The 60,948-nt window shown below is 40.8% G+C and overlaps 2 protein-coding genes across 4 annotated transcripts; both read left to right on the top strand.

The window, feature by feature from the left end:
* Positions 1-17,786: 17,786 nt before the first annotated feature.
* Positions 17,787-47,186, top strand: top2a (DNA topoisomerase II alpha). Of its 3 annotated transcripts, none has more exons than XM_061909165.1 (35): positions 17,787-17,952; positions 18,452-18,598; positions 18,681-18,771; positions 18,840-18,903; positions 18,995-19,140; positions 24,800-24,897; positions 34,692-34,904; positions 35,025-35,198; positions 35,316-35,417; positions 35,505-35,642; positions 35,722-35,860; positions 35,930-36,087; positions 36,195-36,320; positions 36,397-36,507; positions 36,677-36,782; positions 36,911-37,020; positions 37,145-37,237; positions 37,313-37,427; positions 37,514-37,635; positions 41,656-41,804; positions 42,884-43,115; positions 43,193-43,327; positions 43,549-43,749; positions 43,821-44,016; positions 44,093-44,184; positions 44,305-44,445; positions 44,517-44,600; positions 44,686-44,892; positions 44,986-45,100; positions 45,679-45,831; positions 45,900-46,083; positions 46,159-46,217; positions 46,301-46,417; positions 46,498-46,718; positions 46,838-47,186. In XM_061909165.1, the coding sequence occupies exons 1-35, from the start codon at positions 17,935-17,937 to the stop codon at positions 46,976-46,978; spliced, it is 4,698 nt and encodes a 1,565-aa protein (XP_061765149.1). In that variant the 5' UTR covers positions 17,787-17,934; the 3' UTR covers positions 46,979-47,186. The 3 variants fall into 3 exon arrangements, with proteins under 3 accessions (XP_061765149.1, XP_061765150.1, XP_061765148.1); XM_061909166.1 differs by having other exon boundaries at positions 18,449-18,598; positions 46,162-46,217; XM_061909164.1 differs by having other exon boundaries at positions 18,449-18,598.
* A 1,347-nt stretch (positions 47,187-48,533) lies between these two features.
* LOC133557101 (gap junction delta-3 protein-like) lies at positions 48,534-49,755 on the top strand. The gene has a single exon (XM_061907353.1). The coding sequence runs from the start codon at positions 48,534-48,536 to the stop codon at positions 49,347-49,349; it is 816 nt and encodes a 271-aa protein (XP_061763337.1). The 3' UTR covers positions 49,350-49,755.
* Positions 49,756-60,948: the final 11,193 nt, after the last annotated feature.

Here is a 60,948-nt window from a genome sequence, read left to right as displayed (position 1 = left end):
GGCTCAGTGCCGCAGCACAACCCGAGAAGTCATTATTAATATCTGGAGTTCATTGTCATTTTTCATTTTCCCACCAGCATGCATACATTTGAAAGGCGAACACACACACACACACACACACACACACACACACACACACACACGCACAAGCACACGCACACACAAACACGCACGCACGCACACACACACACACACACACACACACACACACGCACACTTTTGAAAAATGCCTACCTCTTTAGGACCACATCTTCTAGATATATGAAGATGTGTATTTACAACATTAATAATATACATACTATGCAAATATAAAAAAGCTTGTTGTGAAAAATGAGTTGGAATTTCACAAGAAAAAGGTCACAATTTCATAATTAAAACCTAGAATTTTGGCAGTGTTATAATAAAAGTTGTAATTTTACCCAAAGCAAGTCCAAATTTTACATGAAAAACTAAACATTTGTGCAATATTATGACAAAGGTTGGACTTTTACTCGATAATAGTTGCAATTGTACAAGAAAAGCTTAAAACGTTGTCAATTTTATGAAAAGAGTCGTAATTCTACTTGACAAAAGTCACAATTTTACAAGAAATCTTTACAATTTTGGCAATATCATAGTAATAATCGGAATGTCACTGTTTTACAAGAACAACAAAAACATTGGCAATATTGTGATAAAAGTCAGATTTTTATATGACTAATGTCACCGTTTTGCATTAAAAAGGTAATCATTTTACATTAAAAAGTAATAATTTTACATAAAACAAGTAATAATTTTACTAGAAAATATTGCGATATTACAGACAACAGAAATAATATGGTGAATTGTTCCAAATTTTATAAGAAAAAAGTCAACACATTGTGAGAAAAATATTTTTTTTATTAAAAAAAAAGGTTTGTTGAATTTTTTGTTGGTAATTGGTTTTTAATCTTCATTATTTACTTCAAGTTATTACAGTATGTCTCTACATACATTTTTATTTATTTATTTTAATAAATTTTGGTCAAAGAGGCACATTTTTCTTACACACACTTGTTTTGTCATATGTTAAAACCGACACAGCCAATTTGAAAAATGCCACCTGTTTGGGACCACCCTCATTTTAATAGATTTCACCACCAGGGGTGCAAATGAGATTTCTATTTTTTGTTTATTTGTAATGTGCTTAAGGCCGATGACAAAGGAGTCACAAACCACAGATGACCCCTGTGCCGCACTTTGGGCAACACAGCTGTAGAAGCCAACTGTTAATGGCCACTATAATCTTAGTACCGTAGTGTTGTTTTACGTCAGCACCGGAAACCGTAAAACCAGCTGTTTACATGGCGGGTTTTTCGGGGATGAATAGGGAAGTCCTTCTATAGCTGTCGTCTTTTTTTATCATACATTCCTGCCTTTGCACCTGTCAATCTTTACTTTTGTATGCACTTTAAATCAACGAAAAAAATCTTGACTTTGGAGCAATGTTCACAGACTCTAGTATTTGGCTCTCCATTATATGCAATGGTTTTCCGTATTGGGACCGTGATTTATGTCCTAACTTATTAAACACTCTCTCTTAACACAAACTAAGACAGTTTATGTCCATAAATCACATTATAATGCTGTTAGAGGAGGGGTTTTGCAAAGTATGGCCTGTGGACTATATACGTATATTTACATACTGTACATATACGTTCATATATTTACATACATATTATATTTTGTTTCCTTTTAAACCCCCATTATTTACTTTTTACTTTTTTTTAATTGATCTCAACTCTGTACAATGCTGCTGGAATTTTAATTTTCCTGAAGGAACTCTCCTGAAGGAATCAATAAAGTACCATCAATCTATCCATCTATTATTCACCGGTCCTCACACAGAAAGTACTTTTCCGTGTTGATGTCTCAAGAAGGGTAGAGATAAAAGAACACACACACACACACACACACGCACACGCACACGCACTCACACACACACACACACACACACACACACACACACCGGCATGCCCCCCTTGTACCCAAGAACGAGATCAAAGTCCCGTTTGCTCTTTTGTTTAAAAAAACTTTATTTCCTTGCATGTCTTCACTCTACACAAAAGGTGTATCCAAAAATATACAGTCAGTAAGAAGGTGTCACCTCACCTCATCTGGGACCACCTGCAAGTCTTTGAAGGGCTTTGAATTCAGTAATGTTTTAAAAGTCTTGGGGGATTTTGGTTAAAAGGCTCTCTAAACACAGACTAAGACAGTTTATGTCCATAAATCACATTATAATGCTGTTAGAGGAGGGGTTTTGCAAAGTATGGCCTGTGGACCATATACGTATATTTACATACTGTACATATACGTTCATATATTTACATACATATACATCCCCTTTAGATATTACTGTTTTCCAGTGAGGTCAATGTCTTCAAATAGTTTTTTTTTTTTTTTAACTTTAAATCTATCCATCCATCCATTTTCTACCGCTTATTCCCTTTCGGGGTCGCGGGGGGCGCTGGCGCCTATCTCAGCTAAATCAGGGGTGTCAAATGTACAGCCTGAAAAGGTTTTATCCGGGCCGCGGGATGAGTTTGATAAGTATAAAAATGAGCCAAAATTTTGGAATGAAAGAAACTGCTGTTCTAAATGTGTCCACTAGATGTCGCAATAGCAATTATTTGTATCTTTGTAGATTATGCTACATACTGTATGTACAAAATATAAACCACATGATGTTAGAGCACCAGTCGATGAAAATGAGCAAACCACATAAATAACATCCTGTAATTTGATTTTGATATTATTTGTTTATCTTGATAGATTGAAAATTAACACTGATGAGTTAACTGATGAACATTATCACATAATTTATTCAGAAAGCATAAACAACAACAAATAGAGATATAATACTATTAACCGCAACACGTACGTGTAAAAAAACAACATTATGATTTGTGCATTTTCAAAATGTGCTTGTTCTATTTTTAAACAAAGAAAATGTAAGCTTTGCATACTCGCGGTCTCACCGATATACACGCTGGAAGCCAGTTGTGCAAGGTTAACAAAGGTTTAATGTTTTCCAGTTCTCCAATCCCTAAATTTTTCCAGATTTTTCAGTCTCACCAATCCTCAATCTCTTCTGCTCCCGGCCGCTCACTGTTAAAGACAACAGATGATTAGATTAACACGTACCACCTCTGAAATCTAATCACTTGCCAGCTGTGTCTCGCCGTCAGCACATGCCTGATGGTGCTCGCCCTCAGTACCATGGACAGCGGTGGTGACTTTTCCTCTTGCAAGCAGCGCTGACTACACCCTCTCCCACAGAAAACAATCTGAAGTTGTCTTTATTTTTAAGTTATTGTGCCGTGATTTTACCAGTCCGGCCCACTTGGGAGTAGATTTTTCTTCATGTGGCCCCCCTATTTAAAATGAGTTTGACACCCCTGCTTTAAATGATTGTGCTCTAATCACTGTTAATACATGTTGCTAATAAAGACAATAACACATCTAATTAACCTCTTAATTTGATCACAAATGTTATTTTGTACATTGAAACTGGAAATATTTAAACAGGCACTTGTGCTCATTCACAAAAAAAAAAAAAAAAGTGTTCCATTTTGTAAAAAAAAGGCTGTAACATAACAACATGTGGAAGAAGTGAACCGCTGTGAATACTTTCCGATTACACTTTACATTGCCAGGGACTGGCAACCGTAAATTTGACTTGTAACGTCTTGAACGTTACCGGCACAGGACAGACGATGTCCCCACCCCCCACTGCCCTTTAAAGCCATACATAAGGATTCTTATCACTTTATTGTGTCTGCCAGGCGCAGTCACAATAATAGCCAGGGGGAGGAGAGTTCATCTTAAAGGTCATGCTTTGTCCCTCGGAGGAAGTAAAAATAGTCTATAAAACTCTTCAATGCACAGTGCATGTACTGCAGCATTAAAGTGAATGCATCATATTTAGTGTGCAGCATTTTTTTGGCTTGGGCTGGGGCGTCCAAAATGCAGCCCGGGAGCTATTTGTGGCCAGCAGCTTGTTTTTTTATTGGGCCAAGACAAAATAAAACAATTACACAAAAAAAAACTACAAAATGTAATTTTGGGAGAAATTACCTGCCAATGCTGAAATGTATAAGCTGCTTAAATGTGTGAGCCAAACTTATATGGTAACGTTTGCATGCTAACAATTAGAATTTGTCAAGTGCAAGTCATATGACAATGAAGCGTACGTATGTAAAATTAGCTAAAAATGTTCGCATGCTAGAAGGATCAGCATGCTAATTGTTAGCATGTGCCGAGTACCATGTTCTATGACTGAGGTGTTCAGCTACAAAAATTGGCTAAAAAAAGTTTGCATGCTAGAATTCTAATGTTAACGTGTCAAGTACCAAGTTATATAGTGGTTTGTGTTGTGGTTTGTGCAGCCCTTTGAGACACTAGTGATTTAGGGCTATATAATTAAACATTGATTGATTGATTGATATGACTCTGTGGTGTTCAGCTGCAAAATTGTATAAAGAAAATTAGCATGCTGGAATGCTAACGTAAACGTGTGTCAAGTACCAAGTCATTTGACTCTGTGGTGTTCTGTGAAAAAATTGGCCAAAAAAAAAAAAAAGTTAGCATGTTAGAATGCTAATGTAAACATGTGTCAAGTACCAAGTCATATGACTCTGTGGTGTTCAGCTGTAAAATTAGCTAAACAAAAGTTAAAATGCTATAAAGCTAACGTTAACATGTGTCAAGTACCAAGTTATATGACTCTGGTGTTCAGCTGCAAAATTGGCAGAAAAAAGTTAGCATGTTAGAATGCTAACGTAAACATGTGTCAAGTACTAAGTTATATGACTCTGTGGTGTTAAGCTGCAAAATTGGCAAAAAAAAAAGTTAGCATGCTAGAATACTAACGTTAACATTTGTCAAGTACCAAGTTATATGACTCTGTGGTGTTCCGCTGCAAAACTGGCGGAAAAAAAGTTAGCATGTTAGATTGCTACCGTAAACATGTGTCAAGTACCCTGTCATATGACTCTCTGGTGTTTAGCTTTAAAATTAGCTAAACAAAGTTAAAATGCTATAAAGCTAACGTTAACATGTGTCAAGTACCAAGTTATATGACTCTGGTGTTCAGCTGCAAAATTGGCAAAAAAAGTTAGCATGTTAGAATGCTAATGTAAACATGTGTCAAGTACTAAGTTATATGACTCTGTGGTGTTCAGCTACTAAATTGGCTAAAAAGTTAGCATGCTAGAAAGCTAACGTTAACATGTGTCATGTACCAAGTTATATGACTCTGTGGTGTTAAGCTGCAAAACGGTTAAAAAAAAAAGTTAGCATGCTAGAAATCTACCGTTAACATGTGTCAAGTACCAAGTTATATGACTCTGTGGTGTTCCGCTGCAAAATTGGCAAAAAAAAGTTAGCATATTAGAATGCTAACATAAACATGTGTCAAGTACCAGGTTATATGACTCTGGGGTGCTCAGCTGCTAAATTGGCTGAAAAGTTAGTATGCTAGAAAGCTAACGTTAACATGTGTCAAGTACCAAGTTATATGACTCTGTGGTGTCCAGCTGCAAAATTGGCCAAAAAGTTAGCATGCTAGAACGCTAGCGTTAACGTGTCAAGTACCAAGTTATATGACTCTGTGGTGTTAAGCTGCAAAATTAGCAATAAAAAAAAGTTAGCATGCTGGAATGCTAACGTAAACATGTGTCAAGTACCAAGTCATTTGACTCTGTGGTGTTCCGCGAAAAAATTGGCAAAAATAAAAAAAGTTAGCATGTTAGAATGCTAACGTAAACATGTCTCAAGTACCAAGTCATATGACTCTGTGGTGTTCAGCTGTAAAATTAGCTAAACAAAAGTTAAAATGCTATAAAGCTAACGTTAACATGTGTCAAGTACCAAGTTATATGACTCTGGTGTTCAGCTGCAAAATTGGCAAAAAAAAGTTGGCATGTTAAAATGCTAATGTAAACATGTGTCAAGTACTAAGTTATATGACTCTGTCGTGTTCAGCTGTAAAATTAGTCAAATAAAAGTTAAAATGTTATAACGCTTACGTAAACATGTGTCAAGTACCAAGTCATTTGACTCGGTGGTGTTCCGCGAAAAAATTGGCAAAAAAAAAACAAGTTATCCTATTAGAATGCTAACGTAAACATGTGTCAAGTACCAAGTCATATGACTCTGTGGTGTTCAGCTGTAAAATTAGCTAAACAAAAGTTAAAATGCTATAAAGCTAACGTTAACATGTGTCAAGTACCAAGTTATATGTCTCTGGTGTTCAGCTGCAAAATTGGCAAAAAAAAGTTAGCATGTTAGAATGCTAACGTTAACATGTGTCATGTACCAAGTTATATGACTCTGTGGTGTTAAGCTGCAAAATTAGCTATAAAAAAAAAGTTAGCATGCTAGAATGCTAATGTTATCATGTGTCAAGTACCAAGTCATATGACTCTGTGGTGTTCAGCTGCAAAAATTGGCAAAAAAAAAGGTAAGCATGCTAGAATGCTAACTTTAACATGTGTCAATTAGCAAGGCATACGACTCTGTGGTGTTCAGCTGCTAAATTGGCTAAAAAGTTAGCATGCTAGAAAGCTAACGTTAACATGTGTCATGTACCAAGTTATATTACTCTGTGGCGTCAAGCTGCAAAATTGGCAAAAAAAAAAAGTTAGCATAATAGAATGCTAATGTTAACATGTGTCAAGTACCAAGTTACATGACTCTATGGTGTTCAGCTGCAAAATTGGCTAAAAAAAGTTAAAATGCAAGAATGCTAACGTTAACGTGTGAAGTACGGCTGCAAAATTGGCTAAAAAAAAAGAAGTTAACATGCTAGAATGCTAACGTTAACATGTGTCAAGTACCAAGTTATATGACTCTGTGGTGTTAAGCTGCAAAATTGGCTATAAAAAAAGTTAGCATGCTAGAATGCTAACGTTATCATGTGTCAAGTACTAAGTTATATGACTCTGTGGTGTTCAACTGCAAAATTGGCTAAAAAGTTAGCATGCTAGAATGCTAGCGTTAATGTGTCAAGTACCAAGTTATTTGACTCTGTGGTGTTAAGCTGCAAAATTGGCTATAAAAAAGTTAGCATGCTAGAATGCTAATGTTATCATGTGTCAAATACCAAGTCACATGACTCTGTGGTGTTCAGCTGCAAAAATTGGGGAAAAGAAGTTAGCATGCTATAAATGCTAACGTTAACATGTGTCAATTAGCAAGGCATACGACTCTGTGGAGTTCAGCTGCAAAATTGGCTAAAAAAAAGTTAGCATGCTAGAATGCTAATGTTATCATGTGTCAAATACCAAGTCACATGACTCTGTGGTGTTCAGCTGCAAAAATTGGGGAAAAAAAGTTAGCATGCTAGAATGCTAACGTTAACATGTGTCAATTAGCAAGGCATACGACTCTGTGGAGTTCAGCTGCAAAATTGGCTAAAAAAAAGTTAGCATGCTAGAATGCTAACATAAACATGTGTCAAGTACCGAGTTATATGACTGTGGTGTTCAGCTGTAAAATTGGCAAAACAATAGTTAGCATGTGAGAATGCTAATATTAACAAGTGTCAAGTACCAAATTATATGACTCTGTGGTGTTCAGCTGTAAATTTGGCTAAAAAAAAGTTGCATTCTGGAATGCTAATGTTAACATGTGTCAAGTATTAAGTTATATGAATCTGTGGTGTTTAGCTGCAAAATTTGCTAAAAACCAGTTCGCATGCTAAAATTTGGAATGGAAAATGGATGAATGAAAGCCATATCCTTCATATGCTTTTTTATTATCGTCATCACAAATTCTGATTTTTAGCTATCAAGACACAGTTGCACACTGAACACACTGGGATGCACAATTCAAAAAAAGCAAAACAGGGAACTGTTGTTGAATATTTTATGTTCATTTGTCCATTTTTTTTTTTTTTTTAAAGTGTGGAATTTTCTCCTTGTTTGACATCAATGTTTATAAAACGACACATTCTACCCAGCATGGAAGCTCGCTTTCCCCCCCAGAAAACAAAGCATCGTCAATAAATAAACAGCAGAACAGGTGGCACTGAGAGTGCAGCTATCCATCTAACATCTTTACCATGTCACATGGGTGTCTATTTTGGGACGGAAAATACTTTTGTTTTTCTCTCCTCTTTTGAAAATGGCTTCAGTTCTGAAAAAAAATTACATTACTTGGATGTAACAGAATGTTTCACAGTGTTTATTTACTCTTTGTTCATAAACACAATTTTAATGCATGTTTTTTTCATTTAATAACATGGGGGCTGTATTTCTGGACCATGGCCTACAATACCATTAGTCACTTTGCTGCAATAATAGCGACATAGTGTAATGACATACTAGATAAGCAAAATATGTGTTGGTGAACAGAGACTTCCAACACAATTGAAAAAAATCCTGTCTTTTCTCTGCAGCTTATTTAAAATTTTGCACTTCTCTCTTAGCTGTCCTTCGAAGTATGATGATGACGTTTGCTCCAAAGAGGGGAGGGTGGTTTTCAGCGATGTTGCCGCTGATGCCACATGATGTGGCTGTCGAGGCCGATGGGTGAGCTCCATGTTGCGCTTAACCAGTCTTCCTCTCAGGGAAAACACACTGGTTAATTCCAAAGTCTTTCGGATGCCATATATGTTGAGTAAGAAGGACCACCAAGACAGAACAGCAATATTACCAAGTTTTACTCAACCTTTAGGAGACCAAGGGCTGGTACCAAGTCATATATATATATATATACATACAGAACAGCAATATTACCAAGTTTTACTCAACCTTTAGGAGACCAAGGGCTGGTCTCCTGAAGCTTTAGTAAAACGTGGTAATATTGCTGTTCTGTATGTATATATATATATATATATATATATATATATATATATATATATATATCTTGATGCTGTTATTATCGCATTGTAAGGGCTGGTCTCCTGAGGCTTTAATAAAACTTGGTAATATTGCTGTTCTCTCTCTCTCTCTCTCTCTCTCTCTCTCTCTCTCGCTATATATATATATATATATATATATATATGTATATATATATATATATATATATATGTATATATATATATATATATATATATATATATATATATATATATATGTATATATATATATATATATATATATATATATATATATATATATACATACACATCTTGCCTCAAAAGAAAATAATGTTTGCATTGGTGCCCTTCTAACTTGCTTTGGTGCTCTATATATATATATATATATGTATATATATATATATATATATATATATAGCTAAAGTTTAAGTACCAATGATTGTCACACACACACTAGGTGTGGCGAAATTATTCTCTGCATTTGACCCATCACCCTTGATCACCCCTTGGGAGGCAAGGGGAGCAGTGAGCAGCAGCAGATACTGTGTATATATGCAATATTGCAATATATGTGTACAACGCTGAAACGCTTGTTTTCTTTTTGTGTCGTTGAGTTGCTTGAGTGTAGTTCACTTTTATGACACTGGAGGGGGCATTGAACACATCACTATATCAGCAAGCTCTGAAAGTTACGGTGAACTTCGATGTCATTTGTTTAATTGACAGTGTGCGTCAATACAAAGTGAGTTACTTTATATACACTTTAATATAACCTGTTTTGTGCTTAAAACTATATTGCAACTCATTTGGTCAGTTTTATTGTTGTCTAATGGCTGTTTGGCATCAGGTTCACAAGCTAACTGCTAGCTAAATATCATACCCTGATTGGGGCCTGTTTGTAGCATTGGACATGTTGGTTAGCCCCAATTGACAATTTAGAATTATTGTTGTGATGCTATTTACATTCTAGTAATTATTACATTACTTAGGGCTGGGATGTTCAAATTCTGTGGATTTATGTAAACTGTGTATACACAGCTAAGTAATGTATATTTAACAGCCATGTTGCATGCTTGTGCCTATATTCAATTGTATTGTGGTCACTTTAGTTAATTCACAATAATTGTATTTGTTTGTTTAGGAAACCACACACATACACAAATGCAAACGAACAACTCAATATACAATTAAACCTGCAAATCTGGACTTGGACAATCTATTATTTCTCCTGCACTCACCTGAATGAATAATTGCTGTCCTGACCCGACACCCTGAAGTGATTGCTAATCCATATTTAACCAGTCATATTCGTCACTACAATTTTTGGTCCTTCGAGCCGGATACAAGCAATCACTTCAGTCAATATGTTCAGGCCACATGAGAGAAAGCCTAGAGATATGGATCGTCCACAAAGATCAAGACAGCCGCCATCATATCTTCAGGACTACGAGATCAGTTGCCCTATGAGGTATCACGTCCCTGGTGATGAGCTGGCCAGACGAATGTCTTCTCCAGAAATTCACAGATCTTTCCAGAGCATGAGGGAGGAAAATGACCAATTGCGCAAAGATGTCAAACATCTTACAGACATGATCCACAGTCTTCCCACAGCCTCCTCACAGAATCAGTCGCGGTCCAGACGCCAAAGGGAAGAAATATCGACAACACCAGCACATACTTGTAAGGCGACGCCATCTAGTGGTCATCAAGGCCCACGTCAGCCAGTAAGTGCCCCACCGGTGAGCAGGGAAGATTCCCCATCTCCACAAGGCAACCGACCTGACACAGTCGAGGATCTAAGGCAGTGCTTGCAGGAAGCAGGATTAGTCACAGAGCACATTGAGTCACAAGCCACATCTGGCAGTTCAACTCCTTACTCTCAATACAATTTTTGGGGTGACCGACAATGAGTGTCAACCACTGCTTTACTATGACAACAAAGACTGTCCACCACACAGTAAAGCCCACCACCAGTCCAACGATATCCAACAAACACAATATAAATCTGTGCCAAGTCAAATATTGTCTGATGTCAAGTACCACCCGATTTATGAGGAAGACTACGTGCGCTATAATGATCGCTCCTATCAACGTGATGTCCAATACCATCACCCTTATAGCACACATCCACCCCATCTAAGTTATGCATCCAGCAGTAATGAATACAGTCATCCTGCTAAGCCCTATAGACCAGGTAGTCCAAGAGCTCATTACGAAAGCCGCTACTTTGGCCGCGAAAGAGGTTACTCTCCTGATTATAGAGGCCCCTATAATGACAATAACCCCCCTGACCATGTATATGACAGTAAAAAAGGGGAACACAGATACTCACCTGACCTGCTATATCATTTACCAAACCGTCAGACTCCATTAAGCAGAACGCCCGGTCTAGATGCCTACCGGGGACCTAAACCCACAATCCCAGACTTTAGGTCAGAGGACCCTCGTGAGTTTGCAAGACTTAAACTAGCCCTTGACAATTTACTACCATACAATGCCCCAGAGCACTTTAAATTTCAAATTCTCACAGACCATCTCAAATGTGAAGAAGCATTACTTCTTGCTGACTCATACAGTAACAGTCCATTCCCATTTACAGACACTATGAGGGCACTTACAGAGATGTATGGTCAACCACAGCAGTTGGCACTAAAGAAGATTTCTGAACTGATGGACGGGCCCAATATCAGGAATGGTGACATTAAAGCCTTTAAATCATTTGCCCTTCAAGTTCGTGCATTGGTCGGGATGCTACATCAACTAGGAGGCCAAGGTTGGACAGAACTAAGGTGTGGGTCACATGTTTCTCGCCTCTTAGCTAAGTTGCCACAGGACCTAAGAGCTAACTTCCATAGATTTGTGAACCCCATCAATACTCCCATTCCAACACTGCTTGATTTGGCTGACTGGCTCGAATATGAAGTGCGAGTTCAAATTAGTGGCGACCAACACAGTAGCACCTCATCGAGAGAGAGACAAGCTTGCCCAAGAGTCGACGTCCTGACTACAAGTTACAGAGATCCACTACTATCCTTCATGGTAGTGAGTCTAAGGAGTCAAGAGAGACATCAGATACATCTCCAATTAATTCAGTGAGAGAGGTAATTCAAGATAAGCCGAATAAATACTGTCCCTTCTGCAATACTGTACAGCATTATCTGAACCAATGCAACAATTTTAAACTCTTGTCAGTGGAACAGAAAACACAGTGGATCAAAGAAAACCATCGATGCTGGAGATGCGGACGTGAACACCAAGCAGCAAAATGTAACCTCAAAGCCAAGTGCAAGCAGTGCGAAAGGAAGCACCTGGATGTCCTGCACCAGGTCAATACCAGCCAAAATGCCACAGCAACTGGTAAACTCCAAACACCTGAATCAAGCACTTGTTTAGTGAGTTCTGTGTCAGAGATTATGTACATTGATCGGCCAGCCAGTAGCCATCAAGTGTTACTCAAGTTGAGTAGAGTCATCCTCCAGAGCGGCAACAAGGTACTTGAGACCTACGCAATATTGGATGACGGGTCAGAGCGCACAATACTCCTAAATGATGCTGCTGTTTACTTGGGCCTTCATGGGAAGACTGAAGACCTCGCCCTCCGTACAGTCCGGCAAGAAGTCTGCACCATCCACGGAGCAAATGTATCCTTCTCAGTATCTCCTGCATCACAACCAGGCAAGAGTTACAAGATTAATAAAGCTTTTACTGCCAGAGAACTGAATCTAGCCAGCCACACATATCCAGTCAAAGCTTTGCAGGAGAAGTATCGCCACCTGAAAGACATTCCACTACAGACCATCAACGATGCCCAGCCGCTACTGCTGATTGGGTCGGATAATCCCCATCTGGTCACTCCAGTGGAACCAGTACGTCTTGGCCCTCCAGGCGGACCTGCAGCGGTTCACACCAGACTAGGATGGACACTACAAGGCCCTACACGCCTCTTGAACCACCAACTGTCCACACAGCAATGCCTTTTTACCACATGCACTCCTCCAGAATCAGAGTTGCTTAATCATGTGGAGAGGCTGTGGCAGTTAGATATCTTACCATACAGGAGTGAGGGTTTGATCACCAGGTCAAAGCAAGATGACCAGGCAGTCCGAATTCTTGAACAGAAGACCACCAGGATAATGGTTGATGGTGTAAATAAGTATGCTACTCCATTACTATGGAAACAAAATATTCCATTGATTCATTCAACCAAAGAAGCGGTGCTGCCTCAGTTGCGTGCGACAGAGAGACGACTTGTGAAAGACCATGAAAAGGCTGTCATCTACTCTAGAGAAATCCACAAACTCATTGACGCAGGCTACGTCACAGCCATTTCTCCAATCAAGGCAGAAGAGAGCAACTATTCGTGGTTCATCCCCCATCACATGGTGCAGCACAACGGTAAAAACCGAATAGTCTTTAACTGCTCCTTCACATTCAATGGACAGAACCTGAATGACCACCTCCTTCCGGGACCCACGCTTGGAGCTAGCCTATTGGGAGTTCTATTGAGGTTCCGGGAACATCCAGTGGCCATCAGCAGTGATGTGAAAGGAATGTTTCACCAAGTTCGCCTGCTTGAAGAGGACAAACCATTCTTTCGCTTTCTGTGGCGGGATGTTAAAGTCGACCAAGAACCTACAATATATGAGTGGCAAGTACTCCCTTTTGGCACAACATGCAGTCCATGTTGCGCCACCTTTGCACTCCAGACTCATGTCCAAAGACACACAGAACCTGATGAGAATGCTCGCCTGTCAGTAGAGCGCTGTTTCTACGTTTATAATTGTCTACAGAGTCTCCAGTCAGAATATCAGGCGAAGCAGCTTGTAAATCGATTGCACACATTATTGAAGCAAGGTGGATTTGAACTCCGAGAATGGGCCAGCAACGTTCCTGCAGTCATCGAACACCTGCCAAAGGAATCTCGGTCAGAAAACAGTACACTGTGGTTCACACAACAGACAGCTGACCCTCAAGAGCGGACTCTTGGACTCTTGTGGCAGTGCAAAGCAGACACACTCCGCTACAAGCAGCATCAAAGTGAGTGCTCTGAATTGACAATGCGTAACATTTATCGTCTTCTTGCCCAACAGTATGATCCTTTGGGATACATCATTCCATACACCACAAGAGCCAAGATCATCGTGCAACGCCTTTGGGACAAGAAGAGAGGATGGGATGATCCCAATCTCCCTGAAGATTTGCTGCAGGCTTGGAGATCATGGGAAGAAGAGCTTCCTCAGTTGTTAAAGGTAACATTACCCAGGTGCTACACCGACCGCAACATAGACTGTAGTAATAGCAGCCGGACCATCCACGTCTTCTGTGACGCATCGGAACGTGTGTATGGATCTGTGGCGTACCTGTTGACCGACAGTGGTGATGGACAGGTTCAAGTGGCATTTTTAGCAGCCAGATCCAGAGTGGCACCAAAAAAGCAACTTTCCATACCCAGACTCGAACTGTGTGGAGCCTTAACAGGGGCGCAGTTAGGTTCAGTACTAATTAAAGAGCTCACGATCAAGATCCAAGCGGTGGTATACTGGACTGATTCTACCACAGTCCTCAACTGGCTGCAGTCTGACTCCTGCAGATATAAAGTGTTTGTAGGTACAAGAGTTGCAGAGATACAAGAACTCACCGACATTTGAGCCTGGCACTACATTGACTCAGCCTCTAACCCAGCAGATGATATCACAAGGGGGAAAACACTGACTCAGCTCATAGGAGTGAGCCGATGGAGTCATGGACCTTCCTTTCTCCTACAGCCATCTGACAAGTGGCCTAAAGCACCAGCTGGTTCAGGCCCCAAAGAAAATGATGAACTGAGGAGGACTGTGTTTTGTGGTTTTACAGCCAGCTCAACTGATTCAAATATACCTGACATCCTGCAGTTTAAAACATTTCAAGCTCTTTTGGAGGCAACCACACAGAAGTTACACGGGGCGGCCGACAACACACAACTCACCGCTGGTGACTACCATGAAGCATAATTGACCCTCCTGAGGCATGCACAAATGGAGACCTTTCCTGAAGAAGTATCACTGCTCAAATCTGCTAAGCCGCTCTCATCTAACAGTAGATTGCTAACCTTAGTTCCTGAATATGATGAGTCATCAGGCTTGATCCGTGTTGGAGGTAGGCTTAGAAGATGTGACAGCCTCAGCCAGGAAGTGCTGCATCCCATTCTTCTGTCATCCTCGCACCCAGTATCCAAGCTTCTAATTCAGCAATATGACACCGAGCTGCATCATCCTGGAGCAGAGCGTGTTTTTGCAGAGCTGCGCAGAAAATACTGGATACTGAGGGGCAGAGAAGCCGTTAGGAAGTACCAGCACAACTGTGTGGACTGCAAAAGGTGGAGAAGCAGACCACAAGTACCAAGAATGGCTGATATACCACCTTCTAGTTTGAGGCTTTTCCGACCTGCATTCTACTCGACCGGTGTCGACTGTTTCGGACCTATGCATGTTAAAGTAGGACGACATACAGTAACATGCATAGGTCCGAAACAGTCGACACCGGTGGGGCATCCTGTACAAGTGTCTCACTACTCGTGCTATCCACCTCGATCTTCTACCCAACATGGATACCGATTCTTTCTTGATGTCACTCAGACGTTTTATTGCTCGCAGAGGGAAGCCCTATGAACTTCTCTCAGACCAGGGCACCAATTTCAATGGAGGAAGTAAGGAACTGCATGAAACCTTCTGTGCCTTAGAACCTGCAGTTAAAGACCAACTTGCAGCTGAACAGATTTTTTTCCGTTTCAATCCACCTAATGCTCCACACTTTGGTGGTTCTTGGGAACGAGAAGTGAGATCTGTAAAGAACGCCCTCCGTACCACTTTGGGAGCTCAGACTGTGCCAGAGGAAGTGTTAATGACAGTCCTTATTGAAGTAGAGGGAATCCTCAACTCAAAGCCATTAGGTTGTCTCCTCCGACCTCGCTGACCCGGATCCTGTCACGCCCAACTGCTTGTTGATGGGGCGGCCAGACTCTTCACTCCCTCAAGTGGTCTACCCTGAGTCAGAACTGCTGACCAGAAAAAGATCGCGTCATTCGCAAGTTTTAGCTGATCACTTCTGGAAGCATTACATCAAACACTTCCTCCCCACCTTACAAGCCAGACAGAAATGGCTAACTGAAAAGGATGACATTACTGTTGGGACAGTAGTTCTTATCATTGATCAGCAAACGCCGAGAGCTCTTTGGCAAATAGGGACTGTGAAGAATGCTATTCCTGGAGCAGATGGCCGAGTGAGGACAGCTGTGATTCAGGTTAAGGACCGAACCTACACTCGCCCAGTTGTTCGTATCATCAAGCTGCCAGCTTTACCTTAGGACAATATAAGCACCTAGTGGACAAATTGGTACACCAATTTGGGGGCGGCTGTACAAAAGACTGTCTCTGAAACGCTTGTTTTCTTTTTGTGTCGTTGAGTTGCTTGAGTGTAGTTCACTTTTACGACACTGGAGGGGGCATTGAACACATCACTATATCAGCAAGCTCTGAAAGTTACGGTGAACTTCGGTGTCATTTGTTTAATTGACAGTGTGCGTCAATACAAAGTGAGTTACTTTATATACACTTTAATATAACCTGTTTTGTGCTTAAAACTATATTGCAACTCATTTGGTCAGTTTTATTGTTGTCAAATGGCTGTTTGGCATCAGGTTCACAAGCTAACTGCTAGCTAAATATCATACCCTGATTTGGGCCTGTTTGTAGCATTGGACATGTTTGTTAGCCCCAATTGACAATTTAGAATTATTGTTGTGATGCTATTTACATTCTAGTAATTATTACATTACTTAGGGCTGGGATGTTCCAATTCTGTGGATTTATGTAAACTGTGTATACACAGCTAAGTAATGTATATTTAACAGCCATGTTGCATGCTTGTGCCTATATTCAATTGTATTGTGGTCACTTTAGTTAATTTACAATAATTGTATTTGTTTGTTTAGGAAACCACACACATACACAAATGCAAACGAACAACTCAATATACAATTGAACCTGCAAATCTGGACTTGGACAATCTATTATTTCTCCTGCACTCACCTGAATGAATAATTGCTGTCCTGACCTGACACCCCAAAGTGATTGCTAATCCATATTTAACCAGTCATATTCGTCACTACAATATGTATATGTATATGTATATATATATATATATATATATATATATATATATATATATATATATATATATATATATATATATATATATATATATATATATATATATATATATACATATACATATATTGCAATAATTAAAAAAAAAATGTATATATATATACATTTTTTAAAAAATTGTATTTATTTTTTCTCTACCGCTTGTCCTTTATGAGGTCGCGTGGGTGCTGGAGCCTATCCCAGCTGCACATGGGCGGAAAGCGGCATACACCCTGGACAAGTCGCCACCTCATTGCAGGCCCAACACAGTTAGACAGACATTGGGGACCCCCTCAACTGAATGATTGAGATCTTGTCTAAACGACATGTGCAAGTTAGGTGCAAATGGCGCATGCGCAGTGGTACACCGCAGGAGACGACACTGTTCCGCCCACAAAACGGTGAATTCTGATCAGAAAGCGGTTTTGAAGATTGTCTGTAAAACATAATGTATGCAACATTCGGACCAAATAACCACCATTACATGTTATCCAGACCATAATAAATTGTTTTTAATGTAAAAAAAAAAAGTAATATAACCCCTTCATGGGATTTTTTTTCACAGAGACTTGCGTCTACTCTTAGGCAAACCTGATTGGGCAGTTTAGGTAAAAGGGCGGGTTTAAAACATGCAGTCAAGTTGATTGGTGAGTTTTAAAAATAAGGCGGGCTTAAAGTTTACACGATTTGCTGGTTGGTCAGGCCAGAAAAAGCCTGTTCCCAAGCTTCCCATTGATTGGTTGTAAAAACTGGCGCCAGGCAAACGCTACATTTTCAAACGGAGTCACCTTTTCTTGGGGGCAGCGCTCTGTATCATTGTTGTGTGTCACAAAACATACTCGTCTTTTATAAGGAGTTAGTTTGTTAGTTTTAATCATCGTGAACATTGAACGAAAAAATAAAACAATGGCTGAACCGTTGAAGGTAAGTGTCCGTTAGGTATTAAACGACGTCGCTTGTCCGTTACTACATTTTTGTTGTTAGCTAACGTTAGCTAGTTAGCTTTTATTGCATTTCACAAACCTAGCATGCTACAATATTAAATTATTTGTTCAGAGAATGACTGCCAAACACAACCGTTGCCCAATAAGGTTGATTATGTGAGCTATCCGCCTCAGGTTTAATCGAATAACGTTTTGAACCCACCTCGTCCCACATCATGAATTTAGGCACAAAATGGCGTTGCATTGGTTCAGTGTTACTTGAATTAAAATATGATAATCGACCCAAAATCAATCACTTTATATGTAACCTCACGTATGAGGGATATTTTGTTTGAATTACCGGGATAAAATGTATATTTCATATTTCAAGTTGATTACAATTTAGCACAAAATACAACTAAAAAACCTCTGTGACATAACTGATTGTTGTTGTTATCCCAAGCAATGTAAGTAGAGAACACACTTGTCTTCCACAGCAGAATTTCTTTGAGAACAGGCCACTGGAAAAGACCAAGAAGGATCCAAAACGTATGTCGGTGGAAAGGATTTATCAGAAGAAGACTCAGTTGGAGCACATCTTGCTCCGACCTGACTCTTACATTGGCTCTGTTGAACCTGTCACCCAGGTAAAACTGTGCCGGACCAAAATAATGTTTGTGTTGGTCTTAAAGAGTTTTTGTCTTACTTATTGTTTCCCTTTTTCTATAGCAAATGTGGGTGTACGATGAAGATGTTGGATTGAACTGCCGGGATGTGACATTCGTGCCAGGGCTGTACAAGATTTTTGATGAGATTCTTGGTAAGCAGCAGCTGTAGTGCTTTGAATTTCTCTACATGCTCATGCAAGTATTTCACCACTCTTTTCAGTGAATGCTGCTGACAACAAGCAGAGGGATAAAAGAATGTCCTGCATCAAAGTCACCATCGATGTGTGAGTATAATATTTTTACACACCAATATTAGGATCTCCCTCATTTGATTTACAGCAAACTGAACTTGCACATGTTTTTTCTCTTTTTAAGTGAAAACACCACCATTAGTGTATGGAATAATGGCAAGGGAATCCCAGTGGTGCAACACAAAGTGGAGAAAGTGTATGTGCCTGCCCTCATCTTTGGACAGCTCCTCACCTCCAGTAACTATGATGACGATGAGAAAAAAGTCACTGGTAAGATACTTTTTAGAATAGGATACTTAGTATGTTTTGTTGTAATAATGTACTTTTTATTTGTACCTTGGTGTCACACAAATACTGTTCTGACCTTAATATAAGACAATCACTGTCTTCAACATCAGTGAAATAAAAACCAGTAGTTTCGATAAAAAACAAAAACATCATGCTGTTTTGGCTCAACACTTGTTTGATTCTTCATTCTCAAAATGAGACCTCCAAATTCGGGAGATGTGTGGGGGGATGGGGCGGGTGGTGTGTGTGTGTGTGTGTGTATATATATATATATATATATATATATATTTATTAGGGGTGTAACGGTACGTGTATTTGTATTGAACCGTTTCGGTTCGGCATGCCTGGAAGCAGAAGTCTTCACAAGCTGCTCTGCTTTCTGCCTCTGTGGCTCTGTCTCAGCAGCAAGCATTGTCCCGCCCACCCTACCATCTGATTGGTTACATACAAAACCAATCAGCAGTGCGTATTCAGAGCGATGTAACAGCCAATCAGCAGTTCGTATTCAGACTTCAGTGCGATGTAGTCAATGCTTTAGCGTCGAGCAGATATATTCGTTTAGCAGGGGAGCAGCGCACTCTACCCAAATTATACTACACACTTCCCAGTCATAACTATTACCGTATTTTCCGCGCTATAAGCCGCCCCGTGTTATAAGCCGCACCTTTAATGAATGGCATATTTTAAAACTTTGTAAACCTATTAGCCGCACCGGGTCATAAGCCGCGCCTACGCTGCGCTAAATGGAATGTCAAAAAAACAGTCAGATAGGTCAGTCAAACTTTAATAATACAAACCAGTGTGCAAATGTGCAATTACAACAATAGTAACACTTAAAATATAATGTGCAAATGTGCAATCACAATAGTAACGCTCAAAATATAATGTGCAAATGTGCAATCACAATAGTAACACTCAAAATATTGCAGAGCAATAGCAACATCAATAACTCAACGTTGCTCGAACGTTAAGGTCACAGCACACAAAATAAACATTCAAAACTCACTTTCAGAAGTTATTCCTCATCAATAAATCCCTCGAATTCTTCTTCTTCGGTGTCTGAATTAAAAAGTTGGGCGAATACAGCATCCAAAATGGCGGGCTCCGTCTCGTCGAAGTCATCAGAGTCAGTGTCGCTGTTGTTGTCCGGCAGTTCCATGAATCCTGCCTTCCGGAAAGCTCGGACCACAGTTGAGACCGATATATCCGCCCAGGCATTTACAATCCACTGGCAGATGTTGGCGTATGTCGTCCGGCGCTGTCTCCCTGTTTTAGTGAAGGTGTGTTCGCCTTCGGTCATCCATTGTTCCCACGCCGTTCGCAGTCGAGCCTTGAATGCCCTGTTGACACCAATATCCAGTGGTTGGAGTTCTTTGGTTAATCCACCCGGAATGACGGCGAGTGTTGTATTAGTGTGCTTTACTTGTTTCTTGACACCATCTGTGATGTGGGCGCGCATGGAGTCGTAAATCAACAGGGACGGAGCTGCGTGAAAAAAGCCACCCGGTCTCTTCACGTAAACTTCTTTCAACCACTCGCTCATCTTTTCTTCATCCATCCATCCCTTCGAGTTAGCTTTTATGATGACGCCGGCTGGAAAGTTTTCTTTTGGCAAGGTCTTCCTTTTAAATATCACCATGGGTGGAAGTTTCTGCCCATTAGCATGGCAAGCTAGAACCACAGTGAAGGACGACTTCTCATTCCCTGTGGTGCGAATATTTACCGTGCGTGCTCCCATTTTATCCACAGTGCGGTTCACAGGAATATCAAAAGTCAGTGGAACCTCGTCCATGTTGATAATGTGCTCTGGCCGGATCTTTTTTTCAGCTATCTTGCTTTTACAGTATGCGCGGAAAGTAGCCAGCTTTTCTTTAAAGTCTTTTGGCAGTTGCTGTGAAATAGTAGTCCGTGTGCGGATGGAGAGATTGCGTCTTTTCATGAAGCGGAAACACCAAGAAGCACCACCTTTAAAATCATCCAAGTGAAGTTCGCTTGCTAGCGCTGTTGCCTTCATTCGAATAGTGATGGTACTGACGCTTCTGCTTGCTGCTCTCTGCTCAACAACCCACTGTTCGAGTTTGTCCTCCAACTGTTGCCATCTTGCTTTGTTCCCTCGGAAACTCTGTGTTGTCTTCTTTACTTGGCGCAGGTCATCTTGTTGCTTCCTCCACCTACGCACCATTGACTCGTTTATGTCGAATTCTCTCGCTGCTGCTCTATTTCCGTGTTCTTCTGCGTGACTTATTGCCTTGAGTTTGAATTCTGCGTTGTACGCGTGTCTCTTAGTAGGAGCCATTTTGTGGTCGTCTTTACAGAAACACACAAATGAAATTAATCGAATTTGCCGCGCGCTTCTTCTTCTACGGGGGCGGGTGCTTACCTTTGCGGTTGCGTACCGTAAAAGAAGAAGCGCTTCCTCTTTCCAGGTGGGCGGGTGCTTACCTTGGCGGTTGCTTACCGTAGAAGAAGAAGCGCTTCCTCTTCTACGGGGAAAAAAGATGGCGGCTGTTTACCGTAGTCGCGAGACCTAAACTTTATGAAAATAAATATTTATATTAATCCATATATAAGGCGCACCGGGTTATAAGCCGCACTGTCAGCTTTTGAGAAAATTTGTGGTTTTTAGGTGCGGCTTATAGCGCGGAAAATACGGTACTAACATCACTATGAGCCCGTTGACCATCTAGACACTTAAACTGCAGCTCAGCTAGCTCACAGTATTGGCTTGAGGTGAGGTCTAATTAGCTTTTAGCGTAATGTTAGCTCATTTTGCTGTGTGTGTGTGCGCGTGCGTGCGTTCTAGAGGCAGCAAACCCCTGTCTGTTATTTCATTGAACTCCATTGTGTTTAGGGATGAATAGTCTCTCCTATTGCAATTGTACTATTTTGTCAGCTGTAGTTACATGAATCATTAGTAATGTAGCAGCCTTGTTTTGAATAGCAGGGTCCCTGCTATCACATGTTGATAAAAATACAACATTTACATAATAAAAGTCAACTACAGGCTTCCCAAATGCTGTAATAAATTAAGCATGATGAGATGACAAACAGTTTCAATGGAAACTGTTTAATGTTGCACTTTTTATATGTAGAAGAAAGTTTTTTTCATTTTATTTAATCAAAGCAACAACTTGAAGCAGTTTAATGTGGATTAATGTGGGCAGAATTATTATGGTGTTCCCAATGTTAAAAGAATAAAGCCATTGTTTACAAATTTTGTAAATAAATAACCAAAAAATTTATATTTTGTTGTTTTCTTACTGTACCGTAAATGAACCGAACCGTGACCTCTACACCGAGGTACGTACTGAACCAAAATTTTTGTGTACCGTTACACCCCTAATATATATATATATAATATATATATATGTAATATATATATATACACACACAGTGGTGAAAAAAAGTATTTAGTCAGCCGCCGATTGTGCAAGTTCTCCCACTTAAAATGATGACAGAGGTCTGTAACTTTCATCATAGGTACACTTCAACGGTGAGGGACAGAATGTGAAAAAAAATCCAGGAATTCACATTGTAGGAATTTTAAAGAATTCATTTGTAAATTATGGTGGAAAACAAGTATTTGGTCAACCATTCAAAGCTCTCATTGATGGAAGGAGGTTTTGGCTCAAAATCTCACGATACATGGCCCCATTCATTCTTTCCTTAAAACAGATCAATCGTCCTGTCCCCTTATCAGAAAAACAGCCCCATGGCATGATGTTTCCACCCCCATGCTTCACAGTAGGTTTGGTGTTCTTGGGATGCAACTCAGTATTCCTCTTCCTCCAAACATGACGAGTTGAGTTTATACCAAAAAGTTCTAGTTTGGTTTCATCTGACCACATGACATTCTCCCAATCCTCTGCTGTATCATCCATGTAAATATTTTGGTGGCTGACAAAATACTTGTTTGCCCCACTGTACATACACACACACATATATATATATATGTGTGTGTGTGTGTATATATATATATATATATATATATATAATGTGTATGTGGGGGGTTGTGGGATGGGGGGGCAGCGGCGGCGACGACCAAGAAGAACTTCTTCGTTCTTTTTCTTCGTCTCTGTTATGTTTTTGGACATTGCTACTTGCCGTAGTTATGAAGTAATGCATGATGGGAATCCTGATTTTGTGTGTCAGTGTATTAACGTGCCGACTGGAATAAACACACGCTCTTCACAACTCTTCATTAAACATAGTGTTGTTTTTTGCTGCTTCAACATAGTTCAGTCAACATACAAAAAAGTCAAGTGAAATAACTTAGTTTTTAACTGTAGGTCAATATTGCTTGTCTTTCTCCCAGACATACAGGGCTTTGCTGTCCGTACCGCATGACACACACCGCACAGTGAGCTAACTTTACGCTAATAGTTAATTAGCCATCACCTCAAGGGCTGCGAGCGAGCTGATCTGCCGCTTGTTTATACAAAGTCAGCGGGCTCATAGTGATGTTACTAGTAGTTGACTGGGAAGTGTTTATAATCATTTGGGGAGAGTCGAATGTTACCGGCTAAAAACACCTTTCTGCTTGCTCCACATTACATGCACTCTGAATTCGCACTGCCGATTGGCTATTACTTGCGCTCTGAATACGCACTGCTGATTGGCTGTTACATACGCTCTGCGTGTAGCCAATCAAATGGTTCTGTGGTTGAAACAATGCTGGGTGCTGGAGAAAAATACTGACAGGCCGACGCAGACCTAAACAGAGCAGCTTAAGACTTTTTTTTTTTTTTTTAAGACTTTAGTTTAGGCGGTGGCTGTTTGTTTTTAAGGTGACCGCCTTAACAACAAAGCGCTGGGGAAGCCTTGCTCTATGTTACATCTCTAGACGCTGAATATAAAACCTATTAACTTTTTATTTTCAGACCTATTTCTTTGGAAATAAACTTTCTGGTCTTCATGGTAACTAGGGACTGGGAATCATATGTTAGGGGCGAAGTATAAACTAACCAAACAAAGTTTGTATTTCATCATAAGTAAATGGAGTCCCGATTAATGGGAGCTTCAGTGCAGTTACTTTTGTAGTAATTATTTAAAATTAATCTGACAATATTAGGTCCATCCCATGTTTATGCGGCTTTCTATAAAGACAGAAATGGACATTACTGTCTCTTCAAGACGCTGTGTTCCTTCAGCACAACAGGGCAAATAAGCGCGAATAAATGATTTTGTGTTTGCGGTTTATTAAAAAAGTCTTGAGAATATTCCTGCAAGAGAAATATAAAGAACTCTCAATTAAAACCACTTCTATTCATCTACACATTGGAGTCCTGTTAAAGTTTCACTGTGTAAATTAAGCACAGTCGTAAGAAATGCATTTTGTGGCTCTTGTCCTCCACAACGGTGGCATACATTAAGCACAAGAGTAATCAATGCATTTTGTGGCTTAGATATGACGATAGTTTGATATATCGTGACACTTCTAATGGTAATATAGCTCTGCAAAGATTGTCGCTGTCAGATTCATTTATTTTTCTAAATATGTTCCGATGCATACAGCGTGTCTTAATCCTGTAAAAACAAAATCAAATTTTTTATTAGATTTAAAGTGATAATGGCATACCTACTGTTGTGACAATTTGAGTGGAAGGGTTCACAAGGTGTGTTGTGTTTTTTTCACCAATAGGTGGACGTAATGGATATGGTGCAAAGCTGTGCAACATTTTCAGCACACAGTTCACGGTTGAGACTGCCTGTCGAGAATCAAAGAAGTGCTTCAAACAGGTAAAGAGCAAAAGTAACACAACTGGCCTGATCAATTAAAGGTTGATATGTATTAAAACACATGTAAATTTGATGGCGCATACAGAGCTGATCTAAAAACCTTGTGCGCAGAAGATTGCGTCTGTTAAACAGCTCATTTAGCATGTTTGCCTTCATGTACATGCAGAATGTACATTGGAACCTTGATTTACAAACTTGATTGGTTTTTTAGCAGGGTTTGTTAATAGAAAAGTTTGCATAATGAAGCAACTTTCTCCATAAGAAACAAAACAAAAGCCCCACTTAATTAAGATTTGTACACTTTGAACACAATTTAAATTGCTAAACTACTGTATATCTAACAAACATAAAACGGAGTTGATGAATCAACTGTATTTATAAACAAGCCAAAACAATGACTACGACAAGCACAGCACATACAGAGGATACACACATAAGTCTGTTTGGTGCTCTCATAAATCACAAAAATCCTTCACTTTAAAGGGGAACATTATCACAATTTCAAAAGGGTTAAAAACAATAAAAATCAGTTCCCATTGGCTTGTTGTATTTTTTGAAATTTTTTTCAAAATTTTACCGGTCCCGGAATATCCCTAAATAAAGCTTTAAAGTGCCTTTTCTTTGCTATCTTCGAAACCACTATCCATTTTCCTGTGACGTCATACCGTGCTGCCAATGTAAACAAACAATGGGAATACCACAGCAAGATATAGTGACATTAGCTCGGATTCAGACTCGGATTTCAGCGGCTTAAGCGATTCAACAGATTACGCATGTATTGAAACAGATGGTTGGAGTATGAAAGTATTGAAGAAGAAACTGAAGCTATTGAGCGAATAGCTATTGACGCTATTCATAGCCATAGCATGGCCGAATAACTGCATTAGCATTGTCGGTAAAATGTGCGGACCAAACGATCAGGACTTTCGCATTTTGTGATAATGGAGCAACTTAAATCCGTCGATTGGTAAGTGTTTTTTTCGCATTAAATGTGGGTGGAAGGAAACGTAATATAGTTGCAAATGCATCTGCAGGTTATCCATACATCTCTGTGCCATGTCTGCTTCAGCACCGCCGGTAAATAGCATCGATTAGCTGGCAGTTACGCCGCGACCAAATAAGTCTGATTAGCACATAAGGCAACATCAACAAAACTCACCTTTGTAATTTCGTTGACTTTATCATTGCAAATGCATCTGCAGGTTATCCATACATCTCTGTGCCATGTCTGTCATCGCCGGTAAATAGCATGTTTGCATCGATTAGCGTACCATGTTAGCATTGATTAGCGTAGCATGTTAGCATCGATTGGCTGGCAGTCACGCCGCAACCAAATATATCTGATTAGCACATATGTCAACAACAAAACGCACCTTTGTGATTTCGTTGACTTTATCGTTGCAAATGCATCTGCAGGTTATCCATACATCTGTGTCATGTCTGTCATCGCCGGTCAAATGTGAAGACTCTACAGCACATTCAATGGGGGTCTGGCGGCAGACACTTTCGCATCTTCGGTGCAACTTGAATCCCTCCCTGTTAGTGTTGTTACACCCTCCGACAACACACCGACGAGGCATGATGTCTCCAAGGTTCCAAAAATAGTCGGAAAAAACGGAAAATAACAGAGCTGAGACCCATGTGTGTAATGTGTAGAAAATGAAAATGGCGGCTCTATTACCTCGGTGACGTCACGTTCTGACGTCATCGCCACCAGAGCAATAAAAAGAAAGGCGTTTAATTCGCCAAAATTCACCCATTTAGAGTTCGGAAATCGGTTAAAAAAATATATGGTCTTTTTTTCTGCACCATCAAGGTATATATTGACGCTTACATAGGTCTGGTGATAATGTTCCCCTTTAACAACTATTTTAATACAACAATAAACATTAAAAAATACATATTAATTAAAAGTTGTTCCTCATAGATTGAGAAGTGCCCCAAAGGGTAGGAGCTGTGCGCGCTGCTTTGTGCTGAGTGGAGCACTGAGCGATACAAAGAGAGAGCGAAAGAGTGCTCCAAAGGAGAGAGGCAGTGAAGTCTGTGTGTGCGCTAGGATTGTTCAAATACCAATATTTTAGTACTGGTACCAAAATGTATACAGATACTTTTCGAAATAAACAGGACTTAAAAAAATTTCAATATTGGCTAAATTTTAACAGAAAATCTTACCATATCTTACCAACTTTATTTATAACATGGGCCTGGGCTGATAACAAATTTTGCTTGACGATATGTTGACCGACAAATTATTCCTGATAAACGATATGATTGCCATTATTTTTATGGGACCAAATTAACTATTGATAATACATAACAATGCATGTATATTAGGGGTGTAACGGTACACAAAAATTTCGGTTCGGTACGTACCTCGGTTCAGAGGTCACGGTTCGGTTCATTTTCGGTACAGTAAGAAAAAAACAAAATATACATTTATTAATAACTTATTTAACAAATTTGCTAAATCTTCCACCAAAAATAATGTTCTTAGTGGAATATTTGATGTGAAGTAATCGGAAACTTGGCTAGGTCAATTATTCATAGTAACATTGATTTTGATTCAATGATATGTTTTAAACAATGACAGTTTGAAAAAAAAAAACAGCTTTGTTTTATTAGTAAACGTTGCAAGTTTTTCTAAATTACATTTATCCTTTAAGATTTTTTTATCTCACTTTTGTTTATGTTTTTGTTTATTTTAATAGTTTTTTTAGAATGTGCCGTGGGCCTTTAAAACATTAGCTGTGTGCCGCAAATGGCCTCCAAGGCACACTTTTGAAACACCTGCTATAGATAATAAAAAATTAAATCTGATTAATCAAAGGATAAAAAGCAGAGCCTGGCGACGCATGCGCGTTTATCATAACTCTCTCGCTCTCTCTGTCTCTGCCCCGCCCTCATGAGTGTTAACGCTGTGTGCACCACTTTTTTTTTTTTTTGAACCCCTTCTTAACCCTGACCGTACATTGAAAATACATACAACCATAACTTAAAATGCCGGACATTCGAGGCATTTAAGAAACTCCACCTGGACAGCTCCGCAAAGAGGACATATCCCGTGAAAAGAGGAGGTGTGGTCAGTCTGTCATAGACCAGTCGTTGCTAGCAGGTCGTTTGTTGTTTTTTTGATTGGTTGAAACTTTTATTAGTAGATTGCACAGTACAGTACATATTCTGTACAATTGACCACTAAATGGTAATACCCAAATAAGTTTTTCAACTTGTTTAAGTCGGGGTCCACGTAAATTAATTCATGGTGCCTCGGTGTGCGTGGTGTACACAACGTGCGGTGCGCTACTTAAATGTCCGTGTCGTTCGGTTCACCTGCGAACCGAACCGAAACCCCCGTACCGAAACGGTTAAAGACAAATACATGTACACGTTACACCCCTAATGTATATCCTTTCAAATGTAATAAACTTCTTTTTCTTGTATTTTTTAGCATTGTAATTGGAATGTACACTTTTAAATCTCAAAGTTAAATAAAACACATATTAACAATGAAAAGCACTGTTATCAAAATTTTGCACTTCAATAAAAATCACAACTAAAAGCAATACAATATATTAATGAGGGTGTGAGGGGCCTCAATTATACACAACCAAAGCAATAAATAGAATGGCTAAATAAAGTTTTGACAAAGTTACACATGCATATTGAACATGTAGGCAGCTGTAGAGTTTCACACCAGGCCGATATATTGTTGAGGGTAACGTCTTTCACTTTACCCGGTCGTCCCTACAGTTCCGCTCTTGGGTCGGAATGATGATGCAGTCGATTCGTTACAACTCTTTAAGTTTTCCACAAAGCCAACCGGACATCTAGGATGCTACAAGCGCCTCTGCACACAAACTAACGCTCCCTCTCCTCTCTCCCGCCCACTCACTTAAAAACGTCACTCACCACACATACTTTCCATGAAGGAAAGAAGAATAAGAATGGATGTTTATAACTGGGTAAATTTACATATGCATAAAAATTAGTTTTCGTTTGTAATATTTTTTTTATTGAAATAAGTAACGTTTATGACAACCTTTTTCCAAAGCACAATATAGAATGTGAGGTATAATAGGATAATGAATACATTTATCTTTTTTTTTCAAAGCGGTTACAAAAAAGTGGGACCCCGAACTTTTACTGTGGTACCCCATTTTTATTTTTGATTGATTGATTGATACTTTTATTAGTAGATTGCACAGTACAGTACATATTCCGTACAATTGACCACTAAATGGTAACACCCTAATAAGTTTTTCAACTTGTTTAAGTCGGGGTCCACGTTAATCAATTCATGGTACAAATATATACCATCAACATAATACAGTCATCACACAAGTTAATCATCATAGTACGTACATTGAATTATTTACATTATTTACAATCCGGGGGGTGGGTGGGGAGCTTTGGTTGATATCAGAACTTCAGTATTACTTGATGGGGTCCCTGCGACCCCATTTTGAAAATTCCTAGCGCCAACACTGTATACTATGTCGGAGTTTGTTACAAATTCTGTCATTTCACTTTCATTCGTTTGCCCTACGTGGGAGATTTTGACTGAGCTAATAATTAACAAGCCGACCAGCTGTGTGCACGTTTAAGCATCTATATGTGTACAGCAGGGGATCTAGTTAAATACATTAACTGCCACTCTTTAAATTCCTTGTTCAGGTCCAAATGTGTATTTAAATGTTTACCTTAGTTTAAAAGCAAAGGCGTTAATACTAATCGCCACCTTTGGCTAGCCATGTTTTAAATCAGCGCGGTGCTTCAGAGTTTAAAGGGTCACCTTTATCTTGAGTTTTGAAGCAGGGGGCCCTTTGGCTTTTACGTTTGCTTCTCTGATGCTTTGGTCACCAACAGAGGTGGGTAGAGTAGCCAGAAATTGTACTCAAGTAAGAGTACAGTTACTTTAGAGATTTATTACTCAAGTAAAAGTAAGGAGTAGTCACCCAAATATTTACTTGAGTAAAAGTAAAAAGTATGTTGTGAAAAAACTACTCAAGTACTGAGTAACTGATGAGTAACGTGATTACGGCAACAAATAATGCACAAAAACATAAAAATAGCAATAAGCAAATTCAGAGCCAGGAATATCTCTTAAGCAACTAAAACAATATATATATATTAAATAATAGTACATTAAAATAAAATTAAAAAAATGTCACATTGAGCCACAATAACTCAACAGCACCATAGCCTCAGTAGGAATTCATTGATTTGATTGATTGATTGATTGATTGATTAAAACTTGTATTAGTAGATTGCACAGTACAGTACATATTCCGTACAATTGACCACTAAATGGTAACACCCCAATAAGTTTTTCAACGTTTATCAATTACTTAGTAAATGACCAAGTCGAGGTGATCTACCTCATATATACATACACACACATATCATGACTTGACTTGACTTTATTTATTCATGCTTGCAGTGGAGCCAAGGCCCCCACTGAAAAAACAGCTGAACTTTACAATAAAACAACAACAATAAAAAATTAAAAGAACAAACAGTATTTTAAAAATGTTGAACATCCTCAGGGCAGCAGCAGCATGGAAACTGTTAGCATTCTGGTATATAACTATATTACTTATTTAATTAGTGTCATTATACAGCTTAATTGCAGCGTGCAGGGTAGAGTTTTTAAGTCTTTGTCTTTGCTCTGGGCTCGGGTTCAGCCAGCTTATGTTGGTTCCTCAATGTCCTGGCAGTGCGGCTGCCTCGTGTTGGAGGTAGCAGGTCATGCAAAGGATGTTGCTCATCATGCATATCCCTGACCAGCTTCACTGCAGCCTCCTCTCTCCTGGTCTGGAGTGATGGTAGGGGTTGTGAGATGTTTCCGGCTCTCCTTGTAATGATTTTACAGGCACGTTTCTGGACTCGCTCTAGCTCTGCCTGTTGTTTTTTGGAGCAGCCCACTAAGAGCACTGAGCTATATTCCAGACACGGCCTGATGAGAGTGGTGTAGATGGTAACAAGGTCGTCGGCAGGTAGTCCATGTCTCGCCATGACTGTGAGGTAGTGCAGTCGCTTGGAGGCGGTTTTTATTGCCTTCTCGATGTGCACATCTCCAGTGAGGTTTTGGTCGAGGTGGTAACCCAGGTACTTTGTTGTTTCCACGACAGGGACCTCCTGTCCCCCCAACATCAGTGCAGGAGGTTGTGGTGGATTACGGGCAAAACATATTCGGAGTTCTACTGACTTCTTCCCGTTAAGTATAATTTTTTTATTTGCTGCCCATTCGTCCAGCCTTTGTGCCTCCTGGCACATGGTTGTGTCTGACATGATGCTGGATATAGGGATCGCTCTCGATAGCCCGATGTCGTCTGCATACCCCACATCAAGGGGGTCCTCAAACACAGCATTCCTGGTAGCCATGTAAAGGAGGAAGACATATGGGGAGACAACACCCCCTTGTGGTACCCCAGATGTAACTTCAATCCAGGGGCTATGAACTCCATTTGCCACCACTCTCTGTATCCTTCCTGAGATGTAACTATGGAGCCAGGCTGTCAGATATGGGCACAGTCCTAAGTCCAATATGTTTTGCATCAAGATGCCATGGTCAATTACATCAAAAGCTTTTGACATATCTGCCAACAGTACTCTCACCATCGTTGGTTTGGAGTCGGTTTCGGTAAGCCAGGTGTGCATTGCCCTGACTAGAGCCGTTGTTGTACTGTGCTTAGGCAGAGATGCATATATATATATATATATGTATGTGTGTGTGTATGTATGTATGTATGTATATATATGTATGTATGTATGTATATATATATGTATGTATATATAGATATATATATACATATATATATACATACATTTATATATACAGTATATAATTTATATTTATTTATTTTGCCGTTTTTGTTCACATGTTGAAGGTGTTTTAATGAATATACATGCATGTTTAACATATAGATTCCTATCTTTCATGAAGACAAGAATATAAGTTGGTGTATTACCTGATTCTGATGACTTGCAATGATTGGATTCAGACGTCCACGTTTTCAAATGGAGGAGAAAAAAAGTTCCTCTTTTCTGTCCAATACTACATGAAAGTCGTTGGTTTTTGGCATCTTATCTGTCCAGCTTCCATATTCGTTTTTATACACTTTACAAGAAATACATTGGCGGCAAACTCCGTGGCTTGCTAGCTTATTTGCGCTGGCTTTCGGAGACTCTTATTTAGTTAGCGCAGGCGCGATGGAGCGGCACTTTTATTGTGAAGACAGGAACTGTGCGATTAGTCTTTAGGCTTTTGACGGGAAGTCTGGTTGAAATAAAAAGTGTCTTTTTTCCTTTACACTTGTGATTGATTGATTGAAACTTGTATTCGTAGATTGCACAGTACAGTACATAATCCGTACAATTGACCACTAAATGGTAACACCCCAATAAGTTTTTCAACTTATTTAAGTCGGGTCATGTGACCGCCTGGCTCTGTTTGATTGGTCCAACGTCACCAGTGACTGCATGTGATTGGTGAAACGCAGGCATGCATAGATTCTACTTTGAAGCTCTGTCATTAACCAAAACAAACATTAATAGATCGATAAAAAAAAGTAGCAGGTAGTGAGCTGAATGTAGATAAATGGAATGGAGTAAAAGTAGCGTTTCTTCTCTATAAATATACTCAAGTAAAAGTATGTTCCATAAAAACTACTCGTAAAAGTACAATTTATCCCAAAAGTTACTCAAGTAAATGTAACGGAGTAAATGTAGCGCTTTACTACCCACCTCTGGTCACCAACTGCATGTGGCTATTGGTGAGTGACTAAAGCTTTACTTATACGCACCAATTTGCTTGAACTTAAATCTCTGTAGCGACTTTATCACTACTCTAGTTTTGTTAGTGACTTAGCACAGTAGCTAGAGATAGCTCCTCTGCTGCTCGCTCTGTGTCAAATTAGCTACTCCATGGCTTGAAAGTGACTCTCCCCATAGTTTGTGCAGACTAACCTAGTATAGCGGCAGGGTGTCTGAAGAGTAGTTTCAAACTGAATAGCCAGCGGCCTTCAACGCAGTGAGTGAGTAGACTCTCCATCTAGGGCTGGGCGGTATATGGATATACTCGATATATCGCCGGTTTGTCTCTGTGCGATATAGAAAATGACTACATCGTGATATTCGAGTATACATCCTCATGCAATTGCTTTTAGCTGCGGGCATTACACTGCATGCGTTTCCCACTCTTTCTTGTCTCTCCTTCTCACAGAGACATAAACCAAGCGCACCTTCTTACATACGTCATGTGTGCAACGTCACACTCTCCCACGGAGCAGAGAGGTAGCGACATGGTAACGTTAGCTGTGATGCTAACGGTGAGGTGCGGTGGGTAATTATTGGAGAGAGAACATGCGAATCTGGTAACAAACGGAGGAAAAATTAATTCCCAAGAAAAGCAGCACGGGATCCATCGTCCAATGGTGGTTTGGCTTCAAGCGGGAATATGTTCAACATTTATGTAGCAAAAGCGTTGCTACCAAAGGTAGCAGCACTGCTTATGTAGCATCCTTTGAAAAGTCACCCGCTAGAGAATGAGTGCTTGAAACTCTGCATGTCAACATCTCCAGCCGGTTCCACACCCACAAAATGCCCAAGCAACGTATGAAAAAAAAGTCAACAACAGAAGGAGATAACGCCCGCAGGAACCTATCATGCAGCTAATTTTTATCTTGTGTGACATCATGCACAAAAGTGCACGTGCGATTTGTTTTTAACTATTGTAGTGGCGTTCTGTACAAAAAGTATATTTTGATTTAGTGTTTTGATATGTCATCTTGGTGACATCATTCACCAAAGTGCACTTATTGCTTGTTTTAAAATGTCCCTGACACCTTGCACTTTCTGTTTTGAAATGACATCAATGTTTGTGCCACTGCTTAATAACTGTTTAATAAATACAGTTTTGGTAAATTGACTTAGTTGAGATTTCCCTCTCTGCATGAAAGTTCAAAAAATGGGCATATATTCATGCAGTATGAACAAGAATGTTTTAATGTTGACACATTTAATCATCATACTGGTGTGATTATATGTATCAAGTGTTCATTCAAGGCTAAGGCAAAATATCAAGACATATCACGATGTCATGATATCGTGTATCGTGACATGGCCTAAAAATATCGAGATATTAAAAAAAGGCCATATCGCCCAGCCCTAGCTCCATTCATCCTCGTGCACAACCGTAAGGTTATAAATAGAATTTACGAAAACTTACTTGACATAGTATGAAGGGAGACGAGGTTGTTTTGTAAGTATCTCAATGATTTGATTTCAAATATATGGGGCTTATGCAGATCCCAAATACATACAAACGGGTACCAAAAGGTAAGAAAAGTTGGTTGAGCAAAATAGTTCCTCTTTGAGAGGTGATTTCCAGCCAGCAGACCCCACAATGAGTCACTATAACTCATATAAGAAAGTATTTTTTGTAAAACTAAATTTTTTTGTTTATGGATCTTTCCAGCCCACCATTGCAGGTAGTGCCGGGTTCACCCAGAGTGCACCTTTTAGCGTGGTAAAAGGTATTGCGGACCAATGTGGAGGACAATGATCAGTGACCAAAGGGACAGCCTTAACTGCACACAAAAACTAATTTAAATAGGGTGGGCAGCACCACTTATGCACTTATCAATTGCGCACAGTCTTAGTAGAGCACCTGCAACATGCCCACTAAATAGTACGTGGAATTGTTTTACTTTGTACTTATTTGGATCTTAGTAGTTTAGTCTCAATGTGTCTGTGATGAGAAATTATCCTAACAGTATGTACATGTTTTTTCGTAGACCTGGTATGACAACATGGGCAGGACAGGGGATGCTACCATCAAACCATTTGACGGAGATGAGTACACCTGCATCACCTTTAAGCCAGATCTGACAAAGTTTAAGATGAGTGTCCTGGACAAAGACACAGTGGCCCTGATGACCAGGAGGGCCTATGACATTGCTGGATGCAGCAAGGGTGTCCGTGTGTTCTTCAACAGCAAGAGACTGCCTGTACGCTAACTTGATGTCTCTTATTTATGTATCTATTGTTCGGCTGTCACGCTATAAGAAAGAGATTTGTTTTACACTTAATCTTCTCATCAAATCTTATTTTTTCACCTTGCACCCTAGGTCACAAATTTCCGCGGCTATGTGGACTTGTATCTGAAGGACAAAGTCACCGAGACAGACCATGAGCTTGTGGTGGTTCACGAGGTTATCAATGACCGCTGGGAAGTCTGTCTCACTGTGAGCGAGAAGGGATTCCAGCAAGTCAGCTTTGTCAACAGCATTGCCACAACCAAGGTAATGTTACTACACTGGATTAGATAACCTCTGAATCCATTTGTGTACATATTTGTCACTGTTTTGTAAGTTTCGATTGAGTCACAAAGCAGCACTAATGTTTCCTCTGGGCTTTAGGGTGGAAGGCACGTTGATTATGTGGGTGAACAGGTGGTTAGCAAGCTAATTGATATTGTGAAGAAGAAGAATAAGGCTGGCGTAGCTGTTAAACCCTTCCAGGTCTGTCACACAAACACACATCCACATTCCAAAGTGATTACATTTTATGTGAACAAATCTCAAGACTCTCCTCCATCCCTCATTCAGGTGAAAACCCACATGTGGCTGTTTGTCAACTGTCTGATTGAGAACCCCACGTTTGACTCCCAGACCAAAGAGAACATGACTCTGCAGCAGAAGAGCTTTGGCTCCACCTGCCCTCTCAGTGACAAGTTCATTAAACAGGTGCTTGCTGTGAATCTGCAGCATTGCTCTATTTTCTTTGGTGCTCCAACTCATCTTTGTTCTGTGTTCTCCATAACAGATCACCACATGCGGAATTGTGGAAAATATTATGAACTGGGTGAAGTTCAAAGCTCAGTTGCAGCTCAACAAGAAGTGCTCGGCAGTCAAATACACAAAAATCAAAGGGGTACCCAAGCTGGATGATGCCAACGATGCAGGTATGCATTTTCTTGCCGTGTAGACAGACTGATGAGCTAAAATCATGCAACACCTCTGCCATCTGACAGGTGGCAAGAACTCCATGGGCTGCACGCTGATCCTTACAGAGGGAGACTCGGCAAAGACACTTGCTGTGTCTGGGCTGGGTGTGGTGGGCAGGGACCGCTATGGAGTCTTTCCTCTTAGAGGAAAAATGCTCAACGTTCGGGAGGCCTCACATAAGCAGGTCAAACTTCATTTGTGACTTAATGGCAGTTGCTGCCCTTAGCACATCTTCATTTTCTGGGCTTAGTGTCCGTGACTTGGTCATTCATTGCATATCGTCCTTCACAGATTATGGAGAATGCAGAGATCAACAACGTCATCAAGATCCTTGGTCTCCAGTACAAAAAGAACTACAGTGACCCAGAGTCCCTTAAGTCACTGCGCTATGGCAAGATCATGATCATGACAGATCAGGTTTGTGTTTAGCCTTAGCCCTCATCAAAGCATGCATAAAAACAACACTAATCTTGATTTCTTATTTGTGTCGCAGGATCAAGATGGCTCTCACATTAAAGGCTTGCTGATCAACTTCATCCACCACAACTGGCCCTCATTGCTGAAGCACAACTTCCTGGAAGAATTCATCACCCCCATCATCAAGGTATGAAGATCACTTTCTGCCTCAGGTTTAATTTGGAAGGAACATACACTTGGAACCAAGGTGTGTCCCTCATCCCGCATAGTTGCAACAACACTGCCATCTGGTGTGTAAATCTTGGAAACCCACCAATCTTTTTAACATAAAAGTTTTTTTCAACATCTGTGTTTAGGCATCTTTCAAGAAATCCCAGCTGTCATTCTACAGTATTCCTGAGTTCACCGAATGGAAAGAGAGCCAGTCCAACTACAAATCTTGGAGAGTCAAATACTACAAAGGTTTGTTATGTGTGGTAGTAAACACAACCAAGTAAGCATCCCCTCAATACCTGACAGATGTCATGGTTAGTGTTTTATTTTCTGTTGCACTTTCTTACTGGGTGTTTTCTTTTCCTCTTTCCACTCAGGTTTGGGAACCAGCACCGCTCAGGAAGCCAAGGAGTATTTCTCTGACATGCCGAGACACCGTATTTCATTCAAGTACTCCGGGCCTGAAGACGATGAAGCTATCACCCTTGTAAGTCACACTTTATTTTCTTACCCTTGCTAGGTATGATTGCACCATTAGTGCTCAAACGTTTGCATTTACAAAATAAAAGAGTAAGCTTAAAGTTTCATATGGACACCCCTCTCTTGGTTAGGCCTTTAGCAAGAAAAAAATAGAGGAGCGCAAAGAGTGGCTCTCCAATTTCATGACCAACAGACGTCAGCGAAAGGAGCACAACCTGCCTGAGGTAAACTGCCTTTTAATAATTATTTTCAGATGCTCTACAAGCCAACTCTTCAATTGTCAAGTTTCCCTTGTTTAGGACTATCTCTATGGTCAATCCACCAAGCATCTCTCCTACAACGACTTTGTCAACAAGGAGTTGGTGCTTTTCTCCAACTCTGACAATGAGAGATCCATTCCCTGCATGGTGGATGGTACGCTACCACAAACCTCAGTCACCTGAAAGCGTCTGATAGTTTAAAAACATTCCTTTTGTGTGTGTCTTTTTGGACTACGTCAGGGCTCAAGCCAGGCCAGAGGAAGGTACTGTACAGCTGCTTCAAGAGAAATGACAAGCGGGAAGTGAAGGTGGCCCAGTTGGCTGGTTCTGTGGCAGAAATGTCAGCATATCATCATGGAGAGGTTGGAAATTGGTTTACTCACATTGGTTTTACACATTTTAAAAATAGTATGTATTCCAGAAATGTATACCGGTATATTGAGCCACAAACATATGCCAAATGTCTAAATATGTAATGTTAAAATCATAAGAAACCAAGTGCACCGTCGATAGATTTGTTATAAATGTGTCCTGTCAAAATATTTACTGTGGCGATTTATCGATATAGTCAAATTTATTTGTGGCAGACGATTTAAAAGAAAAAAAAGAAAATTCTTCTCCTCTTGCCAAACAGGAGCTTCTGAAGCTTGCTCCGTTCCATTACTTATTTAGTCGAACACATAGCAAAACATGGCTAACGCTGTCTAGAGTGAGACGTTTGTTCCCTAAGAAAAGAAGTGTTGTCAGTACTTTGGTTTTGCGACAACAGGCGTGGAACAAGTGACTACCCGCCCATCCATCCATCATCTTCCGCTTATCCGAGGCCGGGTCGCGGGGGCAACAGCCTAAGCAGGGAAGCCCAGACTTCCCTCTCCCCAGCCACTTCGTCCAGGTCTTCCTGGGGGATCCCAAGGCGTTCCCAGGCCAGCCGGGAGACATAGTCTTCTCCACGTGTCCGGGGTCTTCCCCGTGGCCTCCTACCAGTCGGACGTGCCCTAAACACCTCCCTAGGGAGGCGTTCGGGTGGCATCCTGACAAGATGCCCAGGCCACCTCATCTGGCTCCTCTCGATATGGAGGAGCTCCTCTTGGATAGCAGAGCTTCTCACCCTGTCTCTAAGGGAGAGCCCCGGCAGAGGAAACTAATTTTGGCCGCTTGTACCCATGATCTTGTCCTTTCAGTCATGACCCAAAGCTCATGACCATAGGTGAGGGTAGGAACGTAGATCGACCGGTAAATTGAGAGCTTTGCCTTCCGTCTCAGCTCCTTCTTCACCACAACGGCCGCATTACTGAAGTCGCCGCACCGATCTGCCTATCGATCTCATGATCCACTCTTACCCCGCTCGTGAACAAGACTCCTACGTACTTGAACTCCTCCACTTGGGGAAGGGTCTCCTCCCCAACCCGGAGATGGCACTCCACCCTTTTCCGGGCTGATTCTCATTCCGGTCGCTTCACACTCTGCTGCGAACAGATCCAGTGAGAGCTGAAGATCCCGGCTAGATGAAGCCATCAAGACCACATCGTCTGCAAAAAGCAGAGACCTAATCCCGCGGCCACCAAACCGGAACCCCTCAACCCCTTGACTGCGCCTAGAAATTCTGTCCATAAAAGTAATGAACAGAATCAGTGACAAAGAACAGCCTTGGCGGACTCCAACCCTCACTGGAAACAAGTCCGACTTACTGCCGGCAATGCGGACCAAGCTCTGACACTGACTGTACAAGGAGCGAACCGCCACAATCAGACAGTCCGATACCCCATACTCTCTGAGCACTCCCCACAGGACTTCCCGAGGGACACGGTCGAATGCCTTCTCCAAGTCCACAAAGCACATGCACCCTCAAGAACCCTGCCGAGAGTATAGAGCTGGTCCACAGTTCCACGGCCAGGACGAAAACCACACTGTTCCTCCTGAATCCGAGGTTCGACTATCCGGTGTAGCCTCCTCTCCAGTACACCTGAATAAACCTTACCGGGAAGGCTGAAGAGTGTGATCCCACGATAGTTGGAACACACCCTCCGGTCCCCCTTCTTGAAGAGAGGGACCACCACCCCGGTCTGCCAATCCAGAGGTACCGCCCCCGATGTCCACGCGATGCTGCAAAGTCTTGTCAACCAAGACAGCCCCACAGCATCCAGAGCCTTAAGGAACTCCGGGCGGATGTCATCCACCCCTGGGGCCTTGCCACCGAGGAGCTTTTTAACTACCTAAGCAACCTCAGCCCCAGAAATAGGAGAGCCCACCATAGATGAAAATTGTAGGGAGGAAAGAATATGAACATATACAGAGCATCTATGAGCAGGCAGTTAGGAAAAAAGCTAAGAAAATTATTTCCAATTCACAATACCCACTCTTCCCTGAATATGGAACCCTGCCATCAGGGAGAAGACTCCGGGTCCGACTATGCAAATCTAACTGCCTTAAATTATCATTTGTCCCAGCCTCCATTAACCTGAACAACAATGTGCAATAGAATGTTAATACATAGGTTAGCACTTTCTTAGCACCTAGCACTTTAGAACTAAGCATTTTAGCACACAGCACTTTATCCATGAGCTGTAGTGCAATGCACACTGGTACTTTATCTTTATCTCCATACTGTAGATTTGATGCCTACATCAAAGTGCCACCTATGTCTATCAAGCTCCATGTTCTGATGTTTAAATGTTAGTTGTGTGGTTGTGGTTGTGTCTGTGCTTGTGTTTTTGTTCTGTTGTTTTAGTGTATGTTAAGAAAGCAATGATGCACTGTGCCCAAGACAAATTTCCCCATGGGGACAATAAAGTTGAACCTTGAGATTCCCCATGCACTGCTTCCTCATAGGAAGACGTGTTGGTGGGATTGAGGAGGTCTTCGAAGTATTTCTTTCACCGATCCACAACATCCGCAGTCGAGGTCAGCACAGCACCATCCACACTATATACGGTGTTGACAGTGCACTGCTTCCCCTTCCTGGGGTGGCGGATGGTGGTCCAGAATCGCTTCGAAGCCGTCCGGAAGTCGTTTTCCATGGCTTCCCCGAACTCCTCCCATGTCCGAGTTTTTGCCTCCGCAACCGCTGAAGCTGCACACCGCTTGGCCTGTCTGTAACTGTCCACTGCCTCCGGTGTCCTATTAGCCAAAAGAACCCAATAGGACTCCTTCTTCAGCTTGACGGCATCCCTTACCGCTGGTGTCCACCAACGGGTTATAGGATTACCGCCACGACAGGCACCAACTACCTTGCAGCCACAGCTCCAGTCAGCCGCCTCGACAATAGAGGTGCGGAACATGGTCCACTTGGACTCAAGTCCAGTGCCTCCCTAGTGACATGTTCAAAGTTCTTCCAGAGGTGGGAATTGAAACTCACTCTGACAGGAGACTCTGCCAGACGTTCCCAGCAGACCCTCACAATGCGTTTGGGCCTGCCAGGTCTGTCCAGCATCCTCCCCCACCATCGCAGCCAACTCACCACCAGGTGGTGATCGGTAGAAAGCTCTGCCCCTCTCTTCACCCGAGTGTCAAAAACACGAGGCCGCAAATCCGATGACACAACTACAAATTCGATCATGGAACTGCGGCCTAGGGTGTCTTGGTGCCAAGTGCACATATGGACACCCTTATGTTTGAACATGGTGTTTGTTATGGAAAATCTGTGACGAGCACAGAAGTCCAATAACAAAACACCACTTGGGTTCAGATCCGGGCAGCCGTTCTTCCCAATCACGCCACTCCAGGTTTCACTGTCGTTGCCAACATGAGCGTTGAAGTCCCCCAGTAGGACAAGGGAATCAACCGGGGGAGCACTTTCCAGTTTGACAATGATTCCATAAAAAGTGAAATTTGTATCGGGTCTAAAAAGAACATTGTACAAATTATAATTTTTCCAAGAGTAAGATGCAGTATCATTACAAACTATTTGTTTTTGGTTAAATATAAAAAACATGTATTTTGAAATATCTCTGTCATTTGGATTAATTGCGGCGTTGCACAGTGGGAGAGTGGCCGTGCGCAACCCAAGGGTCCCTGGTTCAAATCCCCACCTAGTACCAACCTTGTTGTGTCCTTGGGCAAGACACTTCACCCTTGCTCCTGATGGGTCCTGGTTAGCGCCTTGCATGGCAGCTCCCGCCATCAGTGTTTGAATGTGTGTGTGAATGGGTAAATGTGGAAGTAGTGTCAAAGCGCTTTGAGTACCTTGAAGGTAGAAAAGCGCTATACAAGTACAACCCATTTATCATTTATTTGTTTTTTGTAGGGTAAAAAAATCGTACTTTGAATTTTTTTGTGAAAAAATCAGATTTTTTTATTTAGGCCATATCGCCCAGGTGTAGTGTGGCAGTTACAGTCATTTTTATTTAAATGGGACAGGTTTAACTGACGACCTGATTTTTCAGATCTCTTTGATGATGACCATTGTTGGGTTGGCCCAGAACTATGTGGGTAGCAACAACTTGAACCTGTTGCAGCCTCTTGGTCAGTTTGGAACAAGGCTGCATGGTGGCAAGGACTCTGCCAGCCCACGTTACATCTTCACCATGCTCAGGTCAGCACTCTCATTTCATTTTTTTGTGTTTAAAAAAATATCTTAGAGGGGAACTGCACTTTTTTGTAATGTTGCTTATCATTCTTATGCATTCTAACTCGTAAATCAAAAACAATAGAGGTTATAAGAGCCTTGACGTCATTGCACCTATTCTGCCTAACAAACTCACTAAAAACATCAAAAAAGTGCCTACAATACCCCACTTACATGTTGTAGCCTGAATGTTATTTTTATTATAAGTGCTAATGTTAAGGACCTAGTTTTAGCGGCACATTGAACACCAAAAGCTTACTAGCTTATGCTGCTATATTGATCAGCTGGTGAGCTGCTATATCGCCTCTGAGCAGGTGAAAGTTAATTCTAGGCTATAAATCATGCCTCTCACCTGGCCAGTAGAAGGATGTGGCTATAAACCGAGAAATTGGTCAACTTTGACAGCCAACTTAGACCTGTTGATTGCAAAAAAAAAAAGACGCTCTTTTGCACCCACATTTTCTTTCCTGCTTTCCGTTTTACCCTTCCCTAGAACTATGATTAATTCTTTATCTAAACGGGAAAATAGGAACATTCCGTCAGTCGTCATCAAAGCAGACATTGTACAGTGTTTACGTACGTTGTCTCTCATGAAGTGTGCCGTGAGTAGTATTAAGTGTTTAAGGAAAACGCAAACATTGGCATTTGTTTGTGAAATTAATGCTCCGTCGTATGCCTAAAATGAGCAAATTGCATAAATGTATATGTTATTATGAATGTGCATGTTACTACATTTAATATAAAACCTTAATTTAGGTGTTTGGGAGTTTTTTTTTATGGGCGTAATAGAGAGACTCCCTTTGACTCCATTGTTTGCTGACTTTTGCTTGAATTTATTTACTGGTTAGAGTGCAAAAAAAAGAAAAGAAAAATGTGTGCTTATCTTACAAAGGATTGTGAATGATCGGCAAATTTCCTCCAAAAAAGTGAGGTTTACGTTTTAGTATGCAAATGTAGTAATGACAAAAATTTGTGCATGTTCTGCAAGTTTTGAAATTATGTCTAGGGCGTTTTATAATTGTTTATTTATGCTTCATCCCTTTTAGCACTTTGGCCCGTCTTGTTTTCCCGGCGACGGATGACAACTTGCTTAAGTACAACTACGATGACAACCAGCGTGTCGAACCTGAGTGGTACATTCCCATCATCCCTATTGTATTAATAAACGGCACAGAGGGTATCGGCACAGGCTGGGCTAGCAAAATTCCCAACTTCAACATCCGAGAGATCGTCTCCAACATTCTGCGGATGCTCGATGGAGAGGAGCCGCTTCCCATGGTGAATAAGTCACTCTTGGTTGTGGCCCTTTTGAACGTTCAAAGGATAATGAGGATACTTTTTTCCCCTTCTCTAAGCTCCCTAATTACAGAGGCTACAAAGGCACAATTAATCAGCTAACAGAGAACCAGTACATTATCAGCGGAGAGGTGGCCGTCATTGATTCCACCACCATTGAGATCTCTGAATTGCCTGTAAAAACTTGGACGCAGGTTAGTTGCTATTTTAAACATGAGGATCATACGTTCACTTACTACACCATTAAGGTACTTACAAGATTAGAAATGGGTATATAAATTGTTTTATAATGATGTAGTGTAGTTCTGTTCTATTTTTACCATTATACAGTTTGCAAATGTACCTAATGTTCTGTCTGCAGCAACCAACTTTTTATTCACATTGAACGTCTTCACTCGATTTGTCTCTGATCCAGTCTTACAAGGAGAACGTTCTGGAGCCAATGCTGAATGGCACAGACAAGGTCCCTGCGCTGATCACAGACTACAAGGAGTACCACACAGACACCACTGTGCGATTTGTAATCAAGATGACAGAGGAGAAGCTACGGGAGGTGGAGGCCGCTAGCCTCCATAAAGTCTTCAAGCTGCAGAATCCTCTCACCTGCAATTCCATGGTACATTTCTTATCATGGGCCAGCAAGAGCATCTTCATGATATCAGTAACCATTAATTCTCTTCATTTCAGGTTCTCTTTGACCACGTGGGCAGCCTGAGGAAGTATGAATCTGTGCAGGACATTCTCAAAGACTTCTTTGAGTTGAGGATGAAATACTACAATCTGAGAAAAGACTGGCTGGTGGGCATGCTGGGGGCAGAGTCCGCCAAGCTCACCAACCAGGCTCGCTTTATCCTGGAGAAAATCCAGGGCATCTTAGTGATAGGTGAGTTAGTTTCTTGTTACAGGGTGTTACGTGCCACTTTGACTTAAATTCTAACTATTTTGGGTCTTGCGTATAGAGAACAAAGCAAAGAAGGAACTGATTCGCATGCTGCAGGAGATGGGCTATGACTCTGACCCAGTCAAAGCCTGGAAGCAGTCTCAAGAGAAGGTAACTTGATAGTCTTTTCAGTTTAATTTATACAGTCTGCTTCCTCTTGCTCTAATTATAATGTTTATGTGTAATGCTTTAAGCATAAAGTATACCCTCACCCTGATGTTTGATCGTTAGAATGAGGTGGAAGAAGAGGAGCAGGGAGAAGCTGAAGAGGATGATACCAGTGGCCCGGACTACAACTATCTGCTGAGCATGCCCATGTGGTTTTTGACCAAGGAGAAGAAGGAAGAGCTGTGCAAGCAGAGAGATGCCAAGGTGTGATGCACTTTTTTGCCATATTTAGTTGCTTGTTTTTTAACGTTTCCTTCTCTATCGTTGATTTGTAGGTTACAGAGCTGAATACTCTAAAAAAGAAGAGTCCGTCTGACTTGTGGAAGGAAGACCTTACAGTTTTCTCTGAAGAACTGGAGGTAACCACATGACATCAGATAATTAAGCCCTTGTAAAAACTAGACCTTTTCATTTGACTTAACCCCTGCTTCTTTTTTTGCTCAGCGCGTTGAGGCCAAAGAGAAGGAGGAACACCAGTTGCCTGCCATGAAGACCTCAGTGAAAGGAAAGAAGGTTAAGGTAAAACAGGAGACTATGCCCACGCCTCAGGGTCGCCGTGTCATCCCATGCATCACCAGTGCCATGAAAGCAGATGCTAATAAGAAGGCCGACCTTCTGAAAGGAGAGCGCAAGAAAGGCAGAAAAGTCAAGGTCTGGTCTAGTGATTGTTTCAATGAAAAATTGGTGCGATTGTGCACCATTATGTCACATTGACATTATTTTTTGCCAATTGTGCATTTATAGACTGAAGATTTGGTCATGAAGATGGAGTTTGGAGAAGATGGGGAGGGCGCAGAGCCAGTGGAAAATGTTTGCTTGGCGGCCCGAATGAGCAAAAAAAGCAAAACATCCCAAAAAGGTTAGTGACTGACAGTGACCGCTTGAATTCACATCCGAATTGTGATTCTTGCTTATTCTCATTAACCGATGCATTATTTAAAAGAATACATTTTTTAAAAGAATATATGTTTTAAAAATCATTTTTAGACCATCTCTGAGCTAACTTGCTGCTTGTACACATCAAGAGGAACTTTTGGAACTATGTTGTGTAGAAAAGTTTTATTGTAATTTCTCTTTCAAATAATATATTGCAAGAATTGACTGTGAATCGGATTGTGAGCAAACAAAGCGGAAATGTCTGTTAAAAGACACTGCGATAGTAAATATTAGAGATGCAGCATTACACGCTATAATCCTGCACAAGACAATCAATCTCCTTTTAATAATAAAAAAAGAAAGAAAAAAAGTTACATTAATCAAGATCAGATAATATGAAAAAGATAATTGTGATTATTTTGTTTGCCATATCGCCCGGCCCTAGGTGCAATCAACAATACTGTGATCAATTTGGTCACAAGAACCGTGATAACATTTTCATGTTTTTCCATCCCTAATTGCAGGTTAGTTAACAAGTTAGCTTTTGTTATAATGTTACAGCATCAAATATTGGCAAACAGACCACCCTTCAGTTTAAGCCAGCAGCCAAAGACAAGAAAAGTCTTGAGTCCGAAGAGGAGTGCAGCACTTACAGCGACGTGGAGTCAGTCGAGGTCGTTGCCCCCAGAGAAAGGGCCCAACGCAAAACTAAAGGTAAATGCTAGTGGACTATCACAACACAAGTGAAGACTTCAACACCCTGTCTTTAATGGTTTCTCCAGGGGCCACCAAGTACACCGTGTCAGATGATAGTGAGGATGAGTTTGATGACAGGGCCAAGAATGACGCTCCAAAACAGAAAGCAGTCGTCAGCGAAGACGACTCCATCTTTTCCCCAGACAGCAGCATCGTGTCGGATGGTAACATGGACTCTCCAGCACCTCCTCTAAAAGCCCCACAGCCAGCGTGAGTGTACAACATAAAAAAAGGTCTGCTGCCTGTTGGTGTCCTAAGCCAACATTTTTTTCCATCCTCACACAGTAGAAAACCGACAAAGGCAAAATCAACCGCTAAGAAACAACTTGGAAGCAAATCAAGCTGTGAGTATTTTTGATGGTTCTTGTATGCAACAAGCTTGACAAATGGGGGTGTGAAATGAATTTTTCTTGATGAATTTTGACAGCTCAGTCAGAAGAGCAGGAGGCGGCACCAAAGGCTCCAGTTCAACGTAAGGCCAAACCGGCTGCACCCAAGAAAGCTGCTGCCCCTAAGAAAGCAACCACCTCCAAGAAGACTGCAGGTGATAAGACTGTTTAAGATAACAAACAAAAAAACAAAAAAGGTCACTGCATTCATCTTGCACTTTAATTGTTGTTTTAGATGTGAAGCAGCCGTCCATCCTGGATGCTCTGACCAAATCCAAAGCATCTTCCACCGCTGTGTCCAAGATAATCCCTTCGTTTGGCTCCAGTGACTCAGAGGCCGAAGTCAAACCTCCAAAGCCCGCCCCTAAACGGAAACAGGTCCTAAGTGACGACTCTGACAGTGACTCAGATGACCTCATGTCCCGCCTCAAGGCTAAATCAACTGCAGGGGCAAAGGTTTGTTTATTTTATTAACGGAGGGCCTCCTTGGTTTTTCAGTTGATTTCATTTTGTATTTTTCTTCATGAGTCCTCACAGACATCCCCTGTAATGTCAATGTTTTCTTTTTCCTGCAGAAAGCAAAGAAGTTGAATGATGATGATGAAAGCTTCCACATTCCGGCCCAGGAATTGACAGCTCCAAAATCTGTGGCCACACTTAACAAGCCCAGCAGAGCCAAAAAGCCTGTGACCTACTTCAGCTCTGACTCTGAATAGACCACTGTGCCAATTGTTGACTTTTTTAAAAGTTGTGTATGTAAATATATATATTTCAGCTGCAATTCTTAGTGTTAACATTTGAAGTACTGGTAAGATTTAACCACATGTTTTGTTCTGTTCTAATCTTTTTCTGGTTTTACACCAATTATATCTTGTAAATATGTCCGTGTTTTTTGTACTAAAATAAAGTTCTTGTGATTTCCTATTCTTTGCTCTTCTGTTTATAGGTTGAATATTTTAATGCTTGAACACATCATGATGTACAGATACATTAGGACTAATCGCTGACCCTTTTCTCTTTTCTAATGCTTCTTCCTGGTGTGGCTCCATAATAGACCCTGAACTTTCTGTTCAGTCAGAACCCTGAGGAAGACCCAGTGACTAATCCTGGTTTATCACCTCATCTTTTACAACATAACCGGTATGATTGACTTACTGTACTAAACTGTCATTTGATGAAAATGTTAACAATCCAACTAAGAATGCGCTTCTACTGCTGGAACTGTTGTAGTTAGACTAGGGTTAGTCTTAACAGTAACAAACTCAAACGTGGTTTCAAAAACTAGCAAACACTGGTATTTTACCAATTAAAACATTTTATCATTTGAAAGATTGTGCACAATAAAAAGAGAAACTTTTTTTTTAATTACAGTATTTAAAATTGCTCTGTTGACTGTACTAATTCAATAGTATGAGCTCACATTGACCTTGTGATTAGAGAACAGCCCCAGCAAGAATGTTGGGGGGGAAAAAAAGAAAAGTTGAGGCTACAGCTTAATGCCATTCTGCTCAAAGTGCTTGTTTCCCTTTCAATGAAAACTTTAAATAGAGTAAGAAAATCGTTTGTATCAAATGTTTTATATATAACCTAAGAAAAATCCAAATTTTTGTTTGCACATGCCTTTAAACAGGCTTTTCCTGCTTTGAGGAATGTCTCATCATCAATTCTTTATAAACATCTCTACTGTATGATGCTTGATGAGGGGAGATAAGTAGCAAATAGGAACATGGGAAACCGTCAGCCCTTTCAATTACTAAAAGCCTTTGTAAACCTCAACGCTATCTGCGCCATTCTCTGGAGATGTTGGAAGAACGCACTGTGGAGGCTTTAATCGTGTAAAGGAAGACCTCACCAGCCAGAAATTGGGTTTCTCATCTTGAAGTGGTGAGGACAAGGTATTTAAAACTCTAATTTTGGATTTGATGCTGTTAAATGACGGATGGCTGCCACGGTGCTGTGTTCTCTTGTAGTTGTTGCATTTTACTGTGTTTCTTACATTGAACAAAGAGCACAGGCGATCAAGTCAAATTCATTGTGTTAAATATACTTGACCAATAATTAGGATTATAAACAGTTTCGATCTCTTTATGCTTTTATTGTTTTATTCCTTTAGTGCTTCTGATATAACAAGTTTCCTTTTTCCTTGTAGATCCGTGGAGTATGAACCGTTGTAAAGTGAATAACAAAGGCATTTTTTTCATCCTTGATAGATGCCTTTCAGTTTCTCCCCGCAATCGGTGGCAAGGTTGTGCCTTAGATGGCTGTGCAGACATGGGAGAATGGAGCATTCTGGGCAGCCTCTTCGACCACCTCCAGGCCCACTCGCCCATGCTGGGTCGATTCTGGCTCCTACTCGTGCTCGTCTTTCGGATCTTGATCCTGGGAACGGTGGCCAGCGACCTCTTTGAGGATGAGCAAGAGGAATTTTCTTGTAACACCCTGCAGCCGGGATGCAAGCAGGTTTGCTACGATGAGGCCTTTCCCATCTCCCTGTACCGCTTTTGGGTCTTTCACATCGTCCTCATTGCCACGCTTTCTTTGCTCTTTCTCATGTATGCCATGCATCATCACGGCAAGAGGACAAGTGGCTCCAAGTCCTTTCCAGACTACAAGGAAACTCGGCAGTTTAGGAGGCTGTACATCGTTAACGTTGCCTTCCCCATTGTCACAGAAGTTGGCTTTCTTGTCGGACAGTGGTGGCTGTACGGCTTCAAGGTGGACGCCCAGTATCCCTGCAGCCGCTTCCCTTGTCCCTACACCGTGGACTGCTTCACCTCGAGTCCAGCAGAGAAAACGTTTTTCCTTTGCTTCTACTTTGCCATAGGAGTCTTGGCGGCCATCTCCAGCTGCATGGAACTTCTCTACAGCTCTGCTAAGTGGTTCTGCTCCACTCAAGAGAATTGCGCCTCAGAAAGCCCCCACAGCTACAAGCCAGGGGAGCTTGTGAAGGTTTCCGAAAAGGCTGAAACCGAGACCACGACCAGCAGTGGGAGGATAAAGCTCGGGTCGCAGAGGACCGGAAAGAAGCTCAACAGGATGAAGCACGAAAACGGAAAATACAACAGAAGGAAGACTTTTGTGGTGTGAAATAATTCACACGTGCTGACTTAGATATTAATCCTGCTCAGTCATAAGTGCTTGTCGTGCCAGTCCTAAGATAAGGAAAAAGGTAATGAGATCAGATGTTAAAGGCGGTGATGACTATCCAGATGAAGTCGTCAAACACTGGTGACAAAAAAAACAACCAATGTTACTTTGTGTCCTTATTTGGCTGACATACATTTCTCCCGTCCAACGTCAAAACCCAGTAACTCAATTTTGGTCAAAACTGAGCTGCTAAAAATTTTGGAGTTCCTAGGTGATATGCTTTACATTAGCGTATGCGATATTGTAATTTGTTCCGTAAGTAAGCTGTTACGCGCATGGCAGGACCTAGCAACTACCACATAACCGCGTAGATACAACAGAAAAACCTAGCATCTCAAGGGACCAATCGGAGCTTCTTTGTCAGTGGCCTTATTGTCTTTAATGAGACATTTGCACGAATGGGGGCCGACAGTCAACCTGATTATGTGATATTATGGCACGAGGGGATATTTGGAAGATTGGCCCAGGACGTTGCAAGCACCTTCAATAAATGTATTGTTCTTGATTCTTCCCCTTCCATACTCTTTTGGGCAGATAACCGTGGAGGTCAAAATAAAAACTGGACGCTGTACACGGCTCTTGGCCAATGTGCCAACGCAGAATGGGGCCCACCCGAGATTGTGATAAAATATCTGGAGAAAGGGCACACGTTCATGAGAGCAGATTCAATCCATGGCTCAATCGGCAAGAAAATGAAAGCTCAAGAAAACATCTATACGTTTGATGACTTTGTAGATCTTTGTAAGACAGCATCAAGATAGATTGGTTTTCCTTTGTTTTCTCAAAATCAGCTAGAAGTGAGCTACTAGGTTTTGCCTTTGGACGGGAGATTTTCTTACACCAATCCTTATCGGCCGTGACCGTTCGCTTTACTCACATGTCCTGAGTCACGGTGTAACTGTAGCAATAAGGTGTAATACCACCTACAAATATCAGAAAAAAGGCAGCGCTGCTTCTTCGTACCCCTTTTCAGACATGTAATTAGAAATTGGTAATATGTCATGTATGGCGGTGTAACTCTGCATGTTTGAGATCAACTCTAACCAAAAACACTAAGGTTCTGGTATGTTCCATGTCTTGTGTTACATATACTGTACTGTATATGTAACCTTCACCCAAATAAATCATACTTTTAACACACATTTTCCATAGGTTTTCTGCTCATAATTAAACACCATTTTAACTGCTATCATTTAGTATACAAGAAATAAAATAACGTATAGATCCACACTAAATTAAATAAAACAATCATGCAATAATTTATTTATATTCAACATGAAAAAAAACAACTACAGCAATATTGTCAAATGTAATTATTGCAACAAAATGTGTTTTTCTTATGTGAGAATGTTAGGGCTGTGCATGAAAACTAGGAGGGGGGACAACATCACTAAAATGTTCTTTAAAAAAAGTTTTGTATTGCAATTAAGAAATACGTATTTGTTGTGACATTCTTTTCTGGAATTTTGATGACTAACATTTCCTCTTCCTCGGTGCAGCGTTTTCAGTAATGCGTACGTTTTACCGATCCGTTGTGGTGAGGAAGGAGCTGAGCCGGAAGGTAAAGCTCTCAATTTACCGGTCGACCTACGTTCCCATCCTCACCTATGGTCATGAGCTTTGGGTCATGACCGAAAGGACGAGATCACGGCTACAAGCGGCCGAAATGCGTTTCCTATGCCGGGTGGCGGTTGTCTCCCTTAGAGATAGGGTGAGAAGCTCTGTCATCCGGCAGGAGCTCAAAGTAAAGCCGCTGCTCCTCCACATCGAGAGGAGCCAGATGAGGTGGCTCGGGCATCTGGTCAGGATGCCACCCGAACGCCTCCCTAGGGAGGTGTTTAGGGCACGTCCAACCGGTGGGACGTGTTGGGAAGACTATGTCTCCCGCCTAGCCTGGGAACGCCTCGGGATCCCCGGGAAAGAGCTAGACAAAGTGGCTGGGGAGAGGAAAGTCTGGTCTTCCCTGCTTAGGCTGCTGCCCCCGTGACCCGACCTCGGATAAGCGGAAGAAAATGGATGGATGGCATTTCCTCTTGTACTGTTACTATTTTTTGTGTTAAATGTTTTGAGGTAAAACCATTTCCCTGGTAGTCACGGTATATAAGCATGTTGTAGTCTGCTCCTCAATACTGTCAATGGTTGGATTATGAATCAGCACAAGTATGCTTCACGGTGGCAGAGGGGTTAGTGCGTCTGCCTCACAATACGAAGGTCCTGCAGTCCTGGGTTCAAATCCAGGCTCGGGATCTTTCTGTGTGGAGTTTGCATGTTCTCCCCGTGAATGCGTGGGTTCCCTCCGGGTACTCCGGCTTCCTCCCACCTCCAAAGACATGCACCTGGGGATAGGTTGATTGGCAACACTAAATTGGCCCTAGTGTGTGAATGTGAGTGTGAATGTTGTCTGTCTATCTGTGTTGGCCCTGCGATGAGGTGGCGACCCTTTCCAGGGTGTACCCCGCCTTCCGCCCGATTGTAGCTGAGATAGGCGCCAGCGCCCCCCGCGACCCCGAAAGGGAATAAGCGGTAGAAAATGGATGGATGGATGGATGGGACAAGTATGCTCTGAGTAGAAAACCAGCCTTACAAGTTTCCAGATTGTCAACTGCAGGTGGCAGCATTGTAGCAGACATGCATCTTTCAGTCTGATGACTTCATTAGGAGCCATAAAATCTTTAGAGCACAGCATGATAGTGACAGCACTTACATGACGTCTGGAGAAGCACTTTTATTTAATTTCTCAGCCTTTTTTTTTAAAGCTTATTTTGATGACACATCTGCATTGGGGACAATCATCACCGGGGACTTGAGCGGTGACACATCTAAAGAAGTCAAAATACACTCCAAAGAAGCTTATTTCCCTCCCAGAAATGCACACATCTCCTGCTGTTCCCAGGATGCATCATATATGCAGATTTGCAAAGCTTTGATGTGCATGGAGCAGAATAGAAGATGTGCGTTATATAAACACCAGTGGAGGATTACCGTCAAAACTTTCTCCTCGCCTCATTTGCTCTACTACCTTTTTACTTAAAAATAGCTTCCTTCCCTTTTTTCATCTGTGCCATACTTGAACGTCTTTCTTTTCTGCATGTGGGCAGGCCTCCTCTGCAGGGGCCCGCCTCGAAAAGCAAATGTAGGTCATCTGTCGTCAGCTTCTTTCACACCGACACTGACAAGGAGATGGAAGTGATATATAAAAAAAGAAAGGAAAAAAATCCTTCTCGACGTGTCTACCCCCCACCCACTTCACTCTTCTTGCAGCTTGAGTGAGACGTTAATAAGACGCTCCCTGTGCTTGCTGCACACCTGTCTTCCCCCAAGCTCCCGTTCTGCTCAGTCATACATGGTTAGTGAGGTCTTATTTCTCTGCAAGCGTTGCAAAGACTGAGATACTGTTCAACAGTGGTTCTCAAACTTTTTTCGGCAAGTACCACCTCAGAAAAAACGTCCTGCCCCCATAGGTTACGGCAGGGGTCACCAACCTTTTTGAAACCAAGAGCTACTTCTTGGGTACCGATTAATGCGAAGGGCTACCAGTTTGGTACATACTTAAATAAATTGCCAGAAATAGCCAATTTGCTCAATTTACCTTTTAATAAATAAATGTATATACTTAAAATGATGACAGAGGACTGTCATCATTTTAAGTGGGAGAACTTACACAATCGGTGCCTGACTAAATACTTTTTTGCCCCACTGTATATAAAATAAAAAAATGGGTATTTCTGTCTGTCATTTCGTCGTCCATTTTTTTTCCTTTTACGGAAGTTTTTTTGTAGAGAAAGAATGATTAAAAAAACACTTAATTGAATGGTTTGAAATAGGAAAAAACACGAAAAAAAAGAAAATTCAATTTTGAAACATGGTTTATCTTCGTTTTCGACCCTTTAAAATTCAAAATTCAACCGAAAAAAATGAAGAGAAAAACTAGCTAATTCGGATCTTTTTGAAAAAATTAAAAAAAGAATTTATGGAACATCATTAGTAATTTTTCCTGATTAAGATTAATTTTAGAATTTTGATGACATGTTTTAAATAAGTTAAAATCCAACCTAGATAGATAGATAGATAGTATTTTATTGATTCCTTCAGGAGAGTTCCTTCAGGAAAATTAAAATAAAATGAAAAATCTGCACTTTGCTATAATATATAACAAATTGGATCAAGCAATATTTCTAACAAAGACAAATCATTATTTCTTCTAGATTTTCCAGAACAAAAATTTTAAAAGAAATTCAAAAGACTTTGAAAGAAGATTTAAATTTGATTCTAAAGATTTTCTAGTTTTGCCAGAATAATTTTTGGGAATTTTAATCATAAATTTGAAGAAATATTTCACAAATATTCTTCGTCGAAAAAACAGAAGCTAAAATGAAAAATTAAATTAAAATGTATGTATTATTCTTTACAATAAAAAAAAAATACTTGAACATTGATTTAAATTGTCAGGAAAGAAGAGGAAGGAATTTAAAAGGTATATGTGTTTAAAAATACTAAAAACATTTTTAAGGTTGTATTTTTTCTCTAAAATTGTCTTTCTGAAAGTTATATGAAGCAAAGTAAAAAAAATAATGAATTTATTTTAACAAGTGAAGACCAAGTCTTTAAAATATTTTCTTGGATTTTCAAATTCTATTTGAGTTTTGTCTCTCTTAGAATTAAACATGTTGAGCAAAGCGAGACCAGCTTGCTAGTAAATAAATACAATTAAAAAAATAGAAACAGCTCACTATTTGAGCTATATTTAGAACAGGCCAGCGGGCTACTAATCTGGTCCTTGCGGGCACGGCGTTGGTGACCTCTGGTCTACGGCCTGCCACTGAGGGGTCCTGTCTGCGTGGGGCCTGTGGTCCCTTGTTCCCTGTTTTGGGTTGAGCTGTCTGTGTGGCTGGGGCCATACTTTGGCTACTGCACATTGTACAAAACCCAAAACCAGTGAAGTTGGCACGTTGTGTAAGTCGTAAATAAAAAAAAGAATATAATGATATGCAAATCGTTTTCAACTTATATTCAACTGAATGGACTGCAAAGACAAAATATTTAATGTTCGAAATGAAAAACATGTTTTTGTGCAAATAATCATTAACTTAGAATTTATTGGCAGCAACACATTGCAAAAAAAGTTGGCACAGGGGCATTTTTACCACTGTGTTACATGGCCTTTCCTTTTAACAACACTCAGTAAATGTGTGAGAACTGAAGAGACCAATTTTTGAAGCTTTCCAGTTGGAATTCTTTCCCATTCTTGCTTGATGTACAGCTTAAGTTGTTCAACAGTCCGGGGTCTCCGTTGGGACATTTTAGGTTTCATATTGCGCCACACATTTGGACGACAGGCAGGCCAGTCTAGTACCCACACTCTTTTAAGATGAAGCCACGCTGTTGTAAAACGTACAGAATGTGGCTTGGCATTGTCTTGCTGAGATAAGCAGGGGCGTCCATGAAAAAGTTGTTGCCTGGATGGCAACCATTTGTTGCTCCAAACCCTGTATGTACCTTTCAGCATTAGCGGTGCCTTCACAGATGTGTAAGTTACCTATGCCTTGGGCACTAATGTACCCCCATACCATCACAGATGCTGGCTTTTGAACTTTGAGCCTATAACAATCCAGATGGTTCTTTTCCTGTGTGGTCCGAAAGGACGCAATGTCCACAGTATCCAAAAACAATTAGAAATGTGGACTCGTCAGGCCACAGAACTCTTTTCCACTTTGCATCAGTCCATCTTATAGATGTCGTTTATGGGTGTTGTTGATAAATGGCTTTCGCTTTGCATAGTAGATTTTTAACTCGCACTTACAGATATAGTGACGAACTGTAGTTACTGACAGTGGTTTTCTGAAGTGTTCCTGAGCCCATGTGGCTATATCCTTTAGATACTGATGTCGCTTTTTGATGTCGTACCGCCCGAGGGCTCAAAGGTCACAGGCATTCAATGTTTGTTTTTTTTCGGCCTCGCTGCTTACGTGCAGTAATTTTTCCGGATTCTCTTAACCTTTTGATAATATTACGGACCGTAGATGGCGAAATCCTTAAATTCCTTGCAATAGCTGGTTGAAAAATGTTGTTCTTAAACTGTCCGACAATTTCCTCACACATTTGTTCACAAAGTAGTGACCCTCACCCCATCCTTGTTTGGGAATGACTGAGCATTTGATGGAAACTGCTTTTATACCCAATCATGGCACCCACCTGTTCCAAATCTAGCCTGTTCACCTGTGGTATGTTCCAAATAAGTGTTTGAGTATTCCTCAATTTTCTCAGTCTTTTTTGCCACCTGTGCCAGCTTTTTTGAAACATATTGCAGGCATCAAATTCCAAATGAGCTGATATTTGCAATAAATGAAGTAAGTAGCTTGTCTTTATACATACAAATATGTATATGTATATATATATATATATATATATATATATATATATATATATATATATATATATATATATATATATATATATATATATACTCAAATTCATACATGTGCACGCACACATAGGTACTTACCCACATACGCTCACATACATACAGTACATACATACAAACTCACATGCACATTCACAGTACAAACATACATATACACATGCTGTACATATACACGTACATATACATACATACACTCATGCATATAATCATCCATCCATTTTCTACCGCTTATTCCCTTTTGGGGTCGCGGGGGGCGCTGGCGCCTATCTCAGCTACAATCGGGCGGAAGGCGGGGTACACCCTAGACAAGTCGCCACCTCATCACAGGGCCAATACAGATAGACAGACAACATTCACACTCACATTCCCGTGAATGCGTGGGTTCCCTCCGGGTACTCCGGCTTCCTCCCACTTCCAAAGACATGCACCTGGGGATAGGTTGATTGGCATATAATCACGTTTCATCAATTATATACTAACGTTGCCCTGGGGGAAACTTGGTAAAACACAGCACACTGACAAAGCTTAACCTATTGTTACTATAACAATCTACAGGCTTAGTATACGGTAGTTTTCTTCTCTTTCTTCCCCTCCATGTATCTGCTCTCTTTTGTAATTCAAGTTATCATCACATAGATAGATAGATAGATAGATCGATAATACTTTATTTATTTTGTCAGGAGAGTTCCTTCAGGAGGATTACAATTTTCAGCACAATCCCATTCAAGATCAGACAAACATTACAGGGAGACAGAACAGGATCGCTGACGGGTCTGCCGGCTTCCAGCGCCCCTTACAAAAAAGATGACATACAGGTAAACGTGGGGGGGGGGGGAGAAAAAAATAGAAGACTAAAATAAAATTAAAAAATCGGTCTTAGCCTAGGCCCTGGAGTGGGGGTGCAGACTGAGGCCAAGGGAAAAAACAAAAACAACAACAACTCATAGCCATAGTACACATTCCTCTTCCAATACATAGATGTATTGTTGCATTTGAAACAATTGTATTGTTGATCCATCCTTCCATTTCCTACCGCTTGTCCCTTTCGGGGTGACAGGGGGTCGCTGGAGCCTATCTCAGCTGCGTTGGGGCGGAAGGCGGGGTACAGCCTGGACAAGTCGCCACACCTCATAATAGAGGTAATTATTATTCATTAATAGTACTATTTCTATTGGTATTTGTATTGCTCCATTTGCAGTTTAATAATGTTCGTTGTCATTTCTTTGTTATTAATATTTACTTAACTGTTTCTTTGCTATCACTTTTACTATCATATTCGTACATACCGGTACCCTGCTTGCTGATGTTGTTGTGTTTGTTGTTGTCTCCGTGTCTTATCCCCGCAATTTCTTCCTGTCTCCCTTTTTTTTCTTCTTTCGATCCCCTCCTGCTCTGTTCCAGCTGTGCCAAACATTAAATAAATCAATTTATGAAGTCAAATACAAATAAGGCAACAAGAGAAGTATCCCACACTTCTCTTTTCTAAAGTAAAACTGTACAGCATCGACATCAACAATATGACTCGCCTGAATAGCTGGACAGTACAAAAAAAAAAAAAAAGATTTAAACAAATGAGCTACTACTTTCCCATATATTAGGAAGACAAAAACAATCATAGTTCATATTCAACATAATAAACCACTGGCTTCTTGTTTATTTTGCTGAACCTTTGAGACCCCTTTCCTGCCAGAGGAAGCAGAGCTCTGACTCGCCCAGGGAAACATTTTGGGTGCCACCTTGTTCTAAAAAAAAATGTTAAGACTTTGAACATAACACAACCCCTCTTTTTCTAGATCCTTAATTTGGAAAGCCTTAAGGATTATCATTAATAAATTAAAGAATGAGCTTCAAACTCTTGTTCAGTAAATCATTGACTAAAAATTATAGCCGGTGCCATCTTTTGGATTTTGTTGTGCAGCCCTCTGAGATGTTTATGATTAAGGGCTATAATAAGTAAACTTTGATTGGTCTTTTTAGTGTTTTTCATTTCTATATTAATAACTCAGGGATCCCAGCAATGTGCAAAAAAAATCAATCGATTAAAGTTTATTTATACAGCCCTAAGTCACGAGTGTCTCAAAGGGCTGCAAAATGTAGGGGGGCCTTTTTTATATGCTTTGGCATTTCCTACAAAGAAATTATGTTAAAATGGAAAAAAGCTTACCAATGTATTAAATCAGGGGTCGGGAACCTTTTTGGCTGAGAGAGCCATGATGAAAGCCAAATATTTTAAAATGTATTTCTGTGAGAGCCACTTAATATTTTTTAACACTTCATACAACTAAATGCGTGTATTTTTAAGTAAGACCAACATTTTTAGAGTATAATAAGTCTCTTATTCTTTTTAATAACATTGTTATTTTGAAGCTAACCAATAATAAGTCAAATACTTCTCACCATTAATGCGACCCTCCTGTACCCCGAAAGACAGCTGGGGTTGGCTGAGCCACCTGCAGCCTTGAACAGGTGCGGTAGGGAACAGATGGATGGATAAAAATGCATGAGAATGTTTTATATCTTGAACGTTATTTTAACACTGTGATTTCCAGGGGAATTATTTATTACTTATCATGTTAAGCAATGTCTGCTCAGATTTATCTGAGAGCCAAATGCAGTCATCAAAAGAGCCACATCTGGCTCAGAAGCCATAGGTTCCCTACCCCTGTATTAAATGCTGTAGCACCTCACCCCCGGTGTGCTGTTATGATGATGACGTGACATCACTGCTCCAAATATCGTGTTGTGAAGCTGACAGAGTCCTTTCCTTGGAATTTTGTGGAGATGAGTTGGTTAACAGTCAAATTCAGGTCGACAAGGCATGTTTCGGTCACATATTTACAACCAGGCAAGAGGCGAAAGTCCCCATTCGTCACAAATGAGCGCGATTGATCATCCATCCGTCCATCCATCCATTCATCCATCTTCTTCCGCCTATCCGAGGTCGGGTCGCGGGGGCAGCAGCCTAAGCAGAAAGGCGTTCCTAGGCCAGCCAGGAGACATAGTCTTCCCAACGTGTCCTGGATTTTCCCCATGGTCTTCTGCCGGTCGGACGTGCCCTAAACACCTCCCTCGGGAGGCGTTCGGGTGGCATCCTGACCAGATGCCCGAACCACCTGATCTGGCTCCTCGATGTGGAGGAGCAGCGGCTTTACTTTGAGTTCCTCCCGGATGACAGAGCTTCTCACCCTATCTCTAAGGGAGAGCCCCCCCACCCAGCGGAGGAAACTCATCTTGTCCTTTCGGTCATAACCCAAAGCTCATGACCATAAGTGAGGATGGGAACATAGATCGACCGGTAAATTGAGAGCTTTACCTTCCGGCTCAGCTCCTTCTTCACCACAACGGATCGATACAGCGTCCTCATATTGTTAATCATATCACTGGTTGGTCATCCAATACTACGAATTCCATTAGTTTACTGCAAATGCCGACTCCATGTTGGGATTCTCGTGAGAACGTCTTTCCGCTGGAATCATTTTGTCAGGGTTGGTAATATTGTCAAGTCAGAGTACAGAGCAGCACAAACACCACTGACTTGTAGAGCACACTCCAGGCCTGAAGGGGCAACTGTGAGAGGTGAAGGCTGAACATCTCCACCTGCTTCCAACAGATTGGCTTGATTGAGTTCACCTGTTCACCTGCTCAGAGCACAGGCTCAAAATGTTTGAGCTTCAGTCAGTCACCCCTTTTTTTTTTTGACATGATGCTAAGAGGAAGGAAGACAGCTCCTGTGTGGACTCAGAAGACACAACTAGTGAGAAAACCAAAGGAAAAAAGTGCCTGTTTGCTTGTTTGGACTGAGGGGAAAGTTTAAAGAAAATAATTTCACTGGGGAAAATGTTTAAAGACAAATTCACTGATGTTTACAAATTGTTTAAGTTGACTGAAAGTAAATTTAAAAAGTTATCAGTGATGTTTAAGTTTATTCTTCTAATTAGGATGGATTGTTCAAATTTAATTTCAATCATAATATTGGAAATGTTTAAGTTTATTCTCAAACCTGTTCCCTATCAGTGGAAATTCATTTTGGTTGTATTTATTTAAAAGAAAAGCAAAGCAAAGCATATATTTTGATGTATCCAATCCACTTTATTTATATACCACATTTAAACAAGGTTTCCAAAATGCTGCACAGCCATGTTAAAAACAATATTAAAAAACATTATGCTCCACCAATGACTGAATAAAAACAACAGATAAATAAATATAAAACCAATATAAAAATATAAAAATAAATATGATTCAAAACAATTTTAAAGAGTTAAATCAATTAAAACAGTAAAATAGAAATCAAAGTGTATAAAAAACACAGAGGACCACACAACTCACGTAGTGTTAAAAGCCAAAGAATAAAAGTGGGTCTTAAGACGAGACTTAAAACACTCCACTGTGGAAGCAGTTTGAACATGGAGGAGCAGAGTATTCCAGAGCTTAGGGCCGACCTGTCTCCCCTGGTCTTAAGTCTGGTCTTGGGCACCACGAGCTGGAACTGGCTCTCGGACCTCAGAACGCGCGCAGGAGTGTAAATTTGGATGAGGTCCGAGATATACTGAAGTGCCAGTCCATGTAAAGATTTAAAAACAGCAATGTTTTAAATTCAATTCTAAAATGAACAGGGAGCCAGTGCAAACTCTGAAGAATTGGGGTTATATGCTGCCTTTTCCTGGCCCCTGTTAAAAGTCGTGCTGCCGTGTTCTGGACTAACTGCAACCGGGAGAGAGCTTTTTGGCTAATGTCAGCATAAAGTGCATTGCAGTAGTCCAGGTGACTTGAAATAAAAGCATGCACGACTTGTTCAAAAAGGTTAAAAGATAAAAACGGTTTAACCTTTACTAAAAGACGAAGGTGATAAAAACACGATTTTAAAACGTCATTGACTTGTTTGTCTAGTTTAAAATCGCTGTCTATAGTGACGCCAAGGCTGGTGACTTTGGGACGCACATCATTTTGCAATGGTCCCAAGTCAGTGAGGGCCGGGCCAAAAACTGTTATTAAACAATTCTGTGCTAACCAAGCCTTGACGTCACATAGACGGTTGAGGTGTGTCAGGGGGCCGTGGCCTTTTGAAATCGGCTTATAAATTTGGCAGTCATCTGCATAAAAGTGATAAAACACTCC

This window comes from Nerophis ophidion, linkage group LG08 (assembly GCF_033978795.1).
Source record: "Nerophis ophidion isolate RoL-2023_Sa linkage group LG08, RoL_Noph_v1.0, whole genome shotgun sequence".
NCBI classification, from domain to species: domain Eukaryota; kingdom Metazoa; phylum Chordata; class Actinopteri; order Syngnathiformes; family Syngnathidae; genus Nerophis; species Nerophis ophidion.
Note: the sequence above shows the minus strand (reverse complement) of the source record. Positions and strands in the feature narration are given on the sequence as shown.

Coding starts and splice junctions, on each gene's coding strand:
- LOC133557101 (XM_061907353.1), top strand. CDS start 48,534: ATGGGAGAATGGAGCATTCTGGGCAGCCTCTTCGACCACCTCCAGGCC.
- top2a (XM_061909164.1), top strand. Junction 18,772..18,839: donor GATTTTTGATGAGATTCTTG/GTAAGCAGCAGC, acceptor CACTCTTTTCAG/TGAATGCTGCTGACAACAAG. Junction 37,636..41,655: donor CAGCATATCATCATGGAGAG/GTTGGAAATTGG, acceptor CTGATTTTTCAG/ATCTCTTTGATGATGACCAT.